Below are 64,911 nucleotides of genomic sequence, written 5' to 3' on the forward strand. Positions count from 1 at the left end.
CTTTGGGGCTAGGCTGTTCGAGGACTTTATATATGTGAACTCACTTCCTCCCCAATTTGCTGATGGGAAAACTGAGGCACAGACAGGCAAAGTAATTTGTTTGTCATAGGTCATCCCCATTTGGCAGGTGGGGAAACTGAGGCACAGAAAGGCGAAGCAGCTTGCTTTGGTGATGTTGTTGGGTGCTGTGGAGTCAATTTTGACTCATGGCAATCCCACGTGACAGAACACACCAGCCCCATAGGGTTTTCTTGGATGTAATCTTTTTTTTTTTTTTCTACTATGCTTTAGATCAAAATTTACAGAACAAATTAGTTTCTCACTAAACAATTAATACACATATTGTTTTTAATTGATGTTGGTTGCCAGCCCCACCGCATGTCAACATTCTCCCATTCTCGACTTTGGGTGCCCTGTTACCAGCTTTCCTGTTCCCTCCTGCCTTCTCGTCCTTGCCCCTGGGCTGGTGTACCCATTTAGTTTCGTTTTGTTCTATGGGCCTGTTTAATCTTTGGATGAAGGGTAAACCTCAGGAGTGACTTCAGTACAGAGTTAAAAGGGCATCCAGGGGCCATACTCTAGGGGTTTCTCCAGTCTCTGTCATTGGCTGTAATCTTTATAGGAGCAGATTTCCAGGACTTTCTCCCATGGAGCCTCTGGGTGGGTTCGGTTGGCAGCTTAACTGTTGTACCACTTGCTTTACAAAGGGGGAAACTGAGGCACAGGGCAATTAAATGACTTCCCAAAAGTGTCAAAACGCATAAATGGCAGAACCAAGGAATCAGGGCAGAATGCTGCAGTCCAGTAAACTGTGCGCCTCAGTTTCTATCCCTGTAAATGGAGCTATGAGTAGTGCTTGCTTAGGATTCAGTGGATAAATCTGTGTAAAGCACAACCAGTGCCTGGCACATAGTAAGCACTCTATGGCATTTATTAAATGAATAAAATTAAAAATATATGGACTCAAGTCCCAGCCATTCTGTGAACACACATTGAATGAATGAATGAATGAATGAGTGGAGGGTGTCCCATGGGATCAATATCCCAGGGAAGCAGGAGTGTCTCAGGCATGTTGGGATGGTCTGTCTGGTCTCCCAAAGACACCCCAACCCCCCTCGTGCTGACACCCAGGGTCCCCTCACCTGTGAGGTGTGCTGCTGGGTTGGTCTGGTGGGACCTCCCTTCTGGGGAGAAAGGGTCAGAGGTCAGAGGGGAAGGCAGTGGGAGGTCAGGGGCAGCCCTGGAGCCCAGGAGGACTGGCACCTCCCACGGGGTCATTGAGTCCATCTCCCGGTGTCAACCCCACCCTTCCGGAGTGGCCCGAACTTCCTCTCCTCAGACTAGGGGGAAGGGCACCTGTGAGGCTGGGGCAAGTTGTGCAAATGGTGTTGGGCAATGGGCTGGGGGGCAGCGTGGGAACCACCCCTCCCTGTCCCGGGGCCCTGACTCACCTTGAACAAGCTGCTCCCAGGAGCCCGCGTCCCTGACCTGAAAATGCAGAGGAGCCCATGGTGAGGGCCTGGGGGCCCGCACCTCAGCCTCATAAGACACCCCAACATTATAAAGACACCCCAATATCACACAGACACCCCGATATCAAAAGGCATCCCAATATCACACCCAAACCCACTGCCGTGGAGTCCTGACTCATAGCAACCCTATCGGACAGAGTAGAACTGCCTCACAGGGTTTCCTAGGCTGTAATCTTAACTGAAGCAGATGGCCACATCTTTCTCCTGTGGAGCTCCTGGTGGGTTTGAACCGCCGGTAGCAGTGGCTTTAACCACTGTGCCACCAGGGCTCCTTACAATATCAAACAGACAACCCTATTACACAGATGCCCTGATGTCAAGCAGACACCGCGACATCACCCAGAGGCCCTTCCATTACAGAAGCGTACCAACTTCAGGCAGACACCCCCATACCACGTAGACACCCCAAAGTTACATAGACGCCCCCATGTCACGTAGACGCCCCATGCCATGTAGATGCCTCGAAGTCATGCAGATGCCCTGGCGTCATGCAAACGGCCTGACATCACAGACACGTGGACATGAGACACATACCACGCCCGCAGCCACCACCCTCAAACATGTACACAGAGCTGCACGCACACACACACACACACACTGCCTAGCAGCCTCATAACCTCCCCGTGCCTCAGTTTCCCTCTCTGTAAATGGAGAGATCTGTGGTATTTTGTTGTTGTTAGGTGCCTTGGAATCAGTTCTGACTCACAGTGACCCTGTGTACAACAGAATGAAACACTGCCTGGTCCTGCGCCATCCTCACAGTTATCGCTAAGTTTGAGTCCATCACTGCAGCCACTGTGTCAATCAATTCCTTGAGGGCCTCCCTCTCTTTCCCTCACCCTCTATTTTACCATCATACCTGCTTAGGGCTTAATGAATTAATCTGTGCAAAGCATTCCCAGTGTCTGACACCTGTGGTTGCTCTTAGCTGCTGCCAAGTCGGCCCCCAACTCTTGCTGACCCCAGCTTCGGCGGAACAAAATCCCACCCTGTCCTGCACCATCCACGTGGTCAGTTGCAGATCGGAACTCTGTGGTCCAAGGGTTTTTATGGACCGTTTTTCAGAAGTGGATCACCAGGCCTTTCTTCCTAGTCCATATTAGTCAGGAAGCTCTGCTGAAACCTGTTCAGCATCATAGTAACATGCGAGCCTCCCCTGACAGACGGGTGGTAGCTGTGCATGCGGTGCCTCAGCCAGGAATTGAACCTGGGTGATTTTTATCCCACATGGAAAGTGTTTGTTCAATAAATAAAATTAAGCATATCTGGGCATCTAGACATGTAGACACAAATACCAGCACTGGATACGGACACATGACATGGGGCATAGACCTCAGCATTTACGTACATACTCAGGTACATGACACATGACGCAACACACACGAACGTGTGGCTGATGGATCACATGGGTCTACAGACCCAGAGACCCAGGAACAAAGACACACAGCACCAACACATGGATTACAGACATGTGGTAAGCCTACATATGGACACAGGCCAACAGCATAGGTCCACATGGGCACATGGGCAGACACATGGATCCAGACACAAGGAGAAGGATGTGAAGATAAGGAACACAGGAGGACAAGGCCATATGGTCATGGTGTTGGTCACACAGACACACACAGAGACCCACAGGCACGGCAGACAGAAAGAGAAACAGATCCACAGCCAACCAGAAACAGACACAGGGAAAGATTCCGACAGACAGAGACACTCAAAAGGGGTTAATGATAATCACAGACATGGTGATCGTGGAGAGGCTGATAAATCCAAAAACCCGTTGGAGCCAAGTCAATTCCGACTCTTAGCGACCCTATAGGACAGAGTAGAACTTCCCCATAGGGTTTTCAAGGACAGGCTGGTGGATTCGAACTGCTGACCTTTTGGTTAGTAGTAGAAAGCTTGACCACTGCACCACCAGGGCTCCAGAGAAGCTAATGATAATAATAATAATAATTAAATGGTTAAGCACTTGACTACTAGCCTAAAGGTTGGTGGCTGGAACCCACCCAGAGGAACCTCGGTAGACAGGCCTGGTGATCTGCTTCCAAAAGGTCACAGCCTTGAAAACCCTCTGGAGCACAGCTCTCCCCTGCACACATGGGGTCACCATGAGTCAAAATCGACTTGATGGCAACTATCAACAACAAGAGTAATAATACTATTAATGTTGGCTCCAATTCATTGAGCACTTAGAATGTGCCACCCGTGCTGGGCACCAAGCATGCCATTTCTTATTTCATTCCCCAGCAGCCCTACGAGGTGGGCACTCTTATTACCATCCCCACTTTACAGATGAAGAAGGTGAGGCTCAGGGAGGCAAATTAACTTTGCCCCGGGATTCCAGAAAGCCAAGGATTCAGCTGGACACCCTTGGTGCAGCTCCCATCCTGCACACACACAGATGCGCAGGGATCCAGGAGACACCCCCAGCCTCCCGCAGGGAGCCCCCAGACCCACTCACCGGCAGGCTGGCAGTCATCTCCTCCAGGTGCCAGTGCAGCCGCAGCAGGAACCAGCCCTGCACGGCCAGCCCAGCAGCCAGCAGCAGCAGGACGAGGCTCAGGCCCAGCCGGGCAGCGCTGCAGGCCTGCCTCCGGCGGCCACGCTCTAGCCTTGTGAATGGGATGTCTGTCTGTCTGTCCACCACAAACACCGAGGGCTGCACAGCTGCCTCCTCCATGCCCTGGCAGATGTGGCCCCGAGACACCCGGGGCAAGGCTGGCGTGCTGGGTCTCGCAGGCTCGGAGGAAGCCGGGATTGCTTAACACCCCTGCGCTTTGCACCCTGCAGAACGGTGCTCGAGGGCCGGCTCCCTTTAGAACTGAGGTTCAGCCCCACCCCTTTCCCCACACACTCTCCTCTCTTTCCTGTCCCCCCACCCCCGGCCCCAGCTCACTCTCAATCATGCCATGTCTCACACTTTCCAGAAGCATCTGAAAATGTGACTCAGGTGGGGACCGGGGTGGGGCAGGGAGAGGCCCCAGGTCCCCTCCTTAGCTGCTTCGTTCACTTGATCACCAAGTATCTACGAAGCATGTCCTGGGGGCCAGGTACTGTACTAGATAGGCTCATGGACACGGCAGTGAGTGAGACAGAAGCCCCTGCTCTCCTGAGGCTCAGAGTCAAGTTGGGAAAGAAAGACGGGCAACCTAATGAATAAGGAAATAATGTATAGTGTTTTGGATCCTGGGTAATGCAAACAGTTTGCCTCTGACTGCTAACTGAGAGACTGGCAGTTCAACCCCCCCCAGAGGCACTGCGGAAGAAAGCTCTGCTCATCAGGTTCAGTAAAGGTGACAGCCAAGAAAACTCCACAGAGCTCAGGTCCACTCTGTAACATGTGGGGTCTCCAGGAGTCAAAATCATTCAAGGTCAACAGTTTAGTTTTAGTTTTTAAATATATATACAGTGTTTTGGAAACCCTGGTGGTATAGTGGTTAAGTGCTACACTGCTAACCAAAGGATTGGCAGTTCGAATCCAGGGGCTCCTTGGAAACTCTATGGAGCAGTTTTACTCTGTCCTATAGGGTCGCTATGAGCCGGAATCAACTCAACGGCACTGGGTAAAGGAGTAGAAGGTGTAGGCACACATGTGTGCACGTGTGTGCATGTGTGTTGCATGTACATATGTGTGATGTGTGTTTGTGTGTGTGCAAGCGTGTTCATGTGTGTGGACTTGTGCACATGTATGTTACACATGGGGTGTGCATGTACTCGTGTGTGTGTGGTAGGTGTGTGTCTGTATTGTACCTGTGTGTGCTCTGTGTGTATGTGTGCATGCATCCCTTGTGTGCTGTGTGTGCATATGTGTGCATGCCTTATGTGATAGGTTGTGTGTGTGTGTGTGCATGCTTGTGTATGCTGTACGTGCATGTGTGTGCATGTGTGTGCATGCCTGTATATGCTGTGTGTGCCTGGTGTGTGTGCATGTATTATGTGGTAGGTTGTGTGTGTGCGTGCATGCATGCCTGTGTACACTGTGTATGCATGCATCGTGTGGTAGGTGTGTGTGTGCATGCGTGTGCATGCGTGTGTATGCATGCATGTGCATGGCGTGTACTTGGATGTACATATGCATGCAATTTTTAATCGGAGCCCACGCTCAGGAAGTGGAAGCACCGTCCACCCAGTTAACCAAGCCAAAGACCTTACAGTCCCCCCTCTGCCTTGTCCCCACATCCAATACCTCGCCAAGTCCTACTGCTTCATCCTCTCAAACAGATCTCAGTCCCAGCCTCCTGGTTCCATGCCCAGGGCTGCCACCACCTCTTGCTGGACAGTTGTAGTAACTCCCTAAATGGACTTTCTGCTTCAACTCCTACCGCTTTTTTTTTTTTGATTTCTTTATTTTGGTGAAAGTATGTGCAGCCAAAGGAGCCTTTAAGTGGCACTGTGGTTAAGTACTTGGCTGCTAACCTGTAGGTCGACGGTTCAAACCCACCAGCCACTCTGCTGGAGAAATATGTGCCAGTCTGCTTCTGTAAAGAGTACAGCCTTGGAGACACTATGGGGCAGTTCTGCTCTGTCCTATAGGACCGCTGTGAGTTGGAACCAACTCTACAGCAGTGGGTTTGGTTTCTGGTGTTGGTTATACACAGCCAAAGAAACAACATTTCGACAATTTCTATGTATACAATCCAGCTATGTTGGTTACATTCTTCAAGTTGTGCCACCTTTCTCACTATCATTTTCCACATTACTCTACCACTGAACCTGTACACAGATCAAGAAGTAGTTGTTCGGACAGACTGGGATACTGAGTGGTTTAAAATCAGGAAAGCTGTGCGTCAGGGTTGTATCCTTTCACCATACCTGTTCAATCTGTATGCTGAACAAATAATCCGAGAAGCTGGACTATATGAAGAAGAACGGGGCATCAGGATTGGAGGAAGACTCATTAACAACCCACGTTATGCAGACGACACAACCTTGCTTGCTGAAAGTGAAGAGGACTTGAAGCACTTACTAATGAAGATCAAAGACGATGGCCTTCAGTGTGGATTACACCTCAACATAAAGAAAACAAAAATCCTCACAACTGTACCAATAAGTAACATCAAAATAAATGGAGAAAAGATTGAAGTTGTCAAGGATTTCATTTTACTTGGATCCACAATCAACAGCCATGGAAGCAGCAGTCAAGAAATCAAAAGAAACATTGCATTGGACAAATCTGCTGCAAAGGACCTCTTTAGAGTGTTGAAAAGTAAAGATGTCACCTTGAAGACTAAGATGCCCCTGACCCAAGCCATGGTATTTCCAGTGGCATCACATGCATGTAAAAGCTGGACAATGAATAAGGAAGACCGAAGAAGAATTGATGCCTCTGAATTGTGGTGTTTGCAAAGAACATTGAATGTACCAGGGACTGCCAAAAGAACGAACAAATCTGTGTGGGAAGAAATACAACCAGAATGCTCCTTAGAAGCAAGAATGGCAAGACTGCATCTTACATACTTTGGACATGTTGTCAGGAGGGATCAGCCCCTGGAGAAGGACATCATGCTTTGCAAAGCACAGGGTCAACAGAAAAGAGGAAGACTCTCAACAAAATGGATTGACACAGTGGCTGCAACAATGGGCTTAAGCATAACAATGATTGTAAGGACGGTATGGGACTGGGCAGTGTTTCGTTCTGTGGCACATAGGGTCGCTATGAGTCGGAACCGGTTCAACAGCACCTAACAACAACAACCACCACCGACTTATACTCACTGCCCCCAAGCCTCTCATCCAAACTTTTGAGTTGCCGTTGTCAATTTGATCTCACATAGATGATTCTTTAAAAAAAGCACAACGCTCAAAGCCAATGTAGTTTACTAATTAAGATGAGCTATTTTTTGGTTCAAAGGAATAGTTTGGGTTCTTACCACCTTTTAATTCACCCTCTACCTTCTAGCTGGGGGGCGGGGAGGGCAATGGCGGCTCAGTGGTAGAGCTCTCACCTTCCCTACAGGAGACCCGGATTCGATTCCCAGCCAGTGCCCCTCGTGCACAGCCATCACCTGTCTGTCAGTTGAGACTTGCGTGTTGCTAGGATGCCGAGCAGGTTTCAGTAGAGCTTCTGGACTAAGACAGACTAGGAAGAAAGGCCTGGTGATGTATTTCTGAAAATCAGTCAGTGAAATCCCTATGGATCACAACAGACTGATCCGAAATCCATCATAAGGCTGGCACAGGACCAGGCATTTTGTTCCATAGTGAGCAAGGTTACCATAAGCCGAGGGCCGACTTGATGGCAGCTAATTACAAACCCATTTGCCGTTGAGTAGATTCCAACACATAGTGACCCTTGAGGACGGAGTAGAACTGCCCCATGGGTTTCCAAGGCTATAAATCTTTACTGAAGCAGACTGCGACATCTTTCTCCCGCGGAGCAGCTAGTGGGTTCGAACTGCTGACCTTTCGGTTAGCAGCCAATCGATTTAAGCACTGCATGAACAGGGCTGCTTTTAAATACATAAGCCTGCTCTTATCACTCCTCACCTTAAAACCTTCCACTGGGATCCTATTGCGCTTACAGGGGTTGGCAGACTGCGGCTCTCAGGCCAAATCTGGCCAGTCCCCTATTTCTGTACAGCCTGCAAGTGCACCTCTAGCTGGCTGGCATAGTGAGCTGGGGAGACCAGGCAGGCCTACCCCGCTGCCCTGTCCCCCATCCAGCCCCAGTGTCCACCTCCCTGACTGGTGGCCAAATGCCTCATGCCATCCAGGGCCTGTGCTGGCCACCACCTCCATTTTGGGGACTCTGCTGTTGGCAACCTCCGGGCACCAAGAGTTGGCATCTCATTCTGGGAGTCTGCACCTTGCCAGTGGCCACCTGCTTGCAATGAGACAGCTGGCTGCCCAGACAGAAAGGTTCACTGGGATCTGGGTGTCACTGGGGGAGACAGAATCTGACCAAGGCAGCCGCCCCTTATACCCCCTGTCTGCCTGGCCCTCCAGCCCCCCTCCCCCTCAAGCCACTCACTCTTTGTTCCAACAAGAATGCCACCAGAAGCTGAGTCCAAAATATGCCCAACCCCTGGGACAGCCCACCCCAAGCAAATGGGGCAGATTCTGGTTTGAGCATATGTGGGATTCTGGGGCCAAATTCAAATCATGGTTAGAGCTGCAGTGCGGTGGGGCTGAGCCACAGTTAGAAACTGCAGCTTGGTGGACTGCGAAGGAGGGGGAAGCTGCGGCGGATCAGGGGAAGCTTTGGCGGCAGCTTCAGTACTTCTGTTACAGCAGTGCTAAGAAACTAAGACCATAGTTGTCGTCATAATGTCCTTGGATCTTGCCTCTTGGCCCGCAAGGCCTAAAATCTTTACTCTCTGGCCATTTAAAGAAAAAGTTTGCCATCCCTGAGCTTAGAATAAACATCAGCTGGTCTTCTCTGTGTCTGGAAGCATTTGCCCCTATGCTCACGTGGCTCCCTCTGTCTCAAGGCCTTTGTATGTTCTGTTCCTTCTGTGCAGAACACTGTTCCCTGGATTGCCTGTGGCGGCCCCTCCTTGTCAGCTCTGTCTCAACTCAAGGGCTACCTCCTCCCAGGAATCTTCCTGGGCCACATGATCTAAAAATGATCCCAACTGCTGGTCTGACCTAGGGGGGCTCTCTCATGCCAGCCCACTCTACTCTGCTTGTTGGACGTCCTCATTGTCCGTCTTAGTCATCTACTGCTATTATAACAGAAATGCCACAGCTGTATGGCTTTAACAAAGAGAAATTTATTCTCTCACAGTCTAGTAGGCTACAAGTCCAAAATCAGGGCCTCAGCTCCAGGGGAAGGCTTTCTTTCTCTGTCGGTTCTGGAGGAAGGCTCTTCTCATCAATCCTCCCTTGGACTAGGAGCTTCTCTGCACAGGAACCCCGGGTTCAAAGGACATGCTCTGCTCCTGGTGCTTCTTTCTTGATTGTTTGAGGTCCGCAACTCTCTGCTTGCTTCCCTTTCCTTTTATCTCTTGTAAGATAAAAGGCGGTGCAGGCCACACCCCAGGGAAACTCGGTTTACATTGGATCAAGGATGTGACCTGAGCAAGGGTGCTACATCCCACCCTAATCCTCTTTAACCACAGGCAGAGATTAGGATTTATAACACACAGGAAAATCACAAAATGGAGGACAACCACACATTACTGGGAATCATGGCCTAACCAAACTGACACATATTTTGGGGGGACCGAATTCAATCCATGACACTGTCCAACATCAATTTGATCATTACTTCAAGTACCTTTCCTGCTCTTCCTGTTTAGAATGCAATGTTCACAGGGGTAGGTTGTGTGCTGTTCACAGCTATACTCCCAGGCCTATGACAATAACTACTACTAGTAGCCGGCTCTGTAACACGTGGGGTCACCATGAGTTGGAATTGACACAATGGCGATTTTTTTTTTTAAGGAGGCACTTCAGCCTCCACTTGGCACTTGGGGGTGAGCGGGGTGGAATGGGCTGATATTTCCCTGATATTCCTGGAGTTGGGAGGTGGGGGTTCCCAGGGCCTCACGGTCTTAGGAGAAGGGGACTGTGCAGGGGGGATTTCCAGGCACAGAGGGGGTTTTGTGACGAGGGCCCAGAGCAGGAGCCTGGATGCACCCCTAGTGCACACAGACACACATAGTCTTCTAAGGGATTTGTTGTTAGCTGCTATCCAGTTGGAAACTCTGGCGGAGTAGTGGTGAAGTGGTACAGCTGCTAACCCTAAAGTCTACCGTTCGAATCCACTAGGCACTTCTTGGAAACTCTATGGGGCAGTTCTTCACCATCCAATTAGCCTCCCACTCATGGTGACGCCCCACACGACAGAATGAAACACTGCCCAGTCCTGCGCCATCCCCATGATCGGTGGTGGATTGAACTGTTGTGATCCACTGGCTGATTTTTGAAAATCGATAACTGGCCCTTTCTCCTAGTCTGTCTTAGTCTGGAAGCTCTCCTGAAACCTGTTCAGCATCCGGGCAACACACATGCCTCCACTGACAGACGGGTGGTGTCTACGTATGTATGAGGTGCGCTGCCTGGGAATCGAGCTCGGGTCTCCCACATGGGAGGTGAGAATCCTACCACTGAATGATCTCCGCCTCCCTCCAAGAGGCTAGAGGTGCACTTGAAAGAGACACCTAGCAGACAGCGGCCCCACGCGCCTGCGGTGGCTGCCACCCACACAGCTCTGAGGATGCTGTCACCACAACGGCCTCCGTGCCCACCCCTGACTGCTGACTCATGCCTTCCTCAGCCTAGGACTCTGGCAGGAAACGGCACCCTGCCTGCCACTTAGCACCTCCTACTGGTGGACTCATTTCTGACTCATTAAGACAGTCTGGACTGAGAAGGTGGGATGAGCTCTCCCCCAAATCAAATCCAGTTGCCATCGAGTCGATTCTAACTCATGGCAACCCCACGTGAGTCAGAGTACAACTGCGCTTCACAGGAAAAACATCACCACGCCTTTCTTCAGAGGCTCTTCTGGATGTACTCAAACCGCCAACTTCTTCCTTAGTAAGTGTAATTGTTTACACCCCCCAGGGGCTCGTGGGGAGCCCAGAGGAGGAAAAGTAGGATGCAGGCGAGATGAGAAATGGAGTAAAAATGACCTCGGGAGAAGAGACAAATCAGACGAAAATGAATACAGGTGAGAATTCACGTAAAGATCCAGGTGAGGATGGAGGTAAGAGGGCAGATGTGGCTATAGGTTTGGATGCTGGTAAAGAGGTAAAGGTGGAGGTGGAAATTGCAGGGGAAGATGCTGGTGAGAAAGGCAGGTAAGAATAGAGGCGAACCAAGATTCAAAGAAGGAATTGGTCCACAGGATTAACTGACTCCATGAACCAGGGTCTCCTCTACCCTGAGACCAGGAGAACTAGATGGTGCCCCGCTAACATGACCAAATGTGTCCGATTATGGCCACAAGAGATGGATCCCGGTAGAAAGGGAGAAAAATGTGGAACAGAACTTCAAATTCTCAAGAAATTTAGACTTAACTGGACCCATTGAGACTGGAGGAATCCTCAAAGCTCTGGCCCTGAGATACTCTCTCAACCTTGAAGTGAAACTATCCCCTGAAGTCATCTTTTAACTAAATAGCAGGTTAGCTCAAAAAGAAAAGCACGTCACCCTTGAGAACTGTGCTTCAAAAAAAAAAAAATCTATATGAGACCAAATGGTCAACAGTTACTGTAAAGCATAGATGAGAAGGCTGGGGGGCAGTGAGAGCAGGTTATTGGGAGAGGAACAACCAGAAGGGAAATAATGAGAATGCTGACAATGTATGCGAAGAATGGAACCAATGTCACTGGCCAATATGTGCAGAACTTATTGAGTGGGAGCCTGTACACTTGCACCAAAAATACAATAAAATATTATTTTAAAAACCAAGAAGACAGTGAGGATGCTGGGAGGAAGACAGGTGAGAATGTAGGTAAGGATGCTGGCGAGCACACAGAAAGAGATACAGAGATGGGTACAGGTAAGCATGCAGGTGAGGGCCCAGCTGCAGGTACAGGGAAAATACAGGCAATAATGAAAAAGAGGACGCAGGTGGACGACAGGTGAAACTACAGGCAACGCTGGTACAGGTTAAAGACGTAGATAAAGATGCAAAACGAAATGCAGGTGGGCCACTGAGGGTGCAGTGAAGGTGAGGCAGGTGAGGATGCAGGTGAGGACGGAGGCGAAGAATGCAAATGAGCACTCAGGTAAGGGTGGAGCTGAGCAATATGTGAGATGCAGGGGAAGATGCAGGTGCCCTTCAGGCTAGGTACAGGTGAGGCAGGTACATGGTTTTCAGGTGAGGAGGCCCATGGCCTGGACGGTGAACTACAAGAGGGGATGAAGTGGGAGGGAAAATCAGGTGATCTTTTTCAGGTAGGATGGAGCTGCTATTTGAATCCCTGCTGCCTCTTTCCCATTCTCAAACACCTCCAGACTCTGGCAGACAGGTGAGATATACTGAAGCTTTATTGGGGGTGGTGGCGGGGCTCAGTTGGGGCACCCAAAGACGACCATGCTCTCTGTGAAGGCGCCCAGGTCCTCACATTGCTTCTTGTTCTCTTCGTCCTGACATTCCTCAGCTTCTGGCCATAGCTCCACCCAGGTGTCCTTCCCAATGATGTAGCTGGTGCTGGGGAGGTACAACAGGTGAGGACAGGTAAGGAGGGGGCAGGGCAGGGAGGAAGGGCAATCACGGCAGGCGCAGGGCAGCACTCACTTGGGTTTCTCTCCCCAAAGATCAGAGGAGGTGCCCCATATGAGGTAGTGCTTCCCCTCCGTCAGCTTCAGGGCCTCTCTGCACTTGATGTGGCTGATGAACCTACGCTCCTGTCCAACCTGCACCTCGTCGGAGCCTGTGAGGGAGGGAAGGGGGGCTGAGCCCAGGGAGAGAGGCCGCGCAGCAGGGGAGGCGGATGGGCAGAGTGCAAGCTGACCTGACTTGATGAGCTGCTCTATGACCATTATGTAATCATCAAAGTCGCTGGACAGCTCCTTCCTCACCATCTTGGCCTTGTACACTGTGGGGAGGGGGAGAAACGGGGTCACAGGCGGGGGGACCTGGGGCAGCCTCGCCCCCAAGCACACCTGGCTCCTCTAACCAAATACATGTGGAACACCACAGCCAGCCACACACACAGCCACAGCCTTACACACTTCACACCCAGAGGCACACATGAGACCACAGTCACCCCGACCACTGCCACACATACAACCATAGCTACTTACAACCAAAGCTTCACGCACATGACACTCAGGAACACACACAAGGGTCACCCCAACCAGTGCCACAGACAGCCACACCCACATCACAATCGCTCACAATCACCATCTCACATGCAACCCCAGCTACTTACAACCAAAGCTTCACACACAGTTACACTCACAGCCACACATACAAGCAATCACACACACACACACACACAACCATAGCCACTCACAACCACCACTTCACACACAGCCACACACAGAACCTTAGCTATGTACAACCAAAGTCTCTCACACAGTGACACTCATTGTCACACAGTCATCCACACTCACAGGTGCACACACAACCACAGCCACTCACAACCACCATTTCACACACAACCATACTCACAGCCATGTACATAATATGGTCACTCACAACTATTGTCATATATACACAACTACAGCTACTCATGTCCACAGTCACTTCAACCACTGCCTCACATACAGCCGTACTCGCATCACAATCGCTCACATTCACAGCCTCACACACAACCACAGGCACTCACAACCAACACCTCACACAGTCACACTCACAACCATGCACACAATATAATCACCCACAACTACAGTCATATACACACAACTGCTGCTAGTCACATCCAGTCACCCACAACCACTGTCTCACACACAGCCACACACAACCAAATTCACAATAACAGCCTTACAGTCACACACATGCAACCACAGCCACTCACAGTCACACCTACCACCAGTCTCACACTTAATACAGACACACATACAGTTTCTCTCTCTCTCACACACACACACCCCACTACATTCTCACAGACACACCTGCCTTACAGTCTCATACATAACCTACACCTTCTGCAGTCTCACACACAACCACAGCCACACCAACGATAATTCTCTCTCTCACACATACACACACACATCAGCCTGACACTCAACCACACCTACCACACTGTCTCTCTCACATACACACACCCCTACGTCTCTCTCACACACACCTTTGCTATACAGTCTCACACAACCACGCCTACCACACAGTTTCACCCACACAGCTGCACCTACTGTACACCATCTCACACACACAGCCACACCTACCATCAGTCACACACACACGACCACAGCCATGCACGCTGCTGCTCACAGTCACACATCCGCATGCCCTCCCCGGTCCTGCAGACACATGGCACCATCCTCCGCTCACCGTAGTCCACGCCTGGCTCACAGGCCTTGTCCAGTCGCTCGTCCAGGGTGACCTGGTCGCTTGTTGGGCGCATGAAGCAGTTCTCTGTGGGAGGCAGGGGGCCACAGTCTCAGCCCCATTTCTTGTCCTGGGCCCCCCGCCATCAGTATGGCCCTTTCCCTTGGAGTCCACTGAGGGTGGCCATCAGGGCCCCTCAGGTCACCCCCACGGGAGTGAGGATCGGTGGGTGCACCCCTCCCCCACACCCACCCTCAGCACAGCGGCATGTGTCCTTGTGGCAGAGCTTGTCCAGCATTCCGTCCTCCTTCTCCGGGTGGTAGAACTTAGTGCAGGACTCCTCTGGGGACAGAAGTGATGACGAGGGGTCAGACAGACAACTGTGGCCTCTGCCCCAGAGATCGTGCCTGGAATGCCCAGATCCCCCCACCCCACACCCTCAGACAAGGATACCCCAACATTCAGATCCCTGGGCCCCACAGACCCCAACTCTCAGATCCTTGAGACTCTCACACCCACGGGATCCTTGTTATTGTTGTTGTTGATAGCTGCCATTGAGTTGGTCCCTGACTCATGGTGACCCCATGCACAATGGAAGAAAACACTGCCCAGTCCTTTGCCATCCCCATGATCCATTGCAGATCAGACTATTGTGATCCATAGGGTTTTTATTGGCTGATTTTTTGGAAGCCAATCACCAAGTCTTTCTTCCTAGTCAGACTTAGTCTGGCCCCACCCATCGCTGCCAAGTCCATCCCAACTCATAGTGACCCTACAGGACAGAGTAGAACTGCCTCATAAGGTTTCCAAGGAGCAGCTGGTGGATTTGAACTGCCGACCTTTTGGTCAACAGCCTGAGCTCTTAACCACTGCACCACCAGGGTTCCAGTCTTAGTCTAGAAGCTCCTCTGAAACCTGCTCAGCACCCTGGCAACATGTAAGCCTCCACTGACAGATGGGTGGTGGCTACACATGAGGTGGCAGGGAATCAAACCCAGGTCTCCTGCATGGAAGGGGAGATTCTACCACTGAAACACCACTGCCCCCATGGGAACCACCAACCCCCATTCTCAGATCCTGGGGAAACGTAGACCCTCCACTCACAGACCCTTGGGACTCTCATAACTGTGGGGCCTCACGCCCCACTCTCAGGCCCCTGGGACCTTCAGTCCCCAGCCCCAAGTTTGGCTGCTCACCCAGGTTGTAGTAGGCATAGACCTTGACGGCCCCAGGCTGGATAAGGCTGACCTTGAAGTATTGGTGAACTTTGAAGGTCAGACACTCCTCCCTGGTGTGTGAGATCTGGGGTGGGGGGTGGAGGAGCTTGGTCAGTGGGTGACATGGGAGGGAAGAAGCCCAACAAATGGCGCAAACGGCACTGGGAGTTGGAGCCATTGTTGTTGTTAGCTGCTGTCAAGTCAATTCCAACCCATGGAGACCCCATGCATGCAGAGTAGAACTGCTCCATAGGGTTTTCAAGGCTGTGACCTTTCAGAAGATCACCAGGCCTTTCTTCTGAAGTACCCCTGGGTGAGTTCAAACCACCAGCCCTTCAGTTAGCAGTCCAGCACTTCTTAATCATTCATGCCACCCAGAGCACGTCAGGAGTTGGAGCAATGGTGGAGAAATTGAGGGGTCACGGAGGATATGGGTAGGGGACAACAGCGTTGTGGCTGAGGCTATGAGCTGTTCAGCAAATACATGTTCTTTCTCTCCCAGGCTCCCAGCTAGGTGGCATTTCCCAGGCTTCCTTTGGGTTAGGCAAGGCCATGTGACTAAGGTCTGGCCACCTGACTGCAGTCTATACCCATAGAAACCACCCAGGCATGATTCCTTTTCTTCTAGAAATAACAGATCCAGCAGAGGACTCCAAGATTGTAAGGATGGCAGAGTCACAGGATGGAAGGTACTTGGATCCCAGAGTAACTGTATGGAGCCGAGATTCCCTCTTACCAATTACACTTCATAACAGTGAGAAATACAAGCCTACTAATTTAAGACACCATGTTCTCTACGGTTTTGTTATAGCAGCTAGTGTTACTGATACTGACTGTTGTAGATTAAATTTTGCCCTCCAAAAATATGTCTTGTAAATTCTGGCCCCTGTACCTGTAGATGTAATCTCTTTTGGGAATAGGGTTCTTTGTTATGCTAACGAGGCCATAGCAGTGTGGGCTGTGTCCTAAGCCAATCACTTCTGAGATATAAAAGAGGAGATTAGGCCCAGAAGAAAGCAGGAAAGTGGAAAGATAGATGCCAAGTGGTGATCACCAAGGAACTCTGAGAAGAATGAGAAGCTGAGACAAGGACCTTCCCTCAAAGCCAACAGAGAGCCTTCCCCTAGAGTTACCGCCCTGAATTCAGACTTCTAGCCTCCTAAACTATGAGAAAATAAAGTTCTCCTGACTAAACCCACCCACTGGTGGTATTTCTGTTACAGCAGCACCAGATGACTAACACTGTCTAATGAGGGGTTGAGGGGCCCTGGGCGTATTAGGAACTGTTGTTGTTAGTTGCCATAGGAGTCAATTCTGACTCATGGCGACCCCACACGTATCAGAGTAGAACTGCTCCGTAGAGTTTTCAAGCCCGTGGCTTTTTGGAAGCAGACTGCCAGGCAGTCTTCCAAGGAGACTCTGCTTGGGTTCAAACCACTAACCTTTCAGTTAGCAGCGATCATGTTAACCATTTGCACTACTTACAAATTGACCCACTTAACCCTCAGCCTGATGGTCTGTGCTCTACCCATTAACAATAATAATTGTTATTATTGTTAGTTGCTGTCAAGTCGATTCCAACTCATGGCGACCCATGTGTGCAGAGTACAACTGCTCCTTAGGGTTTTCAAGGCTGTGACCTTTCAGAAGCGGATCGCCAGTCCTGATTTCCGAGGCCCCTCTCGGTGCATTCGAACCATCAACCTTCTGGCTAGGAGTTGGGCATGGAGACAGGAGAATGGGAAGAAATGGGGAAGGGGGAGAAGAAATACCAAATGTTAGAGACGAAGAGAGAAAGAGAAAGGCAGTTGAAGAGAGAAGAGAGAAACAAGCACAGAAGCAAAGTTGGCACCAGAATGGGGAGTAAGGGGAGCCCTTTCTCTCCACTGAGCACTTTTCACCAAAATGGCTCCTTTTCAATGGTTTTTTAAGATTCTGATGAGAAGGCGTCAGAGTAAGTGAAACAATGAGGTCGGACATCAGTGGTCAGAGTTGAGATGCTCATAGGTGTTCTTGGGTTTTTCTTTTTGTTGTTAGTTGCCATTGAGTCAATTCCAACTCATGGAGACCCCGTGTGTGCAGAGTAGAACTGTGTTCCAGACGGTTTTCAAGGCTGGGACCTTTTGGAAGTAGATTGCCAGGCCTTTCTTCCGAGGCACTTCTGTGTGGGTTCAAACCACCAACCTTTTGGCTAGTAGTCAAGCGCTTAACCCTGCTCAGGGTTTCTGTTCCTGAGTTGACCCCTTGTTTGACAGGTTCCTTCCCCACCACTCTCCTAGCCTGGGACTAGCCTGACCTGGAGACAAAGACACAGGAAGAAGAAAAGGGCAGCCAGGTAGGGCTCAAGGTACCAATGGGATCCTTACCTTGTCCATGTAAATGATGAGGGTGTTCTTGTTGGACAATGCCTTGTCCATCTCGTACTTCGAGATGTATCTGTCAATGCCTTTGCTCAACTAGGAAAGGGCAGGGCTTGTGAAATTCCCTCCAGGATCCCCTTCCCTCCCTCCAGCCTCTTCCAGACCCCAGACCCCCACCCGCTCATTCCAGCACCAAGCCTAAGATCTTCCTACCAGGTCAAGGTCAGCAGCATCGGGGGAGAAGCCGGTCATCATAGATATGTCCAGGACTGACATGGTGGCATCTTGCTGTCCCAGGTACCTAGATGGGGCAGGGAGAGAGGGCATTGTGGCCCAGAGAGAGGTCAGTCTCAGGGGTCAGTGTCTGGATTAGGGGGTCTGGCCAGGGCCTGAGGCTTCTGGTTCCCAGCATAGATGGACATTGGCTTTTGGGAAACACTTTCTCAGTGGGGAAAAAAGGGATGGCAGTGTAACGGAAAGGAGCCCTGGAGATGCAAGGGTTAAGGCCTCAGCTGCTAATCAAAAGGTTGAAGGTTGAGTCCACCCAGAAGCACCTTGGAAGAAAAACATAGCAATCTACTTCCAAAAACTCAGTCACTAAAAACCCTATTGAGCACAGTTCTACTCTGACATACATGGGGTTGCCATGATTTGGAATTAACTTGAAAGCAACTGGCAGATGCACAGTAAACTCTTGGGAAGTGTGAGCTATCACAGATAATTAGTTGGAGGAAGGCTTGCTGAAGACAGGGATGGCTGAGACGAATCCCAGTGACCCATCTTCTTACCTGACACAGATGTCGAGGAACATGGTGCTCTTGGCATCCTGAGGCTTCTTGACTAGAAGAAACATAGAAGACAGAAATATGGGAAAGGGGTCCCTGGGTCCTGACTACTCTGGAGGGGGTCACGTGTTAGAGGCCGGGTGGGGGATGGTGACAGATCAGGGTCTTTATTCCTTTTACCTGTTGCAGGAGCTGGTCGTAGTTTGACGCTAAGGTCAAACTTCTTACAGGAGGTTTTGCCTTTGACCTTGGCGTGGTACATTGTCACCACCTGACGAGATGGGAGGGGAGATGAAGTCTCAGGCCCTGGGATTTGGGATGGCTGAGGACAGGAGAGAGAGGGTCCCTCCAAAGCAAAGGGGCTGAGAGGTGATGGTCCAGGCAGGTGTGGACCCCATTCCTTACCGACAAGGTGCCTTGGCCTTTCCCTTTGGCTGTTAATGTGAAATTCTCATTTTCCTTGGTCTGCAGGGAGTAGGGACAGTGAAGAGGGTGTGTTGAGAACCAAGCCTTCCCCTGGCTGTAATGGCCATCTGGCCCCTCTCCTGCCCTCCCAGCAAACCCTGGCTGGTATGAAGGGTGAAACAGAGCAAGGAGGACTTGGCCCGGTGAATCTACCTCTTCTGATCGCAGGAGGCTGGCAGATTCCCAAACGATGCGGTGCTTGATCAGAGAGCTGCGGCTGGGCAGGTGGATGGACACATCCAGGTTCAGGTCCCTGTGGTCAGGGACGTCTCTCTGGTACTGAGCCAAGGCCTGAAACACCATGAAGGTGGCCTAGAACCAACCAGAGAGAAAGACGGTAAGATTGGGAACCTGACAAAGTGGTTAGAACCCATGGTGGACAAAGAAGCTCAGACCAGAGCTAGGACATTAAGACTGTGCCCTAGAACCCACCAGAAAGTGCAGGAGTAAAATTGGGGGCCAGAAAACACTGAGATATGTTCTAGAACTCGCCAAGACAGACAGGCTTTGACTAGGGTTTGGGAACACTAACAATATGACCTAGAACCCACTAAGGAGTATGGAGGTAAGACTGGTACTCTGGGAACACTTGGGGTATGTTCTAGAACTCTCTAAGGCGAAGAGGCTCCAACTAGGGGTTGGGAACACTAAAACTGTGACCAAGAGAGTGTGGGGGTAAGGCTGGAGTCCTGGGAACACTGGAGACATGTTCTAGAACTCTCCAAGTGAGACAGTCTCAGATCAGGGCTTGAAAACATTGAGAACATGTCTAGAACCCACCAGAGGATGTGGGGGTAAGATTGGGAGTCTAGCAACACTGAGGACGTGGGACGTGGTGTGGTCTAGAATTGTTGGAGGAGAGAGTCTCGGTTAAGGGTTTGGACACAGAGAACGTGTCTACAGCTCATTCATGAAAGAAGGAATAAAATTGGACCCTAGGGACATTGAACATATGATCCAGAATCCAAAAGGAGAGAGATTTAGTCCAGGACCTGGTGAGCCTGAGAATGTGATTTACAGTCCACCAAAATGGAAGAGGGTCAATGTGGAGCATGATGTTGATGGAGCCTGAGGCTGCCAGAACCGTGGTCTCGAACCCACCAGGGGGAGAGAGAGACTCAGATAAGGCCCTAGAGTAACATAGAACCTGGTCCAGAATCCATCGGGGGGAGGGAAGGACACAGGTAAGGCCCTTGAGTAATCTAGAGCCTGTTCTAGAATGCACCAGGCAGATAGAGGGGCTCAGATAAGGCCCTAGAGTAACATAGAACCTGGTCTAGAATCCATCAGCAGAGGAAAGGACACAGGTAAGGCCCTAGAGTATCCTAGGACATGGTCTAGAACTCCCCAGGGGGAGAGGGTAAGATTGGGAGCTGGGTGGATCTGGGAGCATGGGCTAGAACCCATCAAGAGGTAGGCAGACAGACTTACACTGAAAACATGATCTAGACACCAAGAGGGAGAGGGAGGCTCAGAACACATCTTGGGGCATCAAGAACATAGCCTAGAACCCACAGATGGTTCATAGCTAAGGAAAAAAATGGCTTTCTCAATTCCACACCAGTCACCCTGGCTCATGGGACAGAACTGCCTCTCTGTGTTCAGCGTCTCCACCAGAGGGCCAGTGGGAGGCTAGAGGAGGTAGGAATGCAGGTGCCCGGGGCACGTGGGGCCACTTGCCTGTGTGGAGCCATAGCCACCTCCATAGTATCTCTGCTCATTGAGCCAGCGCACAACAGGAGGCACAGAGTCGAAGTCTTTGAGATTCAGCAGGGCCAAGAGGGCGTAGGATGTGGCTTCCACGTTGTAGAGATGCTGGCCCTGCTCCTCCCAGCGGTTCCTTTCTGCAGAGAGAGCCCCCCAGTGCTGACTGCACTGCCCAGCCTGGCAAAGGCTCAGAGAAAGCTCAAATACCCATGCTAGAATCTCTTGGTGCCACACTTGGTGAACACACTCGGCTGCTAACAAAAAGGTTGGAAATTCGAGTCCACCCAGAGGCACCTCGGAAAAAAGGCCATTTACTTCCAAAAAATCACAGCTACTGAAAACCCTATGGAGCCCAGTTCTACTCTGACACACATGGGGTCACCACGAGTCGGAATCAACTCAATGGCCCCTGGTAGAAGCTCTTGGTGCTCAGGCACCCTGGTTCTTGATCTGCTGGCTCTTGCCTCACTCTAGTCCCTCAACAACGCTCACTCCTCCTTTTCAATTTTGAACTTCGGTCCCACTGAACTACAGGGAGGTTTCCTAATTTGCCATGTTCATTCTGACCTCTGGGCCTCTGTATATGTTGTTCCCTCGTTTGGAGCTCCTTTTCTCCATCTGTCACTGTTGTTGTCATTGGGTGTCATCGATTCCAACTCATAGTGGCCCTATAGAACACAGTAGAACTGCCCCATAGAGTTTCCTAGGATGTCGTCTTTACGGGAGCACATCGCCAGGTCTTTCTCCCAGGGAGCCGCTGGTGGATTTGAACTGCACGCCTTTCGGTTAGTAGCCAAGAGCTTAACAATTTGTGCCACCAGGCCTCCTTTCTCTCCATCTACACTTGGTTAATTCCTACCCATCCTGCATAATTCAGCTTCAGTGGCAGCCCAAGGCTGAGTTAACCCTTCTGTGTCTCAAAGTGTCCCGTATCTCTCCTATCTCAACACTGTAACATTCTCCAGCAATCTCTTATTAGCTCATCACTTTCCTCATCTGGAGTATGATTCCATGATTGCGGGGGCTGTGCCGTATCCACTGTTATGTCCCAAACGCCTAAGACCAAGAACTATGTTCTCCTCTTTCTGTGCACACAGCTGGACTACATCTCCCAGTTGCCCTTGCAGGTAGGAGGGGTCACATGACTAAGTTCTGTCCAACGGAATGTGTGCAGCAGTGATTGGTTCCCTTCCATTCTGGCCCACCTCCCTTGTCTAAACCCTGTTTGCCCTTCTGCCAAGATACAGAGGAATCCAAGGCCCTAGGGTGGCAGTGCTACAACATGATAGAGGCCTGGATTCCTGCATCACTGCATAGAGGAGAGCTGTCCACCAACGTAGAACCGTGTTGTAAGAATGTGGCAGAGCAGGATTTGAACTGAGGTCTGCCTGATGTCAGAGCCCATGTTCTTAACTACTTTCTCACTTCTGTGTTATGAGGGGTTCTAGATACACACTTGTTGAATGAATGATGCAATGAGACCTTCATCTGCGGCTTACCATGGGCACTTTGCACACCGTAGAGACATCCACCCCAGCTTGGCTTTGAGCCGTCCACCCCAGCTAGGCTTAGAACTGCCTATCCCAGCTCAGCTTGGAAGCGCCCACCGCAACTCAGCTTGGAACCATCCACCCCAGTTCAGCTTAGAACTGCCTATCCCAGCTCAGCGGTGCAGCGTCCACCCCAGCTTGGCTTAGAACTCTTCACCCCAGCTCAGCTTGGAGCTGTCCACGCCAACTCAGCTTGGAAGCGTCCACCCCAGCTCAGCCTGGAACCATCCACCCTAGTTCAGCTTAGAACTGCCTATCCCAGCTCAGCTGGGCAGAGTCCACCCCAGTTCAGCTTGGAACCATCCAACCCCAGCTCGACTTGGACACACCCACCCCAGCTTGAGGTCACCCCAAGGCCCAGCCATGCATCCTTCCCTCACCTCTCCATGCTGCCCCTCACCTGTGGCTGTGGTCAGAAATTTGTTGAGAAGGGGCCCCTGCAGCTTGCCCAGCTGGGAGAGGGCATAGCCGGCAATGGCCACGGTGTACGGCCTGTTCAGGTTCATGTAATTGGCTTCAAGGAAGTCTCCAGCCTTTCTGATGCTGCCACCCAGGCTCTACGAGGGATAGGACCGGTATTCCTGGTCAGGAAGATTGCTGCCACTGACAGCTGATAAAGACCACTTTCTGGGCCCCAAGACACTTTCTGTCCCTGGGATGGAAATTTCTGGTGATCTGCTGTTGTTAGATGCCACTGAGTCAGCTCTGACTCGTAGCGACCCTATGTACACCAATCCTGCGCCATCCTCACAATCGTTGCTCTTTTGTAGCCACTGTATCAATCCATCTCATGGAAGGTCTCCTTCTTTTTTGCTGACCTTCTCTCTACTTGGTGATGCAAACAGTTAAGCGTTTGGCTACTAACTGAAAGGCTTGAGATTCAAATCCACCCAGAGATGCCGCAGAAGAAAGGCTTGGTGATCTATTGCCAAAAGGTCTCAGCCATGGAAAACCCTACGGAACACAGTTCTACTCTGACATACATGGGGTCCCCATGAGTCAGAGTCAACTCGACAACAACTGCTGTACTGGTTATTATTACGTCTATTGTAATGGATGTGATCATACGGGGAAGACTGGAAATTGCTGGAACGCAGGTGGTCATCTCACTCTCCACGTTGGATATGCCCTGACTGGGGCAGGGTGAGGGTGTGGGACTGGGGAGGAGGGGCACTTACGTTGACTTGCCCCTCACATATTTCTTTAGACTCCTGCAGCGCGATGAGAACAAAGGCCGTGAGGGACACATCTTTCTCCGCATCACTCTGGAAGCCACCCTAGGATGGGGAGCGGGAAGCAAGGATGGGCTCACCAGTGTGTGTGTTCACACATTCCAACCAACCCCGCTACAAACCAGGGGGCTGGGGCAGGGCTGGGTCTCTGCCCAGTGTCTCCCCCAGGAGGGCTGTTACGGATTGAATTGTGTCCTCCAAAAATGTGTGTTGTAAATTGTAACCCCTGGATGGGTTGTTATTTAATAAGAAAGTATTAGTGTAGTCTTAAGTCAATCTCTTTGGAGACATAAAAGAGATTAAACATGCAAGGAAGCAGCAGAGATGGGGGAAGAGAGATGTCAAGCTACATGGAGATCTCCAAGGAACCAGGAAACAAGCTGAAGAGACAAGGACCTTCCCCCAGAGCCAAAAGAGAGAGGAAGACTTCCGCTAGAGCTAACACCCTGAATTCGGACTTCTAGCCTCAACTGTAAGAAAATAAATTTCTATGCGTTAAAGCCATCTACTTGTGATATTTCTGTTATAGCAGATAGATAACTAAGACAAAGGCCAAACCCTTTAGTATTCCATTTATTCATCATTCATTTATCCCCCAATCTACTAGGGGAGAGAGACATGAAACAACGACGGCATCAACAAACATGTAATTACAAACTGCTGCATATGCTATGAAGAAGTGGACAGGGTCTGAGAATTGACAGTTGGGAGAGCCGACCCAGTAGGGGTCTGAAAAGGTGTCCTGAGGAAATGCAGACTGAGCTTTGATCAGAAGACTGGGTAGGAGTCAACTTTCAAAGAGGGCCAGGCTTAGCGTGCCAGACAGAGGGCGCAGCATGTGCAAAGGCCCTGTGGCAGAAAAGAGCGAGACTTCTATCAGTATGGATAGTGTGGAGAGAGAGAGAGAAGGCAGCCGGTCTCACACTGGAGCACACAGCAGCATCACCTGGGTAGGGGGACTTTTTAAAACTCCAATTCCTGCTGCCCTTCCTCTCCAGATTTTCTGATTCAGTAGGTCTAAGGTTCAGCCTGAGAATATGCATTTCTAATAAGTTCCCAGGTGATGCTGCTGCTGGTCTGGGGACCACACTTTGAGAATTACCGCTGTAAGGAGCTCTGTGTTTATTTGAAGAGCAATAGGAAGCCCCGGGAGCTTCTAAGTAGAGACCTGATTGGATTTGAAAAAAGCATCCCTGCTGCTGTCAGGCCCTTACAGACAAGAGTTGGGGGGCAGCAGGGGGGATGACCAGGAAGCAGCTTTTGCAAGGTTGCAGGTGAGGGAGGGGGTTACTGGGACCAGGGGGTGGCCACGGACGTGGGCGGAAGGGGTCCCTTTTGAGAACCAGCCAGAAAGCAGAATGGGCGGGGCTTGAGATGCGTTGACTATGAGAAGGGATTTCCAGGCAGCACCCCACACTCAGGAGAGCCCTGCTCTTGGTTCAGTGAAATTCTTGGTACTTTTTGAAAGAGGGGCCCCATCTTCATTTTGCACCAGTCTCTGACTTTTGCGGTGGAAGAGTGAGACCCCAGGCTCATGGCTCTCTCCCAGTGGACCCCCAGTCCCTGCCGCACACCGTCATTTGTTTGCTTATCACGGGCCCATCCTCCTGGAAGACGCCGTCAGGCTTCTGCTTCTCCAGGATCAGCCATTTGACCGCTCCGCAGAGGACCAAGGAGTCGATGGCGACGAGGTTGGCGGCCAGGGAGAAGACCTTGACCACGTAGGCTGTCAGCCTGGGGGCGGTACAGGGTGAGGGCGGGGGTGTGGGACTGGAGAGCGCCGCCCCAGCTAACCAATGAGTACGAAGGGGCGGGGCCTGGCAAGGCTCCCGGGTCCGCCCCATCGAGGGGCGGGCTCAGGACTGACCGTTGTATGAGCCAATCATCTGTGGAATTCCAAGAGTGCCATCCCAGAAACCCAACGAATAAATAGGGGCGGAGCCCAGCCCGGGCCCTCGGGTCCGCCCCAATGTTAGGCGGGCTCTAAGGCAGTAGAAGCCAACCGGCTGTGGGACCCGGAGAGTGCCATCGCAGCTAACCAATCAGCAGCGAGGGGCGGGGCCTGATCCGGGCTCCAGAATCCGGCCCAGTGCGGGGTTCTCCAGGGCTCGGACCACGCGTTTCACGAGCTCCTGGGGCACAACTGCTAGTGGTCCCTCCGCCAGCCGGCGCCTAGACGCTGCGGGTGATGGGGCCTGGCCCTGTGGCACACACGACTGGGCTGGTTGGCCAGTCTTCCCGGAGACTCACCAGGTGCTGGACGGCCGGTCCTGGAAGGCGGCGTAGGCGGAGTTGGGTTGCTTGTAGGCCAGCTGCTGGGTGTACCCTGCGGGGAAGGGGCCAGTGTCTTGGAGGGCATGGGGCTGGGGTGGGTGCACAACGGAGGGGAGGGGCTTAGATAGGGGACGGGGATTCTGTGAAGGATGGCACAGGGGTTCAGAGAGGAAAGAGGGGCTCTGTCAGGGAAACCAAAAAAACAAAATCCTTTGCTATAGAGTCGATTCCGATTCAGGGACCCTAAAGGACAGAGCAGAACTGCCCCATAGAGTTCCCAGGAGCGGCTGGTGGATTTGATCTGCTGGCCCTTTCGTTAGCATACGAGCTCTTAATCACCGCGCAACCAGGGTTCCCTTTTGAGGGGAAAAGGGGTTGTATATTGGGAGGGAGGGGAACTTAAGGAGGGGTGGACCTCAGAGCCAGGAAGGGAGTAGAAGGGGGGAGCGGTCCAGGGGTTCAGAGAGGGCAAGGGGCTCAGAGGGGGGAAGGTGGTCTCAGAGAGTGGGAGGAGTTCACAAAGGGAGAGAGAGAGTAAGAACGGGGAGAGGCAGCCTCAGAGAGAGAGGAGTTCAGGTAGGAGTCTCAGAGGAGCAAGGGCGGTCCAGAGAGGGGAGGGCGAGGAGGTCTCCAAGGAGGAGGTATTTCAGAGAGGGGAGGGGGCTCAGGGGGAGAGGGAGGCTCAGAAGGGTAAAGGGGCCTTGGAGGGCAGGTGGGTGGGCACTAGGCAGGGTGAGGGTGCCGACCCTTCTTGATGAGCTCCAGGGCCTCCTCACGCTTCTCCAGGCCGAACTTCTCCCACTGCTCCGTGTGGTCTAGGTAGTGCACGGCAATGGTGGTGGGCGTCATGCTGATCATGTTCTGCTCCCCACAGCCCGAGGGTGTCACGATGAGGTGCTTCAGCCGCTCTCCGTCGATGGCATCCTCTGCCATCTGGGCCACGGGGGTCCCTGCGGTGGCGGTGGGGGGAGGGGGTGACAGCAGTCAAGCCAGGTGACTCACAGTGAGGTAAGGAGGGTCGGAGCATCCCCAGCGCCCAAGCCTCAGACCAGCTGACGTCAAGGGACTCAGGGACAGCTGAGTGATTGGGTGGCCTAACAGGGGCGGGGAGGGGGGTTGTTGCTTCGCAGGGGCTTGGTCCCTGGGTTCTCTTGTTACATCGAAAACTAACACAGGTAACAACAACAAAAAATTAACTCAAACTCATTGCCCTGGAGTCAATTCTGACTCATGGCAACCCCATGCTCCATAGGGTTTTCATGGCTGTAACCTTTATGGAGGTAGACTGCCAGGTCTTTCTGTTGCAGTTCTGCTAGGTGGGTTCACACTGCCAACTTTTAGGTCAATACCCAAACCTGCTGCCGTCAAGTCGCTTCTGACTCATAGCGACCCTATAGGAAAGAGTAGAATGCCCCATAGGATTTCTTAAGGAGCAGCTGGAGGATTTGAACTGGTGACCTTTTGGTTAGCAGGTGAGCTCTTAACCACTGCGTAAGTGCAAACTGTGCCGCCCAGGGACCGTAACTCTGGCAGCAAGAGTCCTTAGTACTTATATAATGCATAATGCAATTATGAGAGTATTCTGAGAGATTCCCTGGGTGGCGGCAAACGTTTAACACTCTTGAATGCTAACCGAAAGGTTGGTGGTTCAAAACCACCCAGAAGTGCCTTGGAAGAAAGGCCTGTTGATCTGCTTCTGAAAACTCAGCCATCAAAAACCCTAGGGAGCACAGTTCTACTCTGACACGCATGGGGTCGCCACGAGTTGGGATGGACTCCACAGCGATTGGTTGTTCTAAGAGAATGCCGTGTAGTATCTCATTCAGTCCTCACCGCAACCCTTTGATGGCCATACTGTTATTGGCCCCATTCACAGAAGAAGAAACCAAGGCACGGAGGGGCCATCTTGCCCAAGGCCTCACAGCCTGCAGCCCTCTCCTGGCCCCCCTCACTCCAGTCCTCCATCCTGAGCAATGAGTTCCAGTATTTCTGATTTCCTACTGCCTTGCTTCTGATCTGACTGAAACTTCTTTATCAGCAAATGCTAGTTGCCAAACTAAATACAGCCTAGAGTCTTCTCTGTGGCTGTTGTGTGCAGCCGAGTCGATTCTGACTCACAGCCACCCTAAATGACAGAGTAGAACTGCTTCACAGGCTTTCCTAGGCTGTAATGTTTACAGGAGCAGATTGCCAGGTCTTTCTCCCATGGAGGGGGTAGTGGGTTTGAACCACGAACTTTTCAGTTAGCAGCCGAGCACTTAACCACTATGCCACCAGGGCTCCTATAAAACAGGTTGAAGAGGGGCTGTTGTAGCTGAAGTCCAGAAGGGAGCTGCAGTGGTTGAAAAAAAGAAAAAAACACAACCCAAACCAGTTGCCACTGAGTCAACTCCAACTCATGGGGACCCCAAGTGTGTCAGAGTAAAACTGTGCTCCAAAGGGTTTCCAATGGCTAAGTTTTCAGTAGATTGCCAGGCCTTTCTTCTGTGGCACCTCTGGGTGGACTCAAACCTCCAACCTCTGGGTTAGCAGCTGAGCATCTTCACCATATGCACCACCCAGGGACTCCACAGTGGTTAAACACGCCTAAAATTAGATGGAATTCCCTTCTGGGCCCCCACGCCTTCCTGGCCGTCATGGGGTCAGGACCAAGGACCAAGGGCATCTCACCTTGTAGGAGGATCTTGGTCTCCGACTCCGTGTCCGGGACTTGGTCACTGAGGTCGGCTGCTTCAATCTCCTCTTTCTGCTCTCCGTCTGCCAGGCGAATGGGATACACGGATGGTACCTGCAGCCCCTCCTCCCGCAGGCCGTGCACCCCAGCCCCAGGCCATGCCCAGGCCCTCTCCTGCAGTGACTCACTTTGGCCCTTGTGTTCTGGATCCAGCGTGCGAACGGCTACAGTTTTGTTGACTCTGATTCCTTCCGGCTGTGCAGCATTCAGGAGGGCAGGGGAGTCGGGTGAATAACAGGACAGGCAGACAGACAGATGGTCAGCAGTGCTGTTTGGACTACCACTCTAGCACAGGTGTGATGGGTGGTTCAAACCTCGCTCTGCCCTTTTCCAGCTGTGTGACTGAGAGCCTATGACTTAACCTCTCTGTGCCTCGCCCACCTCCCTTATAAAGAAGAGGCAATACAGACATCTATCTTGTCATATTCTTGTGCCAATTAATCGCAAAATGATAAATTAATAACAAAAAGTATAAGACCTTCTGAATTCTTCAGATGTGCCTGGACCCTCTGGACCTGGACGTTTTACACAGGTTAAAGCATTTAATCCTCACAGCAACCCGATGACGTGGGTACTGCTATTAATCGTTCCCATTTTATAGGCAGGGAAACTAGGGTACAGAGAGGTTAAGATACTTGCTTAAAGCCACACAGCTTGTAGAGCAGAACTGGAGTTCAAACCCCGGGCAGTCTGGCTCCAGAGTCTGCTTTTAGCCCGTTGCCTCTTGAAAAAAAACAGAACCAAGCACACTGCTGTCAAGTCAATTCTGAGTCGTGTACAGAGTAGAACTGTGCTCCATAGGGTTTTCATGGCTGTGGCATTTCAAAAGCAGATTGCCAGGCCTTTCTTCCAAGGTGCCTCTAGGTAGGTTTAAACTGCCAATCTTAGCCAGTTGCCTAAACACTTGCACCACCATGGACCCAATCCTATTGCCTCTCAAATGTCTCTTGAATAAAAGCATGTGCATAAAGTACTTAGCACAGTGTCTGGTACATAGTAAGTGTTCAATAAATAGGGGCTGCTATAATTTGTGAAGATATTGGTGGTTCAGTGGTAGAATTCTCGCCTTCCACATGGGAGACCCAGGTTCCATTCCCAGCCAATGCATCCACCACCCATATGTCAGTGGAGGTTTGCGTGTTTCTAAGATGCTGAACGGGTGTCAGCGGAGCCTCCAGACTAAGATGGACTAGGAATAAAGGCCTGGCGATCTACTTCCAAAATATCAACCAATGAAAACAATACAGATGACCACAGTTTGATCTGCAATCCGTCATGGAGATGACGAAGGACCAGGCACCATTTCATTCTGTCATGCATGGGGTCACCATGAGTTGGGGTCTGACTTGACAGCAGCTAACAATCACCGCCACAAAATGTTGTGCCTGAGGTAAGTGCCTCACTCTCCTCACCCTAATCCCGGCCCTGCTTCTGAACTTCTAAATCCTCTGAGGATCCTAAGCTGGACACTGGTTCTTGGTGTCTCAGAGCCTGGATCTCCCACCTGGGTTGCCAGGAGCCTTTCGGAAAGCTCAAGCGGTAGCAGGTCCCCCAAGGACTCACCACGACCTTCAGGGTCTTCTTGACACCATCACTGACAAATTGGTTGTAGACAGCGGCCTTGACCTCCACCTCTTGGAGGCCGAGCTTTAGGGGAACAATGACAAAAGGCATGGACACTGAGGATTCACCCGGGATGGTCAGGGTCTGCTGGTGTCGCTTCTTGGCGGTGGCCATGCTGCAGAAGGCTGGATTGTAGAGCAGTTCGACCCGGACCTGCGGGAGACAGAGGGTGTCAGGTGAGAGGCGTGTGTGCGTGGATCCCCCAGGCCCCCACCAGGCTTCTGCTGCCCTGGGGGCCCACCTTGATATTATCCTTCTGGTAGTTGTAGAGGACAGCTCGGATCTCCACCTGCTCATTGCGCACCACAGAGTAGGGGAGCCGCAGGTCGATGAAGAAGCTCTGCATCACCCTGACCTCGTAGGGGTCGGCCACGCAGATCCCTGCCCAGGCGGGGACAGACCACACAGCATCAGGGGCAGGGGGAGGGCGGGGCGGACAGGGCCAGGCTTCTGGTCCAAGTCCCTGCTCCTCCCAGGGTCTCAGTTTCCCCGTTTGCTGTTCTTAGTTACCATCATGTCGACCCTGACTCATGGCAACCGCATGTGTGTCAGAGTAGAACTCTGCTCTGTGGGGTTTTCAAGGTTGTGACCTTTTGAAAGCAGGTCACCAGGCCTTTCCTCCTAGTCTGTCTTAGTCTGGAACCTCTGCTGAAACCTGTCCACCAGGGATGACCCTGCTGGTATTTGAAATCCGGTGGCATAGCTTCCAGCATCCTAGCAACACAGAAGCCATTACAGTACCACAAACAGACAAGGGTGTTGGTGTTGGTTGCCGCCAAGTCTGTTCCTACTCATGGCGAGCCCGTGTGTGCACAGTAGTCCTGCTTCATCGGGTTTTCAAGGCTCTGACCCTTGGGAAGCAGATCTCCAGGCCTTCCTTCCAAGGTGCCGTCCCTTTGGCTAGTAGTCAAGCACTCAACCTTTTGCACCACCAGGGACTCCCAGAGTTAAAGAGGCTTGGATGATTCCACCCCTGCCCTCCTTCCATTTGAAACTTCTCTGTCCTGTAGCCTCACTGGTACACACAAACTTTTTCCTTGTACCCACATTCTGGTTTGCCCAAAAATTGTAGTTCAGATATTAAACCCTTTTGAATACAGAAGTTTAAATGTTTGCTTGCATAACCTGAGGATATGTCAAAATAGATGAAAAATGCTTTGTTTTATTATGTTCTCTCTCCCTCTCTCATTTCTTGTAATAACTTCCAGCTTTTCATGAGTCCAGAAGAACTAGGTGGTGCCAGGCTACCGTTACAGAACATTTGGATCCAAGACTCTATAGAATGCTGATCAAAAGGGGGAAATGTAGAACAGAATTTCAAATTCACATAGAATCCAGGTTTTCTGAGCCACGTAGGCTGGATGAACTCCAGAAACTATTGCCCTGAGATCATCTTTAAACCTTAAACTGAAACTATCCCCTGAAGTCATCTTTAAACCAAACCATAGTTTAGCTTAATCAGTAAAAAAATGTCTGCCTTGAGTGTCATACTCTTTTAAGAACTATCTGTGCGGGATCAAATTGACAACAGCAACTCGAAAGGTTAGATGAGCAGCTTATGGGGTGGTGAGTTTATCTTAATGGTGGTGGAATAATTTGGAAAAGGGTAGTGAAGATGGTTGCACAACTTAACTACGGTAACGAGTGTCATTGTATTGTACCTGTAGAATTTGTTGAACTGCAGTGTGTTTTGCTGTGTATGTTTTCACCAAAACAAAACCGAAACCTCCCAGCATTTTTCTGTCTGGGGAGAACGCCTCATTGAGTCTGTGCTGCCAATTCATGAGTCTCTTCTGGAACCAAATACACTCTATAGAATAAGCATTGTCAGATTTTTCTTTTAACACCCCAAATAACGGGAGCTTTCCCTAGCTCCATCTGTCTTTATAGAACCCTATAGACTGCTGTTGTAAGTTCCATCAAATCGGCTCCAACTCACGGTGACCTCGTGTACAACAGAGCTAAACATTGCCCAGTCCTGCACCATCTTCGTGATCCTTGGTATGTTTGAGTCTGTGGTTGTGACCATCACATCAACCCATCTCATGGAGGGATTCCATCATTTTCACTGACCGTCTACTTTTCCAACCATGAATGTCCTTTTCTAGCGATTCGTCTTTCCTGATGACGCGCCCAGAGTAAATGAGTCAGTCTTGCCATCCTTGCTTCTAAGGAACATTCTGGTGGTATTTCTGTGATTGATAATACTTTTCATGATGATGTCTTCATGAATGGTAGTGGTTTTGGGAGTTGCTCTGATTTAGTGATTTCCATTTTCTCTCTAGTTTTATTCATAGATATGTAGGGGGAAGAGGGCCTGAATAACTAAAGGGACTTTGACTGTGACATCCAGGGACCCAGGTGGCCATTGAGCACTTGAAATATGGCTGGCCTAAGTGTGACCTGGGATTTTAGTTAGTCCTGGGTGGTGCAAACAGTTAATGCGCTCGGCTGCAAACTGAAAGGTTGGCGGTTTGAATCCACCCAGAGGCACCTGAGAAGAAAAGCCTGGTGATCTCCTTCTGAAAACTCAGCCACTGAAAACCCCACAGAGCACAGTTCTGCTCTGACACACGGGGGCGCCGTGAGTTGGAGTTGGTGGTGGTGGAGGAGGCAGGTTCTCACATCACGATGTTTGCGGGGTTGGTGGAGGGGCGGTACATAGAAGAGGGACCACGCTTTGTCCAGGTTTATGTCACATTTCTCCATCTGCCCCTGGTGTTTCAAATGGGCGTTTCACACTCTTCTGCCTTTATCCTTTCCTCATGATCTTACCCACCGGCACGTCAGCATCAATCACCCGTTAAGGGTTTTCGTTGCTGCAAAAGCACCCATTTTGAGACTATATACTCCACACACTAGGAGCCCCGGGTGGCACAAACAGTTAAGCGCTTGCCTACAAACTGAAAGGTTGGTGATTCAAACCCACACAGAGGCATTTTGGAAGAAAGGCCTGGCAATCTACTTCCGTAAGATCACAGCCATCGAAAAGCCTATGGAACAGTTTTTTGTTTTGTTTTCTTCATTTTTTAATTTACTTTAGATGAAGTTTTACGGAATAAACTAGCTTCTCAGTAAACATATAGTACACGTTTTGTTTTGTGACACTGGCTACCAACCCCACGACATGTCAACACTCTCCATTTCTCAACCTTGGGTTCCCCATTACCAGCTTTCCTGTCCCCTCCTGCCTTCTCGTCCTTGCCCCTGGGCTGGTGTGCCCCTCTAGTCTCATTTCGTTTTATGGGCCTGTGTGATCTTTAGCTGATGGGTGAGCTTCAGGTGTAACTTCATTACTGAGCTAAAAGGGTGTCCAGAGGCCATGTTCTCGGGGTTACTCCAGTCTCTGTCAGGCCAGCAAGTCTGGTCTTCTTTTTCTGAGTTAGGATTTTGTTCTACATTTTTCTCCACCTCTGTCTGGGACCCTGTATTGTGATCTGTGTCAGAGCAGTCGATGACGGTAGCTGGGCACCATCTAGTTGTGCTGGACTCAGTCTGGTGAAGGCCGTAGTAGTTGTGGTCCATTAGTCCCTTGGACTAATCTTTCCTTTGTGTCTTTCCTCGTGTTTTCTTCGTTGTCCCTTGCTCCAGATGGGGTGAGACCAGTGGAGTATCTTAGATGGCCGCTGACAAGCTTTTAAGACCCCAGACACTACTCACCAAAGTCGAATGTAGAACACTTTGTTTATAACCTCTGTCATGCCAATTGAGCTAGACGTTCCCCAAGCCTGTGGAGCACTTTTGCTCTGCACACATGGGGTCACCATGAGCTGAAGTTGACTGAACGGCAACTAACAACAAACAATTCTTGGAACCTCTGAGTGATGCAAATGGTTAACCAGCTCAGCTGCTAACCAAAAGGATAGAGGTTCAAGTCCACCCAGAGGTGCCTTGGAAGAAAGGCCTGTAGATATACTTCCACAACATCAGCCACTGGAAACCCTATAAAGCACGGTTCTGCTCTGCACGCATGGGGGTGCCGTGAGTCAGAACAGACGTGACAGCAACTAATAACAACAACAACAGTCCTCCACGTCAGCACCTGACACCTCTGCAGTAACTAGGAGACAGTAAGTCACCCAGAAAATCCCGAGAGCCCCCAGGGTCCCCTCCTCCCGAGGATGGTCCACCATCTCCCCTCACCTTTCTTGTCCGACAAGCTCACAGCCAGGATCTCCCAGGTGGTGATGGAGTCTTTCAAGAACACATTCATGACCTTCGTGGAGATTCTGGGTGGGGGTAGGGGAGAGGCGAGGGCGTTAGAGGAGGGGGGGCTGATGGGGACAGGTTGGGGGCACAGGTACAGGTAAGAAGCCCAACTGTGGAGTGTTCCAGGTTGAACTGTGAGGTTCCACAGTGATTCCAAAGGAGGAGCAGCTGGGGAGCTGGGGTTGTTTTACTTTTGTTGTCTTGTGCCATCGTTTCTATTCTGACTCATGGCGACCCCATGTGTAACAGAGTAGAACTGCTCTATAGGGTTTTCTTGGCTGTAACCTTTATGGAGGAGCCCCTGGCTGCCCAAATGGTTAAGTGCTGGACTACTAACAGAAAAGTTGGCAGTTCAAACCCACCCAGAGGTACCTCGGAAGAAAGGCCTGGGGATCTTCTTCAGAAAGACCACAGCCTTGAAATATCTCGTGGAGTGCAGTTCTACTCTGTGCACATACGGGGTCACCACGAGTCGGAATCGATTTGATGGCAACTTACAACAGCAATATTAATGGAAGCGGATCACCATGCCTTTCTTCTCCGGAGCTTCTGGGTGGGTTTGAACCACCCACCTTTGGGTTACCAGCTGAGTGCAAACCATTCGCACCACCCAGGGACCTTGGGGTGGGGGCAGGGGAGGTTGGGGGCACAGGTAGATTTAATGGCGGGGTCTTCGGGGACAGTGACAGAAGAAGAACCTGATGCCGCAGCTGGGCTAGGGGTGGGATTGAAGTGGGGAATTCCCAGCTGTACCCATTTTTCTCTGGCTCTTTGAGTTCCTCAATACTCCACAGCCAGCTCTCAGGGAACTGACTTCTGGAAATGATATCTTCTTCCGGGATTATGTCTTCATCCAGGTCACCTGGGGGAGGCATCTGGGGTTAGCGCAGACCTGCCTCCCCTGTATCCCCTTAGCTTCCTCAGCAGCCCACGAGGGATTTGTAGGAGCAAAACCCACCCAAGGCCCTATTAGGACTTTCATGAGCCCCACGCATTTTTGCCTGGGTACACCCTTCTTCCATTAAAAAAAAAAAATTAAACATGATGTTTTACGACTGCATTAGTAAAAAAAACAGATGAATATAATCCAAGCTGGATTCTATTCATTTTGTCCCCATCTGATTATCAAAGAAACGAAAGCATTTTCGTGGACCCCCTGAAAGTACTGTGGGCCCTGGGCTCTGTGTCTCCTGTGCCCAGTGGATATGTTACTCTCAAATGCAACCAGGTGAGTCGAGAGAGTCCCTACACTTGATGGAGGCCACTGAAAACGGGGTGGCCTCTAAATCCAGCTTGCCACTGTTAGCAAGCGTTATAGATTGAATTGTATCCCCCCAAAATGTGTGTTGGATCACTAACCCCTATACCTGTGGATGTAACCCATTTGAGAATACGTTCTCTTTGTTATGTTGACGAGGTCATATCGGTAATGGGGGGATCCTAAACCTAATCACTTCTGAGTTATAAGGAAAGCATAGACACAGAGATGAGGAAGTACGTATGAAGGAAGACGGATTTCATCGGATGATAGCGAAAGAAGACAAACTATCTGATGTCAATGAAGGCAGGAGAATCTACAAGCCCAGGAGCCCCAAGGATTTCAAACTACTAGAAGCTGAAATGGCATCCCAGGTGGTGCAAACGGTTAACATGCTTGGCTGCTAACCGAAAGGTTGGAGGTTCAAGCCCACCTGCAGGTGCCTTGGAAGAAAGGCCTGGCAGTCTACTTCCAAAACACCAGCCATTGAAAACTGTATGGAACACAGTTTACTCTGACAGATATGGGGTCCTCACAAGTCAGAATCCACATGATTGGAACCAGTTAGTTAGTTAGAAGCTGACATAGACAAAGAAGGACCTCCCCTTAGAGCCACACACTGAATTAGGACTTCTAGCCTCCAGAACTGTGAGACTATAAATTTCTGAGGAGCCCTGATGGTGCAGTGGTTAAGAGCTTGGCTGCTAATCAAAATGTCGGCAGTTCGAATCTACCAGCTGCTCCTTGGAAGCCCTATGGGGCAGTTCTACTCTGTCCTGTGGGGTCGCTATGGGTTGGAATCCACTTGATGGCAATGGATTTGGGTTTTTGTGTGTGTGTGCGTGTGTGTGTGTGGTGTTTCTGTTACCATAGCACTAAGAAACCAAGACAGCAAGTAAGCCAAATTCGACCAGCATAGAATTCAACTCCGGCTAGGCTTTCCTGGAAAATGATGACAGATTTTAAATTGGTTCTGGGTTTTCATAATAGCAAAGTAGATGGAATTCCACAGATGCTCAAATCCACCCAGACTCTGGACTAACCCACCAGAGTGCCTTTGGGTTGTAACATTGAAACACTCCTCTGTCCCATCCCAAACTGGCTAGAGAAATTACATAATGCTGGGGTTAAAAAAAAACTCCCATCTGCATGTAGACAACATCCCAGGAGATTAGCAGTTTTGTTTAGTGTTTCCTGTAATCTTCAGACAATATCTCCTCTGCGAAAAAGAGTCACAACTCTGGGTCAGTGGGGTAGAAAGCAGCATGCCTAGATTTTTATAGCTCACAAAGAGATGGAACGTAAAGATCTTTATTCTTGCAAATTGGGAACTTTTATGCCTGTGGCAAAGGAGCCCTGGGGGCACAATGGTTAATCGCTTGGCTGCTAACTGATAGGTCAGCAGTTCAAATCCACCAGTGGCTCCATAGGAGAAAGACCTGGCAATGTGCTCCCATAAAGATGACTGCCTAGGAAACCCTATCGGGCAGTTCTGTGCTGTAATACATGGGGTCGCTATGAGTCGGATTCAACTCAACTGCACCCAACAACAACAGCATGCATTTGGTGGTGGGAGTGGAGAGCCAGTTTTTCCAGCTAAAAGAATTTAAAAATATTTGCCCACGTTAGCCTTTTGGCCGATGGCTGCTTATTTTTAAGCCCCCCCAAAAGATGCAGACATACACAAAAATCCTGCATTCTCATATAACAGTCAACACTCATTGTCTTAAACGCTAAATGAAAAGTGATTTTTTTTTTGTTAATCTCCCTTAGCTTAAATTTTGATATGTTGTTATGGTTACTTTATATATATATAATATATATATATTAAACTATAAAGGAAAAAAGACAATCTTTACGGTGGAGAAGCCTGGTAGATATTACTTGAATCAACTGATCAAGGTTAACAACCCTAGTAATGGGATGATTCAAGGTCATGTGTCTCTTGCTATGAAGGACACGGCATCACATCTGTGATATTCCTGCCCCAAATGCAAAACCTGAATCTGATCATGACAAAGCATCAGATAGGCTGAAATTGACAGACATTCCACAAATACCCAGTCCATACCCTTCAAAAGGAGTCCCTGGGTGGTGCCAAGAGTTAAGACGCTCACTTGCTAAAACTGAAAGGTTGGAGGTTCAAGTCCACCCAGAGGTACCTTGGAAGAAAGGTCTGGCCATCTACTTCCAAAAAACCAGCCACTGAAAACCCTGTGGAGCACAGTTCTACTCTGACACACGCGGGGCCGCCATGAGTTGGAATCGACTCAACACCAACTGGCAAACTTCCAAAACTTCGAGGTCACAAAAATCAGGGAAAAATTGAAGCGCTGTCACAGATTGAGCAGACTAAAAAGCCAGGGCAAGGGAACGCAATGCCTGCGTCTGAGCTGCACCGTTTTCCTACAAAGGACCAAAAACTGGATTATGGGACAGGACAAGTGGAAATGAATAAAGGTAATGGTTGAACAACATGATAAACCTAACATCCCTGAATTGCACACTGGAAGCATCTTGAAACGGCCAACGATTTGTTACTTATGTATCTACCGTGATTAAAAGTAAACAAGATTCCGCGCTGCTAATGAGTGGGCATTAACGTCCTGATTCTGATAACTGGGTTGTAGTTCTGCAGGAGAATATCTTTGCTTGTAGGAAACCCAAATTGACTATTTCAGGGTGATGAGACATTAAATGGTTAAAAAAAAAAAAAAGTCGATACTGCACTTCCAACTTTTCTATACGGTTGAGATTCATTAAAGGAAAAAAAAAAGGGATTTTCGTATTTGCTTTGGTCTGCCAGCCTGCCACTGTGCAAACTCTCTAATTTTCCTTAGTTTTAAAGCAAAGGTATTCCTCTTCATTACTTTTCATTCTATAATTGATGAAGGAATTTCCTCACAATTTCCAGAGCCACCCACACTTCCCTCTGCTTTTCCAGCCCAATTTGATCAACATATTTCTAGTCTCCTGTGAAAATGACCAGAGGTACAAAAGAAAATTCCAAACGGCTAATTACAGAAACTCTGTTTGCATAGGGTTTAAGTGCTATGGCTCCTAACCTAAAGGTCGGCAGTTTGAATCCACCAGGTGCTCCTTGGAAACTCTATGGGGCAGTTCTACTCTGTCCTGTAGGGTCGCTATGAGTCAGAACTGACTCGACAGCAATGGGTTGGTTGATTGGAATTAGAGCCCTCACTGGAGCAGTGATGGCTTCATGTAACAATTATAAAAAAGTGAAATTTGGACAGGCTAGTGAACTGTGACTTAGCTGAGACGATCCTTGCAAAAGGCACTGAGTGGCCTGAGGCGTGCCTTCTCTAAATTCAGTTCTGACAATGCCCATCCCAGCTGAAATGCATTTCTCAAATTAAGACTTACTGAAAGGTATTCAAGAAAAGGCGTGATTGGCAACACTGGGGTTCAAAGCCCCTCAGCAAATGGCAGTTTTGACTCTTGTCCTTTCTGTAAACGCCATATTCCAGACAGAACATCCCCCCCGCACCAGACAGAGTATCCTCCCCCCTCAGACAGAAACCCCCTCCTCCCTCAGACGGGGGCATCTCCCTCCTCAGTCAGGGATCTCCTCCCTCGTCATACAGGGACCTCCTCCTCCCTCAGAGAGGACCCTCTTCCTCCTCCCTCAGACAGGACCTCCTCCCCCATCAGACAGGGGTGTCCTTCCCTCAGACCGGGACCTCCCTCCTCCAGATACCCCTCCCCCCGAGACCCTGAAGTCAAACTCACTCCTGGCCAGGCCCAGGGGGCTGTCCCGACTGTACTCAAGCCGCAGCTGGGTGATGTAGCGGCAGCAGTCCAGGAAGGCCTTGATGCAGGACTCGCCCAAGATGTACTGTGTCCTGTGCTCGCATGAGAAGCCCATAGGGTTCTCCCGCATGCCACCCTCGCAGCACTTGCGCAGCTCCTTGTCCTGGTACTGGCCCGCTGTGGGAGCCCATCAGACCCTCAGCCGCGGTGCCTCGAAGCAGGAGGCATTCGGGGTAGACCCCAGGGAGAACTCACCCCTGGCCAGGCCCTCCCCTCCTCCCTCTTCTCCTCCTACAAGGCCAGGCTGGGACCCTGTACGGCCCGGTTCAGGGGTGGGGAGTGGGTTAGGGTCCAGCGGAGGACTCCCACCTTTGTCTGTCCTCTTCTCCATCAGCTGCACTGAGCGACGTCGGCGGGCAGCTGGCTTCGGGCACTCAGGATCTGAGGGGCAGGAGGAGTGGGAATATGACGGATTAAGGACCTGCTGTATGCCCTTGGCTTACTCTTCACAACAGCCGTAAGCTCAGGCTGCCATTGCTCCTATTAGACAGATGAGCAGACTGAGGCTCAGAGAGGAGAAGTGGTTGTCTAGCTGGTGGCAGAGGCAAGACTTAAACTCAGGTGCCCCTGACTACAGATCCCTGCTCCTAACCACTAAACCCCACTGCCTCCTGTGTTTGGGAAGTGGAGGCACTGCCCCTCCATGGACCAGGCACTGGCCGCACTCTCACCTGCCCTCTGGTCAGTCTGCAGCCCTTTGTTGGTCTGAAGGGCCAGGCCTGCATCCGTGAAGACACCGGCATAGTCCTTTCCACTGCCCGGGGTGCAGCCAATGTCTGCCTTCTCCACCACGTCCCAGATCTGTGAAGAAGAGGGGGCCGAGGACAGGGTGAGGCCAGGCCAGCAGTGTCTCCTCCAGCTCACCAACATGTCTGTCTGTCTGTCTCACCCCAACTCCACCCTAGCCCTGCCCCATCAAACCCCAGCCCCACCCCATCTTCATCTTCACCCCCACCTTCACCTTATTCCTACCCCCACGCAATTACTGCCCCCACCCAATGCCATCACCATATCCTCCCCACCCCTTCCCCAGCCTCACCTATCCTATCCCCAACCCATCATTCTCAAGCTTATCCGACTCTATTCCCAACCCCGTTCTACCATCAATCCCGACTCCACTCCCATCTCCATTCCCAATCCCATTCCCAGGCCTAGCTCCCACCCAGTATCATTCCCAAGCCCGTTCCTAACCCCACTCCATCTCCATCCTGGACTCTTCTCCAACCCCTTTCCCATCGCCACCTTCATTCCCAATCCATCATCATTCCCAACCCTCTCCCACCCCTATTCCTAACCCCATCTCCATCCTCCCTCTACCCTCGTTTGCATTGCTATCCTCACTGCCATTCCCAGTCCAACCCCACCTCGTCCTCCTTCCCAGTCCCGCCTCTATCCTCATCTCTGTCCCCATCCCCAGGGCTTCCACATTGGGCAGCTCCAAAGGAGGCAGCTATTGGTCTCTCAGTGTTGGGAAATAAGGCAAAGCTGCCTATTCCCCCGACCATACCTAACTTTAACCCTTGTCCTTCCACATCGCCATCCTCAGCCTCCACACCAGCCCAACCCCACGTCCATGTCCATTCTAATCTCCACTTCCAACCCACACCTAACCCCACTCCATCGTGCTGCCCACCCCAGCCCCGTCCCTTTGCTTCTTCCCCCATCTTCTACCCAGCCTCAGCTTGATGCAGGTGCATACCTTACTCTGAGTCAGTTTATTCTTCTTGTTCAGCACATACACACCCTTGTCCACGGCCACCAGCCCTACTCGGGCCCCACGGTTACCCTCTACCCTAAGGGTCATCTGCTGTCCTGGCAAATATGTCTTCTGGTCCTTCTCACCACCTTTTACCACCAGCTGTGGGGAGGGTGGGAGCAGGAGTCAGCCCTGCAAGGCCCAGTTCTGGTCAGCGAAGGACTTAGGGGGTTCTGGGTTGGATCGAAAGGGAGAGAGAGGTGGAGCTAGAGGGAAGAGAGAGGGACAGATGACAACAGAAGCAGACTCAGACTGAAAGTCAGAGAGAAAACAAGAGGGAGAGAGATGTGCCAAGGTTGGAGAAGAGAGGGAAGAAAGGACAAGATGGTAGAGGGAGAGGGAGGCACTCTGCAGATGAGAACCCCTCTGTGTAAGGAGAGAACCCTGCTGTGTGGGTAGACAACCTCTCTATGCAAATGCAGGACCCCTCCATGCAAATGAAGGAGCCCTCCATCAAATGAAGAACCCCTCCATGCAAATGAAAGACTCCTCCATGCAAGTGCAGGATGCCTACATGCAAATGAAGAACCCCTGCATGCAAATGAACGACTCCCCCATGCAAATGATGGACCCCACTGTGCAAATGAAGAACTCTTCCAGGCAAATGAAGGACCCCTCCTTGCAAACGAAGAACCCCTCCATGCAAATGCAGATCCCCCTCATCCAAATGCAGGGCCCCACCATGCAAATGAGGAACCCCTCCATGCAAATGCAGGACAACCCCATCCAAAGGTAGGACCCCTCCATGCAAATGAAAACATTTCCATGTAAATCACAGGCCCTCTGTATGCAAACGGAGGACCCCACTGTGCAAATGGCAGGACCCCTTTCTGCCAATGGACAAGGGACAAAGACTGATGCAGAGGACTAGAGAGAGGCCAGAGAAGACGGTACAGTGGTGGGCACAAGGAGAGACCCCGGGAGCTCACCGTGCCCACGCAGGAGTCCCTGACGTCCACCCACACGGAGTCAGCTGCTATCTCCCTTCCATTGTTGCCCACCAGCGTGTAATAGGCCACCAGGCGGAAGGAGGGAATGAAGTCGGTGGTGATGGTCAGAGGAAGTGCCACCAGGTCCTGGTCAGACTCCCGCACCTGGCGTCCCACCTTCAGCACCTTTCCCTTGTTCATGATCTGGGGGTCAGGGAGAAGAGAGGGTGGAGAGACCAGGGATTAGGGAGGTGACCTGGCAGAGCTGGAGGAGCAAGGAGGACGGGCTGCAGGTGGCACTGACCAGGTAGGTGTAGTAGCTGATCTTAGCCTGCAGGCCAGGGTCTGTTCGCAGGTGAAAGTTGACATTGATGTTCTCGCCCGGCTTGATTTCTGAACGAGGCACGGAGAGGTGCAGATAGTTGTTGGAGTTGCTGTGGGGGCTGTAGGCCTGGACCTGCATGGTCTTGGAGGCCTGCTGGGCCTCTGGGATGCCTTCTTTCTTTGTGCGCACCTGGGCAGGAAGAAGAGTGTGAATTATGGCCCCAAATGATGTCTACATCCGAATCCCCTGGACCTGTGACTATGGTACCTTGCATAGCAATAGAGACTTTGCAGATGGGATTGAGTTAAGAATGCTGAGATGGAGAGCTAATCCTGGCTTATCCAGGTGGCCCAATGTCATCACCGGGGTATAAGATGGAGGCAGGAGTCCCTTAAGGAGTCCTAGTGGCATAACGGTCAAGCGCTCGGCCTCGGCTGCTAACTGAAAGACTGGCCATTCGAACCTACCCAGCAGCTCTGTGGGAGAAAGATTTAGTAATCTGCTCCCATAAAGATTAAGTGAGATAATAATATAAGGAAGTAGTCCTACTCTGTCACATGGGGTCACTCTGAGTCGGAATCAAGTCAATGGCACACAACAACGAGAGTCCCTGGGTGGTTAAGGGCTTGGCTGCTAACCAAAAGGGTGGAGGATCGGGTCCACCTGAAGGCACCTCAGAAGAAAGGCCTGGTGATCTACTTCCAAAAAATCAGCCATTGAAAACCCTATAGAGCATAGCCCTACACTGACACACATGCGACTAGTTTGGGGTTTTTCTGGTCAGGAGAGTTAAGAAGGCAGTGGTGGCTCAGCGTTAGAATTCTTGCCTTCCATGTGGAAGACCTGGGTTCGATCCCCGCCCCCCCGTCCACCTCAAGCACAGCCACCACTCATCTGTCGGTGAAAGATGGCATATTGGTACGAGGTTGAACAGGTTTAGTGACGCTTTCAGACTAAGAAGGACTAGCAAGAAAGGCCTGGATATCTATTTCTGGAAATCAATCAATGAAAGCTCTATGGATCATAAGGGTCTACCCTCAACTGATCATGGGGATGGGGCAGGACCAGGCAGTGTTTTGTCCCATGTTCATGGCGTCTCCATGAGTTGGGTCTGACTCCAGGACAGCTAACAACACCAAAGGAGAGTCAGAGAAGGACATGTAACATGGAATCAGAGGTCGGAGAGAAAGAGTGACTGGAAGATTCTATGCTGCTGGCATTGGAGATGGAGGAGGGGGCCACAAATCAAGGAATGTGGGTGGCCTGTAAAAGCTGAAAAAGGCAAGGAATGGATTCTTCTCTAGAGCCTTCAGAAGGACTGTATCCCTGTCGACCTCTTGACTTTAGCCCATTGAGACCGATTTTTGACTTCTGACCTCCAGAACTCTCAGATAATAAATTCCTGTTGTTTTAAGTCACAAAGTTTGGGGTCATGTGTTACAGCAGCAATACGTGACTCATACTGCATACATGCTTCCAGCAAAGATGGGCTACCCAGCCTAGGAGTGGGGCAGAGGCCCCTGAGGACATCTGCATCGTGCACATGAGCTGTGTCACCTCCCAACGAGGTATAACACGCCCAAGGCCACAGAAGCCAGAAGAACTGGTCCCACTGTGGAAATGTGTAAACTGCAGAGCCCCTCACAGCAAGCTTCAGACGCCTGTGTGAGAATGAGAGAACCGCCTGCATGAGCCGAGCCCCTATCCAAGTACATGGGAGGCCCATGGCATGCCAGTGAAAGAGCCCATTCATCTAAACAAGGACCCCTCTAAGCAGATGTAGGACCCCTCTGTGCAAATAACAGGGCCCCCTGTGCACATGTGCACATGGAGAATCCCTCCATACAAATGTCAGGACCCTTCTGCCAAGAAAGGGCCCCGCTGTGCAATGGCAAGACCCCACTGTGCAGCTGAGACTCCCTGGATGCAATGCAAATGGAGACCCCATGTATGCAAATACAGGGCCCCTTGATGCAAGTATTTTTTTTTTATTTGATGCAAATAGGGAGCTCTTCTATGCAAATGAAAATTCTCTGTATAAATGACAGAACCCCACTGTGCAAAAGACTGGGCCTCTGTAGGCAGGTGGCCAAACCTAGCTGTGCAGACCCCAGAACCCTACTGCACGCATGAGAATCCTCTATGCAAATGAGAACATCTCTGTTTAAATGACAGGAACCCTGTATACAAACATCAGAACACCACTGTTCAAACGAAGAACCCCTCTATATAAGAAGATAACCCCTGAATGCAAATACAAGACTCCATTGTGCAAATGAGAACATCTTTTCGCACATGGCAGGACCCCTCTGTGCAAATAAAGGGGTCTTCCTGGTGGGGGGATCCCAAGCCAGGCCCAGACGCACCATGATGGTCTGGGGGCTTCGGTTGCTGGGCATGTTGATGGTCAGCTTGGCCACACCGTCGGCCTGGGTCAGGGACTGCACATTGTCCTTGGTCACCACGGGGATTTGGCGGGCTGGAGAGCCATCAGGGTTCGTCACAAAGACCTGTAGAGGAGCAAGGCAGATGGAGGGGGATCCAGAGGGGTGGGGAATCAGGGGCCGGGGGTACAGCCTCGCTGCCCGGGGTCTCACCATGAGGTCGAAGGGCATGGCTGGCTTGAAGAACTTGGGCGTCTTGGTGAAGTGGATCTGGTAGGGGGAGGTCACAATGGGGATCCCGCTGCGCTCAGCTTCCACCATGTCGCTGCCTGGGGTGGGGGGCGGTCATGAGGGCAGGCTCCTGGGCCCTCCTCAGGACCTGATCTCCCCGCCTCAGACTGGGCTTCCCGCCTTAGACTGGACTCCATCCTCACACTGAGCCTCCCCCCTCAGACTGGCTCCCCCTTCAACTGCATCTCCCCCTTCAGACTGGACCCCACTTTCAGACTGGGCCTCACCCTTCAGACCAGGCCTCCAGCCTCAGACTGGGCCTTCCCCTCCAGCAAAGCCTTCCTCTACCCTCAGACAGGGCCCTCCCTTGGACCCTGGGCTTCCTCCTCTGCCCAGTCCCCCTCTCAGACTGGATGGCAGTAGCACTGGGCGGTGGCCGCAGACCAGGCCTCACCTGATTGCAGGATGACAGTGACTGACACGTACAAGGACTTCCCCACCAGGGCCTCGGGCCTCGAGGGCTGCACCCCGTTTAGCAGGACATCTCGGCTCAGCACTGCCTCGCCATTGCCATCCTCTATCTGGGGGGGAGATGAGGGCTCAGGGCAGGAGGGGCAGAGGGGGAGGGGCTGATACGGAGAGAGACTGCGAGGGGGAGGAGCCTCAGATGGGGGGGTGAGAGCTCAAAATGAAGAGGGGGTTTCAGAGAGGGAAGAGGGCTCAGAGGGGCCAGGGGACAAGAGGGCCTCAGAGAGTGGAGAGGGCCCAAGAGAGCAGCAGGACTCTCAGAAGAGGGAGGGGTTCAGAGAGAGGGTGGGTCTCAGGGACCCTCGGAGGGAGGAGGGGATCAGAGAGGAGGAGGGTTTCACGAGAAAGGTCTTGGGAGGGAGATCTCAGAGGGGGAAGGATCTCAGAGGAGGAAGGGGTGAAAGGAAGGCGCTCAGAGGGGGAGGGCCTCAGAAGGGGAGGGTCTCAGAGGAGGAGGGGCTCAGAGGAGGAGGATTTCAGGGGGGAAGGGCTGAAAAGGAGGGGCTCAGAGGGGAGGGGTTCAGAAAGGGAGGGGCTCAGAGGGGGAGGGTTTCAGAGGGGGAAGGGCTGAAAAGGAGGGGCTCTACGGGGGAGGGCCTCAGAAGGGGAGGGGCTCAGAGGGGCCTCTGCCAGGTACCACGACGCGGGTGAGGGACTGCGCCAGCGAAATCCTCTGGTCACCGTCCTGCACGCCGAAGATGACGAAGGCCATCCCATCCACGTTCTTCCCGTATAAGAACCTGTGAGACGAGGAGGGTCTCAGAGCCCCACTCCTGGAAAGCAGTCTCCCTCCACGTCCGCTCGCGGGGCCCGAGGACCCAGAGCCCACCCGCGCCGGCCTCGCCCCGCCCAGGCCGCTCCCCTGGCCCGCCCCTGGCTCCGCCCCTGCCCCTCACCTGGCAGTGATGGTGACCTCCAGGCCCTTGGGATCATGAATGTAGTAGAACTTCTCTGTGGGCTCCACTTCCACCTCAAAGCTAGGCAGCACTGCGGGGGAGAGAAGAGGTTGGTGGGGACAGCGGGGGCCGGCGTCACCGGGTAGGGGCTCCCACCCGGCTCTCTCCTCCTCTTACCGTACTCCTTCACCTCAAACTCCGTGGAGAAGACCTGCTGTGGGGAATCTTCGAAGTGGGCTTGGATCTTCCACTGGCCCATGCTGGGGGGAAGCGGGAAGGACCTGGTGAGTGGCCTGGCCCAGCCTCGCAGCCCTCCACTCCGACTCCGTAGGGGAGCCCTAACCCTCCTATGGGAAGGCCTGACATACTTGACCAGCTCCGGGATGTTCCAAGACAAGGACAAGATGCCAAACTGATTGTGAGAAGACAAGGAGTCTTTCTTGATGGGAACGCCATCGGGGGTCTGCGGGCAGACGCGGGAGTGGTGTCAGAGGCCAGATCCAGGCCCTCGGCTCCCTCCACCTCTCTGTGTCTGGACTCCTTCTCCGCACCACGTCTACACAGGCAGCGTTTAAGAGCCTGGGCCTGAGTTCAAATCCCCAAGGTGCCACTTCCAAGCTGTGTGACCCTGGGCAAGTTCCTTAACCTCTTGGCGCTGAATTTGCATACCCATAAAATGGAGATAATAATAGTACCTGCCTCCTTGTCTTGGGACACAGCTAATATAAGCGTGAGCTCATTATTATCAGTGACTGTGAATTATACTAATAATAACTGGCGTTTAGTATACATTCACTTTGTGCCAGACGCTGTGCAAAGGGTTTGAATAGACTCAGCCTCATGGAATTGCCTGTATTTCACTTCCTGACTGTGTGTGATTGAGTCTAATACACACATTGCTCCATTAGTTCAAATGGCTACAGATCAGGAGACGTCGCTGAAAAATGTGGTGCTCTGGCCTCTCTTGGAAATTGGAAAGTTCTGAGGATAATGAGTGTTCCCACAAGGCCATACTTGTTTGGAGCTGGGCAGCGGCTGTGTCTTAAGCGTGGTGTATGCTCTCCATTCCCTACAGGTCCCACCACACCCTAAACTCGTTGCTGTCCAGTGGATTCCAACTCATGGCAACCCCATTAGTTACAGAGTAAAACTGCTCTATAGGGTTTTCTTGGGTGCAGTCTTTATGGAATTCCCGTTCTTCGCAATGTTATCCATAGTTTGTTATGATCCACACAGTCGAATGCCTTTGCATAGTCAATAAAACACAGGTAAACATCCTTCTGGTATTCTCTGCTTTCAGCCAGGATCCATCTGACATCAGCAATGATATCCCTGGTTCCATGTCCTCTTCTGAAACCAGCCTGAATTTCTGGCAGTTCCCTGTTGATATATTGCTGCAGCCATGTTTGAATGATCTTCAGCAAAATTTTGCTTGCTTGTGATAGTAATGGTACTGTTCTATAATTTCCGCATTAGATTGGATCACCTTTCTTGGGAATAGGCATAAGTATGGATCTCTTCCAGTCAGTTGGCCAGGAAGCTGTCTTCCATATTTCTTAGCATAGACGAGTGAGCACCTCCAGTGCTGCATCCATTTGTTGAAACATCTCAATTGATATTCCATCAATTCCTGGAGCCTGGTTTTTCACCAATGCCTTCACAGCAGCTTGGACTTCTTCCTTCAGTACCATCGGTTCCTGCTCATATGCCACCTCTTGAAATGGTTGAACAGTGACTAATTCTTTTTGGTATTATGACTCTGTGTATTCCTTCCATCTCTTTTGATGCTTCCTGCATCATATAATATTTTCCCCATAGAAACCTTCACTATTGCAACTCAAGGCTTGAAATTTTTCTTCAATTTTTTTCAGCTTAAGAAATGCTGAGAGTGTGCTCATGAGGAACCTTTACATACATCAAGAGGCAGTTGTTCATACAGAACAAGGGGATACTGATGAGTTTAAAGTCAGGAAAGGTGTGCGTCAGGGTTGTATTCTTTCACCATACCTATTCAATCTTTGTGCTGAGCAAATAATCCAAGAAGCTGGGTTATATGAAGAAGAACGGGGCATCAGGATTGGAGGAAGACTCATTAACAACTGGCGTTACACAGATGACACAACCTTGCTTGCTGAAAGTGAACAGGAGTTGAAGTACTTACTAGTGAAGATCAAAGACCACAGCCTTCAGTATGGATTACACCTCAACATAAAGAAAAGAAAAATCCTCACAACTGGACCAATGAGCAACATCATGATAAACGGAGAAAAGATTGAAGTTGTCAAGGATTTCATTTTACTTGGATCCACAATCAACACACACGGAAGCAGCAGTCAAGAAATCAAAAGACACATTGCATTGGGTAAATCTGCTGCAAAGGACCTCTTTAAAGTGTCCAAGAGCAAAGATGTCACCTTGAAGACTAAGATGCGCCTGAGCCAAGCCATGCTATTTTCAATGACATCATATGCATGTGAAAGCTGGACAATGAATAAGGAAGACCGAAGAAGAGTTGACGCCTTAGAATTCTGTTGTTGGCAAAGAATGTTGAATATACCATGGACTGCCAAAAGAAGGAACAAATCTGTCTTGGAAGAAGTACAACCAGAATGCTCCTTAGAAGCAAGGATGGTGAGACTGTGTCTTACATACTTTGGACATGTTGTCAGGAGGGATCAGTCCCTGGAGAAGGACATCATGCTTGGGAGAGTACAGGGTCAGCGGAAAAGAGGAAGACTCTCAGCGAGGTGGATTGACACAGTGGCTGCAACAATGAGCTCAAGCATAACAACGATTGTAAGGATGGCTCAGAACCAGGCAGTGTTTCATTCTGTTGTGCACAGGGTCGCTATGAGTCGGAACCGACCCGACGACACCTAGCAACAACAACAACAACAATCTTTATGGAACCAGGCCACCAGACCTTTTTTCTGTGGCACAGCTGAGTGGGTCAGAACTGCCAACCTTTAGGTTAGTTGTTGTTTTTGTTAGGTGCTGTTGACTCGGTCCTGACTCACAGGGACCCTGAAGGACAGAGTAGAGCTGCCCCACCAGGTTTCCAAGGAGTGGCTGGTGGATTTGAACCACAGACCTTTTTGTTAGCAGCCGAGCTCTTAACCACTGCACCACCCGGGCTCCTTCAGGTTAGTAGCTGAATGCAATCCATTAGCACCACCCAGGGACCTTCAAATACTTTACTTGCTTGGTCCCTCTGACCCTTGCAAGATCTCTCTAAAAGCTATGAGGAGGAAACATCCCTTCCTTCTTCCCTTCCTCCTTTCCTGGTCTGGCTGGAGGGCTGGGCGAGGGGGACAGAGGAAAAGGCGAGGGCAGGGAGGGGACGGGACAGGTCGTGCAGGGCCCTGTGGGCTGCGGGAGGACTTGGGTTTTTACCCTTGGGAGGTGGGAGCCCTGAAGGGCTATGACCAGAGGAGGGATCAGCGCCGACTCAGGGGCTCACGGGCGCCCTCTGGCTGCTGCGGGGAGGGGGGAACAGACCATATAGAATTATCTGTCATTGTGCCATCTTCGGAAACCCTGGTTGTGTAGGGGTTAAGAGCTATGGCTGCTAACCAAAAGGTCGGCAGTTCGAATCCACCAGGTGCTCCTCGGAAACTATATGGGGCAGTTCTACTCTGCTACTCCGTCCTATAGGGTCACTAAGAGTCCGAATCGACTCGACCGAAACGGTTTTTTTTTTTTTGGTCCCATCTTCAGATGAGGAAACTGAGGCTCAGGAAGGTGAAGTAACCTGCCCAGCTTCACACAGAACCCACAAGCACCGCCCCACACCGGTGTCTCTTTCTCTGCCTCTCTCCAACTCTTTATCTCTCCCCGAGTCTCTGTCTCCGGGTCTCGGGGCCCCGGCTGGCTGGTACCTCGATGGTGATGATCACCGTCCGGCCCACGGGCAGCAGTTGGTGGTCCACAGTGTAGACCCGGTAGAGGACTGGGGGTGGTGGGTAGAGAAAGGAGACCTGGTGAGGTCCCGGCCCCTCCGCACAGCCCCGCCCCCGCCCCGCCCAGCCCCGCCCCGCCTCACCTGTGGAGCCCGGGGTGTAGATGGTCTTGTCCGTCTGGATGAAGAGGTAACCGCTCTGCAGGCTGACCAGCACCACCTTCTCTACCGAGGTGTCCTTGAAGATCGCCTGGACGATCACGAACTTAGTCTTCTTGTCGGACCTTAACTCCTCGTTGGCCGGGATCTAGGCACAGGACAAGGGATCGTTAGGGGTCAGCTTCAGAGACGGTGCCCATGGTGCCTGAGCTCCCAGAAGACAGGGGACTCAGAGGTGAGGAGACGCGTGAGGGGTAGGGTCTCAGAGATGGGCGGGGACTCAGAGGGGGAGGGGCTCAGAGATGGGAGGGCTTGGAAACGGGAGGAGGGGCCCGGGGGAGGGCTGTGGGTGCCAGCACCAGCCTCTGTCCACCTTGATGGTGACGGTGCCCAGGTGGCTGTTTGCGGAGGTCAGCACGGTTTTCTCGCTGACCAACGCTTGCTTCTTGCCAGGGAAGTCGTGGACGGTGACGGTGACGGGAATGTCCCCTTGCACGTCGTGGGCCTCCAGCACCACCATCTCATCATTCTCTAGCCTCAGGACATTGGGGGTGATCATGGAGTACCTGCAGGAGGAGGCGCGGAGGCGGAGCTGTCATCCCAAACTCTGACCCTTGAAGCTCTGTCCCACCCTCTGGTCCTGGAGAGCATCCAATGACTGTCCTGGGGTGCTGCCAAGGCTGTATCTAGATCCGCATATATCTCTGGGAGCCGCCACAGGCTCCCCCACGTGAGCAGGGAGGGCAGCCACCCTGACCCCCACCCTCACCCCACCTTGACCTGTGAAACCTCGACGGGCCAACAGCGAACTCCACCAACCCCAGAACCTCAAAACCAGAACCTGAACCCCCCCAAGCCTCTAGACTTCCAGGCCACAAACACCCAAAGTTCTAAACCCCTAAATCTCTATGCAGTGGTGTCAACTCCAACTCATGGCGACCCCATGTGTGTCAGAGTAGAACTGTGAACTGTAGGGTTTTATTTAAATGGCTGGTTTTCCAGAAGCAGATGACCAGGACTTTCGTCGGAGGTGCCTCTGGGTGGTCTTGAACTTCCGACCTTTCAGTTAGCAGCCGAGCAGTTTAACTATTTGCACTGCCTAGAGACTCCCCTAAATCTCTAAATACCTCAGATATAAACTCCTAAACCCTCAGATACCCCAAGGTATAGGCAACCAAACCCATGTAACTGTAAACCCACTCAAACCTCTAAACTCCAAGTCCTAGAGCATCCCAAACCTAAACCTCTAACACCTCAATCCTATAAATATCCAAATCCACACACAAACCCAAAGCTGTCATGAACCCAAACCACCAAACCCTGAAACCTACAAACATGGAAAACCATAAACCCCAAAACTACAAACTCCTAAATCCTGTAAGGTTCAAATCTACAAAGCTCAAATCATCCCAACCAATAATCACCTAAACCCCACAAATGCCCAAAGCCCATAACTCCTACACGCAGAGACCCCCAATTCTATAAACATCTGAACACCTGCACAGAACATTCCACAAACACACACCCCATAAACAGTCGAACCAACAGGCAGCCAAATTTCTAGCAGCCCCTAACCTGACTCTCCAAACACCCTGGATTCTGCAGGGACCTGTGCCCACAAATGCCTGCTCTTATCCCAGAAGCAGCCTTGTTGGGTGGGTTGAGATAACTCACATGGGGTCCCCCAGGGCCAGGGGGAGGCTGGCCAGCAGCAGCAGAAGCAGGCTGGAACCCGAAGCAGGTCCCATGGTGCAGGGACAGTGGAGGGGCAGAGGGGCAGAGGGAGAGGACGGGGAGGAGTGAGCAGGGGCAGCTGGAGGCCGCCTCTTATCTGCTGCCCGCCTTTTCCCCGCCCCTCTATTCTTCCCTAGGGCTGCCCCAAATTTCTCAATACCATTTGCTAAATTTTTCAATCTCTAGGGCCAGCGGGTCCTGGGTGAATAACCCAGAGCATAGCCTCCTCCACCATTATCACACCTGCCCCCTGACCAGCATCCCTCAGGGTCATGGCCACCTTGTGAACATGAGCTTTTTCCCTGTTGTACCCACTTTGTGGTGCAGAAATACTGAGGCCCAGAGAGAGGAGACCCTGGATATCTGGGCATGATCTCTCACCTGCTTTTGGCTATGCGTTTATTCATCAAACCCTTTTTCGTAGTCCATCTCTGTGCTGGAGCCCCAGAGGACCTCTAGGCCTCACTTCCAGAGGCTTCCATGCTGGGGGAGAGAGAGGGACAGAGCACAGGACACACACCACTAGCTCCATGGGAGAGGAATAGGGGCTGGAGAAGCCAGTGGTGAAGAAGAATTCTGCTTCTTGGAGGGCCAGGGAAGGCTTCTTGGAGGAGGGACATTTCGGCTGGGCGTTGAAGGATGTATAGGAGTTCATTATCCAAGTGAGCATGCTTTCCAGGATGAAATGGGGCTTGGAGATCCCTTAAAGAGCCCTGGTGGTGCAGTAATTAATCATGGTTGCTAACTGAATGGTTGGTGGTTTGAACCCACCAGGCCCTCTTTGGGAGAAAGATGTGGCACTCTGCTTCCTTAAAGATTAAAGCCACGGAAATTCTATGAGGCAGTTCTACTCTGTCCTATAGGGTAAATAGGAGTCAGAACCAACAGAATGGCAACAAGTTTTGTTTTGTTTTGTTTTGTTTTGTTTTGAGCTCCCTTGAGTCTCTGGGTGGTGGTTATTGTTGTTGTTAGGTTCTGTGGAGTCAGTTCCGAGCAACTCATAGCAACCCTACGTACAATAAAATGAAACACTGCCCGGTCCTGAGCCATCCCCACAATTGTTGTTAAGCTTGAGCCCGTTGTTACAGCCAGCTTAGGAGCCCTGGTGGCTCAGTGGGTAAGAGCTCCGCTGCTACCCAAAATGTTGGCAGTTCACATCCACCAGCCACTCCTTGGAAACCCTATGGGGGAATTCTACTCTGACTTATAGGATCGCTATGAGTCAGATTCAACCCCATGGCAACGGGTATCATAGGCCTTAATGATCCTCATTTTTACATCCATGTCTAGAGCCCTCCTCACTTCATTTTTGGATTAGAACTTGCAGTGGCATGGCTTCTTTTACTGGACATATTGCTGGGGATCAAGCAGTGCAGGTGTTACAGTTAGAGAAACTTGGACAACTTGGCCTCTCATGAACAACAGAAGCTTATTACAGTATAAAACAGTAAGATCACACTACAGGCTTGGTCTACAATGAAGCCAGCATCAGTGTCACAAGAAAGTCGGAGTGGCAAAAGCTGTTGGGTGTCTGCCCAGTTTAATCGTTGTATTTCGTTAGAGTTGAACACTGCCCAACTTTCTGTCCATGACAACTCCTGACACCAGTACCAACTTAGTTGTGGACCAGGCCATAGTAGCTGGCGATACGGCAGTGTTTTGAATGGTAAATCATAGCATGGAATATCTGGGAGTGAGCATCTGAGAATAATAACATCAGCAAATTACACCCTGCAACATTGTATGTAGTACATATTACTAACGGTAAAATGTACAAGAAAACAAACAAAACAAAATGAACAGTAGTCAGTGTGGTTCACCCTAACTAGAACGCGTTGCAAGTTAGAGACTACCTGCACCACATTTTGTTTACCCATTTGTCTGTTGATGGGCATGTCTGTTGTTTTCACCTTTTGGCTATTGCGAGAAGTGCTGTAATGAACATTGGTGTACAGCATTCACATATTTTTAAAACAAATATTTGCATATTCTTCGACACTTGCTTTTTCACAGAGCAATACATCTTGGAGATTCGTTCACATCAGTGCACAGAGAACCACTCCTGTGCCTGCAGGCAACTGGCCTCCCATCGCACTGTGTGAAAGTAACTAGCCTCCTATTGATGGACAGTGTTTTGTGACCACAAACCACACGCCCTGCAGTGAGCAACCCCAAGCCTGCATCATTTTCCAGGTTGCACATTTACTAGCTGTGACCTTGGAGAAAGCTACTGATAACCACTCTGAACCTTAGTTTTCTCATCTGTAAAATGGGTGTTACAACGACACCTCCATCATAGAATTAAAGGAGGTAACTTGCATAAAGAGCTTAGAACAGTGCCTCGGTCATAAACCAAACCCAATCCACTGCTGTCGAGTCACTTCTGACTCATGGCAAACCCACGTGTTACACAGGAGAACTGTGCTCCACAGGGATTTCTTGGGAGCCCTGGTGGCACAGTGGTTAAGTGCTAGGCAGCTAACCAAAAGGTCGGCAGATCGAATCCACCGCCATATGGGGCAGTTCTATTCTGTCTTGTAGGGTTACTATGAGTTGGAGTCAACTCCACAGCAACAGGTTTGGTTTTTTGTTTTTGTTTTCTAAATCTTACGGAAGTCGATCGCCAGGCCTTTCTTTTGCAGCACTACTGGGTGGGTTCTAACTGCCAACATTTATGTAAGTGGTTGAGCACAAACCGTTCATGCCATCTGGGCTATATAGTTGCTGTTGCTTTTATCTTTACTGTTATAATGTTGCACGCATGCAAGTGTATTGGTAGCACTTCCCCAGTCAAAGTCTACAACACATTAGCAATCTTGCAAGATACTGACAATTTTCCCCTCTGCAGGAGCTGCGTCAAATTACACAGCCACCAGCACTGCAGGAAATTGTTGATTTCCCTACCATTTAACCACCAGACCATGTTGGCAAACCTTTGGATGGTTGCCAGCCTCACGGGTGAAAACTGGCACCTCCTTATCATTTTAATTTGCATCTCTCCAATTCTGAGCTGGGTTCACATCTGGGGAGGGGGGGTGGTGGTGAAGTCCAGGCACAGGAGGTGAATGGCTAAAGCCCTGGAATGGTGCATGGGTAGAAGTTCTGATTCCTGAGGGCTAGAGTCCAGAGCCCCATCGCAGGGGTTAAAGGGGAACTTGCTCTGATTTCCCGTAAACCACACTGTCTTCCTAGCAGTGCCCGGAGCAGAGCGGGGGATGTGAGAAATGAAAACAAACCTGGCTTCTATCTGCTGGGATTGCAACACCCTCTGTTTGAAAGCAGAGAAACCCAGACCCAGTGCCGTGGAGTCGATTCCTGAAGGCAGAGGGAGGGTGCAAACACCTGATCCGGCTCCCAATCTGGACTCATCTTCTGAGACTGGGTTGGGGGCACTTGCTTGGATCCCCAAACCTTCCCCCCCACAATTACTTCCTCTATTTTCCGCTATCCCCTAAAACAAAGAACCAAACCTGTTGCCATCAAGTCGATTCCGACTTGTGGCAAAACTCCACGTGTGTCAGTGGAGAGCTGTGCTCCAGAGGGTTTTGTTTTAAATCCATTGATTAATTTTACAATATTTGTTGAGTTCTTAGTATATGCGAGGCAGAGGACCAGATTCTGCCATTGTTGTTGTTGGGTGCCGTTGAATCAATTTCGATGTATTACAGAGTAAACCTGCCCCACAGAGTTTTCCTGCCTGTAGTCTTTACCTTGGCAGGTAGCCAGGTCTTTCTCCCACGGAGCTTCTGAGGGGGTTTGAACCACCAGACTTTGTGGTTAGCAATGAAGTGCTTAACTGTTGTACCACAAGGGCTCCTTCTCCATAGGGTTCTCTTGGCTATAATCTTTGCTGAAGCAGATTGTCAGGGCTTTCTTCTGCGCTGCCACTGGGTGCATTTGAACCTCCAACCTTTTAGTTAGTAGTTTAGTGCAAAGTGTTTGTGCCACCCCAGTGGTCCTTCTCTCCCAATTCCCCCGCCCCCCCCCAAAAAAAAACACTGCTGGTGCGTGGATTCTGACTCACAGTGACCCTATAGGTCACAGTAGCACTTCCCCATAGGATTTCCAAGGCTGTAATCTTTACAGAAACAGACCATCACATCTCTCTCCTGAGGAGTGGCTGCTGGGCTCGAACCAACAACTTTTTGGTTAGCAGCCAAGTGCTTAACTATCGTGCCACCAGGGCTCCTTCCCTTCACCCCACCACAACTTCTTCTATTTACCTCTATTTACCAAACCAAAAAACCAAACCCCTTGCTGTGGAGTCAATTCCAATCCATGGCGACCCCCCTGAGTGTCAGAGTAGAACATTGCCCTACAGAGTTTTCTTGGCTGTGATTTTTAGGGAGGGAGATTGCCAGGCCTTTCTTCCGAGGCACTGCTGGGTGGGTTTGAACTGCCAACGTTGAGGTTAGTAGTTGAGTGAAAACCATTTTTGCCACCCAGGGACCTTTCTAACCCCCACCCTTCTCGAAACCATTCCATTTCCTGGTTTTGCAATATAGCCTTCTTCATTCCAGCTCTGTGGTGTGACAACTTGGAGAAGGAATTCCTGCCCTCTCTTGGCTTGACTGCAAGGCTGGGTTCCTCCTTTCTCAGAGCCTCAGTTTGCCCATCTGAACAATGGGAGTGCTAATAGTGCTGACTGTTGTGATAATTCAAGGGCACAGTGCTTTGAAGGCCCTGGCAGGAGGGAAGGATCAATCAACAGTTTGTCATCATTCTTACCCTTGCTAGTGCAGGTCTGGGAAGAGTCAGGACCCTGAACTCTAAGAACGTCTAGGAAGGGACCAGAGGATGGAGGTGAAATTGACCTCCTGGATGGGAAGCCAGGCCAGGGCTGGAATGGAAAAAAGGAGTAATTTCTCAGCCATCAAGACCGTTTCCTGGGGGAGGGCATTTGTGTCCAGGAGTTTGAGAGGAGGATGTCTGCAGGGAAGGGAGAGAAGTCCTGGGTGGAATTCCAGTTAGCTGGTCCACCCACTCAGCATACCAGAAGGGAGCATCAAGGGAGGGAGAGCCAGGCTGTCTGGGCTCACGGCAAGTGGGACGTTGTGAGGGAAGCACCCAAGAAGGAATAGCCTGGGTGCATCCAGGGCTTTTGGTGGTATCTCCACCAAGCCCCAGGACCCCCGCTCAGTTTTTCTTCCCGAATGCAGTCATGTGTGGTAGTGAACCACCAAGAGCTGGAACCACACTGCATGGTTCGAATCCTGGCTCCTGCACTTAATGGCTGTGCCGCCTTTATCTCTCTGGGCCTCAGTTTCCACATCTATAAGATGGACACGGGGCACCCTGGGTGGTACAAGCGGTTAAACACTCTACTACTGGCCCAAAGGTTAGTGGTTCAAATCCACCCAGAGGTGCCTCAGAAGAAAGGCCCATTGACCTACTTCCAAAAAATCAGCCACGGAAAACCCTGTGGAGCACAGTTCTACTCTGACACACGTGGGGCTGCCATGAGTCAGCTGACTTGATGGCAACTAACAACCACAAGGTGGACGCAAGAATAGAATCAACCTCTTATCCTGGCCATGAGGGTTCAATGAGGTAACGGGACCTGCTTACAGTGGTGTAGGTATGGTAGGTGGTGAGCTGCATGGGTAACGTGGGCAGTGATTGATGCGGGTAAGGTCAGAGGACACAGAACAATTTCTTGACTCTCCAGAAACCCTTCCGGGTTCCAGGGACCAGAGACGGAAGGACTCCTTTCTGGGACTAAGTTTTCCTCTGTCCCAGATGACTAGGCTGTTGGGTTGCCAGATTTTGCAAATAAAAGGACAAGCAGCCCAGGTCAATTTTAATGTCAGATAAACAGTGACTCACTTCTTAGCATAAGTGAGTCCCCTGCAGTATTTGGCAGAGGGAGGGCAGGAAGCCTCTGCAGAATTTCAGTTAGCAGGCCCACCCACCCACCTACCCACTGGGTTGACAGTAAGTGGGAATTTCAGGACACACTTATGCTAGGAAATTATTTGTTGTTTATCAATATTCAAATGGAATGGAACATCCTGTGTTTTATCTGGGGTGCAAGGAGGGAAGTAGATGGGAATAATTTCTGGGTGAGGCCCGCTCCAGGCCTGCCTGCTACCGGCCCCCCCCTTCACTCATGCGTGGCATCCTGGTGCCAAATTCAAACCAAGGTTAGGGCCTCAGCATGGTGGGGCAGATTCTACGTTAGAAACCTCAGCTTGGCGGGCTACGAGGGAGGGGGAAGCTGTGGTGGATCGGGGAAGCCTTGGTGATGGCTTCGGTATATCCGTTACAGCAGCACTAAGAAACTAAGATGATAGTAATCGTCATAATGTCCTTGATCTTTCACCTTGGCCCGCAAGGCCTAAAATCTTTACTCTCAGGCCTTTTACAGAAAAAGTTCGCTGTCCCTGAGCTTACAATAAACATCAAGTGGTCTTTGCTGTGTCTGGAAGCATTTGCCCCTTGGCTCACTTGGCCCCCTCTGTCTCAAGGCCTTTGCACATTCTGTTCCCTCTGCCCAGAATACTGTTCCCTGGATTGCCCGTGATAGGCCCCTCCTTGTCAGCTGTCTCAACTCCAGGGTTACCTCCTCCCAGGAACCTTTCTGGACCACACAATGTAGAAATGATCTCCACTACTGGTCCTACAGAGGAGGGGCTCTCTCATGCCAGCCCACTCTAATCTGCTTGTTGGACGTCCTTGCTGTCTGTCTTAGTCATCTAGTGCTGTTATAACAGAAATGCCACAAATGGGTGGCTTAACAAAGAGAAATTTATTCTCTCACAGTCTAGTAGTCTACAAGTCCAAATTCAGGGCCTCAGCTCCAGGGAAAGGCTTTCTCTCTCTGTTGGCTGTGGAGGAAGGCTCTTCTCATCAACCTTCCCTTAGGCTAGGAGCTTCTCCGAGCAGGAACCTCTAGTCCAAAGGACATGCTCTGCTCCTGGTGCTTCTTTCTTGGTGGTATAAGGTCCCCAACTCTCTGCTTACTTCCCTTTCCTTTTATCTCTTGTGAGAGAAAAGGTGGTACAGGCCAGACCCCAGGCAAAGTCCCTTTACACTGGATCAGGGATGTGACCTGAACAAGGGTGTTACATCGCACTCTAATCCTCTTTAACCACACGCAGAGATTATGATTTATAACACACAGGAAAATCACAAAATGGAGGACAACCACACAACACTGGCAATCATGGCCTAACCAAACTGACACATATTTTGGGGGGACCCAATTCAATGCATGACACTGTCCAACATTAATTTGATCATTACTTTAAGTGTCTTTCCTGCTCTTCCTGTTTAGAATGTAATGTTCACAAGGGTAGGTTGTGTGCTGTTCACAACTATATTCCCAGGCCTACGACAATAACCACTACTAGTGGAAAACCTCGTGGCATAGTGGTTAAGTGCTACAACTACTAGCCAAAGGGTTGGCAGTTCGAATCCACCAGGCACACCTTGGAAACCCTAAGGGGCAGTTCTACTCTGTCCTATGGGGTCGCTAGGAGTCCGAATCGACTTGACGGCACTGAGTTTGGTTTTTTTGTTTTTTGGTGGCTGGCCACCCCACTCTGTAACACGTGGGGTCACCATGATTTGGAATTGACACAGCAGCAGTTTTTTTTTTTTTTTTTTAAGGAGGCAGGAACTTCGGGCTCCATTTGGCACTTGGGGGTGGGTGGGGTGGAATGGGCTGGTATTTCCCTGATATTCCTGGACTTGGGAGGTGGGGGTTCCCAGGGCCTTGGAGTCTTAGGAGAAAATGACTGTGCAGGGGGGATTTCCAGGCACAGAGGGGGTTTTGTGATGAGGGCCCAGAGCTAGAGCTTGGATGTACGGCTAGCACGCACACAGACACAGACACAGACACAGACACACACACACACACACACATACACATGGAGTCTTCTAAGGGATTTATTGTTACCTGCCATCTAGTTGGAAACCCTGGTGGCATAGTGGTGAAGTGCTACGGCTGCTAACTGTAAGGTCTGCAGTTCAAATCCACCAGGTGCTCCTTGGAAACTTTATGGGGCAGTTCTTCACCATCTTTAGCCTCCAACTCATGGTGATGCCCCACACAACGGAATGAAACACTGCCCAGTCCCGCGCCATCCCCATGATCGGAGTCGGATTGGACTGTTGTGATCCATTGGCTGTTTTGGGGTTTTCTTTTTTTTTGGAAACTTTTTTTTATTGAACTTTAGATGAGAGTTTACAGAACAAACTAGTTTCTCATCAAACAATTAGTACACACATTGTTGTATGACATTGGTTAACAACCCCACAACATGTCAACACTCTCCTTTCTCAACCCTGGGTTCCCTATTACCAGCTTTCCTGTTCCCTCTTGCCTTCCAGTCCCTGCCCCAGGGCTGGTGTGCCCCTTTAGTCTTGCTTTGTTCCATGGGCCTGTTCAATCTTTGGCTGAAGGGTGAACCTCAGGAGTGGCCTCATTACTGAGCTGAAAGAGAGTCCGGGGTCCATACTCTCAGGGTTTCTCCAGTCTCTGTCAGGCCAGCAAGGTTGGTCTTTCTCTTTGAGTTAGAATTTTGTTCTTCATTTTTCTCCAGCTCTGTCCAGGACTCTCTATTGTGATCCCTGTCAGAGCAGTCAGCGGTGGTAGCTGGCACCATCTCATTGTACTGGACGCAGTCTGATAAAGGCTGTGGTAGATGTGGTCCATTAGTCCTTTGGAGTAATCTTTCCCTTATGTCTTTAGTTTCCTTCATCCTTCCTTGCTCCCAAAGGGGTGAGACCAGTGCAGTATCCTAGATGGCCCCTCACAGGCTTTTAAGACCCCAGATACTACTCACTAAAGTAGAATGTAGAACATATTCTTTATAAACTCTGTTATGCCAATTGAGCTACATGTTCCCTGAGACCATGGTCCTCGCGGTCCTCAGCGCAGCTATTTGGTCCCTCAGGGAGTTTGGGTGTGTCTATGGAGCTACCATGGCCTTGCCTTGGACAGGTTGTGCTGGCTTCCCCAGTACCATGTACTATCTTGTGCTTCACCAAAGTTACCACTTATCTATTGTCTATTAAGTGTTTTTCCATCCCCACCCCTCCCCTCCCTCATAACCATCAAAGATTGTTTCTTTTTGTATGTAAACCTTTTCATGAGTTTTTACAGTAGTGGTCTCATACAACATGTCCTTTTGTGATTGACTCATTTCACTCAGCATATCTTGTGCCGAGTTTCTTTAGTTTGTGGATTTCTTTTTCATTTCTTTTGTTTTTGTGGATTTTGTTTTTATCGAGACTTCGTTTTTTTTTTTTATTTTGATGAGTAGGTTTGTTAATTTTCTTCATAGTTACCTAGAAATTTACCCTTATCTTCCTGGCTTTGAGCCAGTGTATTATTACTTGCTATCGCCTTGCCTTCCTCTCCATTAGAGAGTTCTATACCTACACCATTTATTCCCTCTTTTATTGTTCTGACATTGTTGTCATTTACAGATTAACCTCTCTAGTTCCCTGTTGCAATTGTTTTAGTTTTGGATAGTCCTTGAGAGTTCATTTCCTAGGTTGGTATCTGGCTGGTACAATCTTGCATCCTAGATTCAGGCTGTGGTCTGATGTTTTTGTTCTCAGACTGAAGGACTCCCTTTAATAATTCTTGTAAGTTTGGTTTGGTTTTTACATATTCCCTTAATTTCTATGTATCTGGAAATGCCCTAATTTCACCATTATATTTGAATGAAAGTTTTGCAGGATGTGTTATTCTTGGTTGGCAATTTTGTTTTTTCTTTCAAGGTTTTATATATGTCATCCCATTGCCTCCTTGCCTGCACGGTTTCTGCCAAATAATCGGAGCTTAGTCTTATTGTTTCACCTCTGTATGTGACTTTTTGTTTTTCTCGGGCTGCTTAAAGGGTTTTTTCCTTTGTCTTTGGTTTTAGCGAGTGTGATTATGATATGCCTTGGTGTTTTTCTTTTGGGGCCTATTCTATATCTATCCTGTATGGGGTTCGTTGAGCTTCTTGGATGGTCAGCTTTTCATCATTCATGATATTAGGGAAGTTTTCTGTCAGCTAGTCTTCAATGATCCTCTCCATGTTTTCCATTTTCTCTTCCTGTTCTGGAACTCCAATCACTCGCAGAGTTTTGCTTTTGATTGTATCCCACATAATTCTCAGGGTTTCTTCATTTTTGTCTTTTTTTTTTTTTTTCTGATTTTTCCTGAGAGTTGTATCCAAGAATTTTCTTCAGTTTTACTGATTCTGTCTTCCATCATTTCAGACCTGCTCCTCAGCCCTTCTATGACACTGTCCATTGCTGAAATCTTGTTGTTTATCTTTTGGATTTCTAATTGTTATTCTTGTGTGATTGGTAGTTGTGAATTTATTTTGGCATTTTTTCCTGTATTACTTTCCTGAATTGTTCCATTTTTTTGGTCTGTATTTTCCATGAATTTGTCAGCCTTTTCTAAAAATTTGTCTATTTTTCCCTCATTTTTGTCTGCTTTTTGCTTCAACTCTTGGATTGCTCTGAATATTAGAGATTTGAATTCCTTGCTAGGTAGTTCTAGTTCCTTTTCTTCCACTGGAAAGTCATCTGGTGTTTCATTTTGGACGCCCACTGGACCCATCCTGTCCTGTTTTTAGTATGTTTTGATATTGTCTGCTGTCTTTGGGACATTCAGTAGATATTTTCTTTGTTTCTCAGTTGTAGATTTGTTTGTTTTGTCCTGCTTTTTTGTTTTATTTGGTTATGTCTGAGAAGGTGGGCTGTGCATTCTTTGTTGTTTGCTCATCTGTGGACACAATACTTTTCACCTCCTTGTCTAATGGGCAGAGCCAGTCAATCAGCTATGGTGCGGGAGGGCAGGTCCAGTGGGTGCTCTGTTTCCTGCTGGGAACCTTGTGAAGCTGCTTTCCTGTACTCCCTGTCCACTGATTTCTGACATGGGTGTGGCTAATCGAAGTGGCATGGACACTGCACTTCCTGGCCGGCCAAGCCACCACAGCCCGCCAAGAAGGTCAGAGGTACAGCAGCGAGGAGAGGACTGGGGGTGGGAAAGCGTGTACCACTGCCTACGGGGTACTCTGTCCCCTGCTGGGAGTTTAGCAAAGCTGCTTTCCCGTGCTTCCTGGCTGCCGAGCCCCAGTTGGAGTCCAAGATGGTGGAACCGTGCTGTTAGCTGATGGAGCCCTCTGCATGTATCTCTCCTCGCTCTCTGTCCTCTGTAAGTTTCTTATTCCATTCAGTGCTTGGCTGAGTTCTCTATCTCTTCATTTGGCACTTCAGATTCCCAGAATGACATTTGTCTCTGTTTTACTTACTTTCTCAGGTCTTTGCTGTGGAGGGATGGCGTGGTGCTTCTGTCTAGGGCGTCATTTGTGCCAGCTGATTTTTCAGAGTAGATAGCTAGACCTTTCTCCTAGTCCATCTTAGTCTGGAAGCTCTCCTGAAACCTGTTCAGCATCCCGGCAACACACATGCCTCTGCTGCCAGACGGGTGGTGGATACATATGAGGTGCGCTGACTGGGGATCGAGCTTGGGTCTCCCACATGGAAGGTGAGAATCCTACCACTGAATGACCACTGCCTCCCTCCAAGAGGCTAGACGTGCAGTTGGAAGAGACACCGAGCAGCCAGCAGCCCCACACACCGGTGGTGGCTGCCTCCCACACAGCTCTGATGATGCTGTCACCACAACGGCCTCCGTGCCCACCCCTGACTGCTGACTCATGCCTTCCTCAGCCTAGGACTCTGGCAGGAAACGGCACCCTGCCTGCCACTTAGCACCTCCTACTGGTGGAGACACTGACTGGCCTTTTCTGACCCATTAAGATAGTCTGGACTGAGAAGGTGGGGTAAGCTCCCCACAAAATTCCAAACCAGTTGCCATACAGTTGATTCCAACTCACAGAAACCCCATGTGAGTCAGAGTACAACTGTGCTTCACAGGAAAAACATCAACAGGCCTTTCTTCGGAGGCACTTCCCGGTGTACCCAAACTACCAACCTTTAGTTAGTAGTTGAGTGTATTAATTGTTTGCACCCCCCAGGGGCCTATGGGGAGACCAGAGGGGGAAAAGTGGGACACAGGTGAGATAGGAAATGGAGTGAAAATCAGCTGGGGAGAAGAGGCAAAATGATATGAAAATGAGAACAGGTGAGGATTCAGGTAAAGATGCAGGTGAGGATGAAGGTGAGAAGGCAGAGGGGCTGCAGGTCTGGATGCTGGTAAAGAGGTACAGGTGCAGGTGGAAATGCAGGGGAAGGTGCAGGTGAGAAAGGCAGGTAAGAATAGAGGCGATCCAAGATTCAAAGAAGGAATTGGTCCACAGGATTAATTGACTCCATGAACCAGGGTCTCCTCTACCCTGAGACCAGAAGAACTAGATGGTGCCCCGCTAACACGACCAAGTGTGTCTGATCATGGCCACAAGAGATGGATCCTGATAGAAAGGGAGG

The 64,911-nt window shown here is 50.5% G+C and overlaps 2 protein-coding genes across 4 annotated transcripts in view; both read right to left on the reverse strand.

The window, feature by feature from the left end:
- Positions 1–4,366, reverse strand: part of TNFSF14 (TNF superfamily member 14) — a 7,836-nt gene extending 3,470 nt beyond the window's left edge. Inside the window, exons 1-3 of one of the 3 annotated variants that reach the window (XM_023540684.2) lie at positions 4,000–4,366; positions 1,452–1,488; positions 1,143–1,181 (exon numbers count right to left, since the gene is read on the reverse strand). In XM_023540684.2, the coding sequence (XP_023396452.1) occupies positions 1,143–1,181; positions 1,452–1,488; positions 4,000–4,218 (295 nt within the window). In that variant the 5' untranslated portion in view covers positions 4,219–4,366. Of the gene's footprint in view, positions 1–1,142; positions 1,185–1,451; positions 1,489–3,999 lie in introns of all 3 variants that reach the window. The other 2 variants (XM_023540683.2, XM_023540685.2) reach the window with 2 other exon arrangements.
- An 8,115-nt stretch (positions 4,367–12,481) lies between these two features.
- LOC100657773 (complement C3-like) lies at positions 12,482–52,569 on the reverse strand. The gene is made up of 41 exons (XM_064280405.1): positions 52,453–52,569; positions 51,152–51,344; positions 50,764–50,926; positions 50,600–50,670; positions 47,090–47,184; positions 46,899–46,981; positions 46,722–46,812; positions 46,463–46,565; positions 45,752–45,878; positions 45,280–45,395; positions 45,049–45,192; positions 42,662–42,871; positions 42,358–42,561; positions 41,372–41,530; positions 40,344–40,473; positions 39,982–40,053; positions 39,592–39,789; positions 35,337–35,445; positions 34,518–34,603; positions 30,616–30,755; positions 30,315–30,527; positions 28,880–28,946; positions 28,688–28,774; positions 26,764–26,967; positions 25,994–26,069; positions 25,318–25,477; positions 23,690–23,788; positions 22,912–23,068; positions 20,935–21,098; positions 19,408–19,566; positions 19,195–19,254; positions 18,970–19,060; positions 18,793–18,844; positions 18,218–18,305; positions 18,011–18,100; positions 15,624–15,729; positions 14,680–14,769; positions 14,431–14,514; positions 12,947–13,030; positions 12,730–12,865; positions 12,482–12,642 (listed from the first exon to the last, which is right to left on the reverse strand). The coding sequence occupies exons 1-41, from the start codon at positions 52,524–52,526 to the stop codon at positions 12,501–12,503; spliced, it is 4,977 nt and encodes a 1,658-aa protein (XP_064136475.1). The 5' UTR covers positions 52,527–52,569; the 3' UTR covers positions 12,482–12,500.
- Positions 52,570–64,911: the final 12,342 nt, after the last annotated feature.

The sequence above is a fragment of the Loxodonta africana genome, chromosome 3, assembly GCF_030014295.1.
Source record: "Loxodonta africana isolate mLoxAfr1 chromosome 3, mLoxAfr1.hap2, whole genome shotgun sequence".
Lineage (NCBI taxonomy): Eukaryota > Metazoa > Chordata > Mammalia > Proboscidea > Elephantidae > Loxodonta > Loxodonta africana.

Bases quoted from the DNA above. Each gene is read 5' to 3' on its own strand.
- LOC100657773 (XM_064280405.1), bottom strand. From the start codon at position 52,526: ATGGGACCTGCTTCGGGTTCCAGCCTGCTTCTGCTGCTGCTGGCCAGC. The intron at 50,671-50,763 runs GTGAGGCGGGGC...CACCACCCCCAG, and splicing joins CTACACCCCGGGCTCCACAG to TCCTCTACCGGGTCTACACT. The intron at 26,070-26,763 runs GTCGGCACCCTC...CCTTCCCCGCAG, and splicing joins CCTGGAGCTCATCAAGAAGG to GGTACACCCAGCAGCTGGCC.